At 35.9% G+C, this 60,795-nt stretch overlaps 4 protein-coding genes across 4 annotated transcripts; 2 read left to right on the plus strand and 2 right to left on the minus strand.

The window, feature by feature from the left end:
* Window positions 1–344: 344 nt before the first annotated feature.
* Window positions 345–3,682, minus strand: LOC132563332 (leucine-rich repeat-containing G-protein coupled receptor 4-like). Its single transcript, XM_060228092.1, has 2 exons — window positions 3,621–3,682; window positions 345–1,988 (listed from the first exon to the last, which is right to left on the minus strand). Exon 2 carries the CDS (start codon window positions 1,974–1,976, stop codon window positions 453–455), a length of 1,524 nt encoding a protein of 507 aa, XP_060084075.1. The 5' UTR covers window positions 1,977–1,988; window positions 3,621–3,682; the 3' UTR covers window positions 345–452.
* Window positions 3,683–21,914: 18,232 nt separating this feature from the next.
* Window positions 21,915–27,265, plus strand: LOC132563319 (glutamate receptor 1-like). The gene is made up of 4 exons (XM_060228078.1): window positions 21,915–22,087; window positions 22,736–22,830; window positions 24,065–24,801; window positions 25,753–27,265. Exons 1-4 carry the CDS (start codon window positions 21,915–21,917, stop codon window positions 25,825–25,827), a joined length of 1,080 nt encoding a protein of 359 aa, XP_060084061.1. The 3' UTR covers window positions 25,828–27,265.
* A 7,682-nt stretch (window positions 27,266–34,947) lies between these two features.
* LOC132563335 (emopamil-binding protein-like) lies at window positions 34,948–39,870 on the minus strand. Its single transcript, XM_060228097.1, has 4 exons — window positions 39,691–39,870; window positions 36,113–36,182; window positions 35,533–35,715; window positions 34,948–35,200 (listed from the first exon to the last, which is right to left on the minus strand). The coding sequence occupies exons 1-4, from the start codon at window positions 39,868–39,870 to the stop codon at window positions 34,956–34,958; spliced, it is 678 nt and encodes a 225-aa protein (XP_060084080.1). The 3' UTR covers window positions 34,948–34,955.
* A 526-nt stretch (window positions 39,871–40,396) lies between these two features.
* Window positions 40,397–56,187, plus strand: LOC132563330 (importin subunit alpha-4-like). Its single transcript, XM_060228091.1, has 14 exons — window positions 40,397–40,520; window positions 41,172–41,216; window positions 42,537–42,700; window positions 43,127–43,222; window positions 43,535–43,620; window positions 43,940–44,026; window positions 44,839–45,053; window positions 45,283–45,414; window positions 45,635–45,763; window positions 46,130–46,234; window positions 47,065–47,136; window positions 47,749–47,911; window positions 48,147–48,238; window positions 49,201–56,187. The coding sequence occupies exons 1-14, from the start codon at window positions 40,455–40,457 to the stop codon at window positions 49,294–49,296; spliced, it is 1,548 nt and encodes a 515-aa protein (XP_060084074.1). The 5' UTR covers window positions 40,397–40,454; the 3' UTR covers window positions 49,297–56,187.
* Window positions 56,188–60,795: the final 4,608 nt, after the last annotated feature.

Below are 60,795 nucleotides of genomic sequence, written 5' to 3' on the forward strand. Positions count from 1 at the left end.
ATATATTTAGCTCATGGAATTTAATATCTGACTTTATCACCCGACAATGGTCGTGCTGCCTGGTTCTCTTTTTAAATTGTCCATTTAAGACACTGACCTAACAAACCCTGCTGTGAAATATTGCACATACAGATTAAACATTGATCATGCTATATTTACTACAGTTCTGCAGACATCATGTAAGATTTGTACCAATCCTAATGACATCCTTCTAATGACTTCCTAAAGGCAGTATAATGTATTTTCCACTGTTGGTATAAATAATCACATCACCACATCATTATTATATAATTCGACAATCCCCTGGTATTGTGCTTTGGTTATTTGCAGTAAATGGTGGTAAATTTGAGGTTAATTTACAATTTGTTTCATAAAACTTCGTGTACACTACGTAAGTAAACGCTAATGAGAGTTTCTGAACCTATTATAATATTGCTAGGACATCTTCCTGGTCACGTGTCCCTTTCAAGGTCACTCATCCTAAGCTTTCGATCTCCCACCGGATAGTCGCTGTACTCATTGTCCACAGTAAAGGGGACGTCATCTGTTTGTCTGGCGTAGCGGTAGTACCTCCATCGTAAAACCATGGTGCGACGGAATCGCAGGATAAGTGCTATTATTGCTATCAACACTACTGATACTATTGCGAATATAACACCGTTTGTGATCCTATTGGACACATCAGTGTGGTCAACACAAGGCAGAATATCGTCGGTAAGCTCTGAAACACTCTTTTGTTTGAGCTCTGGAGGGCTCGCACACATCATATGTGACGTCATCTTCCAACCATGAGATTTTGAGAGCCATTTCAGAGCGCAGTCGCAGTGAAGAGGATTGTTGTCAAGACTTAACACGTTTAGGCTTTCCCAGCTCCCAAGACTCTCTGGAAAAGTTGTTAGACTACAATTTCCCAAAAGGAGCGTATGTAGATATTTCTGATTTTTAAATAACTCACCTGGAAGACTTTTCAGCCCTATGTTACCATTCAAATATATTGTTTGGAGTGACTTAAGCATCCGGAAGGCACCCGGTTGTATGTCTGTCAGGGCGAGATTGTAAGACATACGAAAGTCCTTCAAACCTGGAAAGCCGATCATAGCATCTGAAGTAATGGAGTCAATGTTGTTACCACTCAGAAAAAGACCCAGGAGACGGTTTAAGTCATTTAGTGGCGGAAATTCTGTCAATTTGTTGTCTTCTAAAAATATGTGGTTTATTTTCAATGCTTGTATGCCTCCAGTTTGATTGACAATAAATGCTTTGTCACTTATAACCGAAATCTGATTTCCAGATAAGAACAGCGATTTCAGAGAAACACAGTAAGTAAAATCAAACTCATTCACCGTAATAATGCGATTTCCACTTAGATGAAGTCTATATAACTTTGGGAAGTTCCGAAGAATTCTTTTAGGCACTGTTTCTAACCTGTTATGTCCTAAATCCAAGTTTGCAACGTTGGGAAGAAGTCCGAAGCTATCAGAATATATGACACTTATTTTGTTGTATGAAAGATCAATGGCTACCAGACTGGTCATGTTCCAGACAGCGTGGGCGTCCAACACTGAAATGTTGTTGTGGTCAAGTTCTAATGTTTCCAAGGATGGTAAATCAACGAAGGTCCCAGGTCTCACGAATTCAAACAAATTCTCTCTCAAAATAATTTGCTGTAAATTATCCATTCCTTGAAAAGTGTTATTTTCCACCTTTTCAACCCCGCTATCAGTAATGATAAGATTTTCCAACCTATCGAAAATCTGTAGTCTTGTTGTGAGAACGGTCAGGTTGTTACCCACAATATTCAAAGTTTTAATCAAAGAAGCGTTTGGAAAAATTTCCGGGAAATCTGTAACGCCAGAACAATTATTTACCGTTCTGGTAGTCAGATTGCAGTTACAATTTCCAGAACAAGTAAGGACCGCACTGGAGGAGAGACCAAACACAGTTCCCAGACACAGCAGCACGAATACAGTCGCCATTTCGGTTTGAATCTGGCAAAAACAATATATGAAAACAATAACTGATTTATATAAGGGCGGCTGTGGATAATATCCAGCAAGCCACCATCTAAAGTAACAAGAATTACAAGCAAAAATAATTTGTAAAAGGTGATTAGAGCTGTTCATTAAGTGATCTAGCTTTACTAATATCGGTTTGAGTTGGACTACATACATTTCTAATATGATTAGAAAAATAAGTGCATACAGTAGGCCGAAATTTACAACAGCACAGTGACATTTGATACTGATAATCAACAATATTTCAGCACACGAAATTTCTTTATACTCATCTTTTTTCATGTTGCTAACAAAATCGTGATGTTTTCTCGAAAAAAATATATCTTCTGCTTTCTCTGTCCCTAACAATACTCGTTTACAAGTTAGAACAGAGTGTATTTCTGTCACTCCACAAATTTATGTACTTGTCAATTAATTTTCCTAATGGGTAACTGACAAGACTTGTGCACTACGGTATAACCTCATTGTATCGCCGGTATCGCCACTCGTACCCCCAAAATCACATACCACCAAACTTTTTTTACAAAGGTGTCATCCGTTATATTAATCGATTTCACTGGATACATTAATCTACGTAATCGGTAACATTATTTGTTTTGGTCGGTTCATCTGATTTGTCACTTGAATTGTTTAGAGTGTTAATTCCAACTTGCATGACTGGTTAAGTTAATTAGTTTGATTGGTAACACTAAATGGTAACATTATTGGGTGGGACCGTTTACACTGATTTTTCATTGGTAACGTTAATTGGTGCGACTGACTACAGATACTATTTTAAGTGATAACATAAATAGGAGCGACTAACTACGGTAATTGTTTGATAGGGTAACATTAGTTAATGTGACCAGCTACGTTTTTTATAATTAATTGGTATGACTGGCTACTTTGTCTTGACCAGTAGTATTAATTGGTGTGACCAGTTACGTCGTTTATATTTTGACTGGTGACTTTGATCTTAGACAATGGTAATATTAATACGTTTGATATTATGTATATTGCTTTGTCTTTATGTTCAGCATACAAATTACGGTGTTACGTTGTATATGTGTTTTATCAAGTAATATTCCCAGTGTGTGATCACTGATTGGCAAGTATCCATTTTGCATACGGTGACGTATTTAATCAATAGGTACGTGTAGATATCACCTATCGCACATGTACAGGCCCCGGGCAAGAGACATATAATGACAGTATATAGACGTCAAAAATATTGCATCATCACAGCTTGTGAACGCCACTATACCACATCAACCACGAGAAACTCCGGCAATATCAATAACTGTTCAGTACAGCTTTCCTCGTGTCTGTAATCTAAATCCATGTTGCAATAAATTCCACGCGGAATAATTATGATATTAAATCTATATATTGTGACACCAAACACACAGAAGAGTGACTGTTTTGGCCGTTATAATTGAGCAGTATACCCGTGATATGCTATGTCTGTCGACGATTGTCTCCCTGTATACGTACACATCTACAGGTGATCGGTGCACACTTACAAGGAACACCTGTCTGTATGTCCTACCTGTACACACCTGTAAAATAATTGACTGAGTATCTTCCCTATTCAAACAGATCTAAGAACGTGATATATCAAGTTACCTGATAATAGAAGCTGGAAATATGACGTGATGCCCAGATCTCTACATGTCGAAATACTACAACGCAATCCTACCAAGGATCAATAAAATGGCGACATCTTCCGGTACTGGGGAAGGGGCTCACGAAAGGGAATTTAGTATCTTGTCATTTTCTAGTGTGGTTTCGGTTACGGTATGCATTATTACAATTCCTACTTTTTTCCTACCTGGAATTCTAGACGGCATTGCAATACATGTTTAAAGACGTTGACATTCCTAAATTCCGTAAGAATGTTTTAAATCTTTGTTAATCTATGTACAACATGATAAATTAAGTACACTTTAAACACTATGCAGCAGCCACCATCTTCAACTTGGTCAATAGTTATGACGAGAATGTTCTGTTAATTTGCTTCTGCTGACTTCGTTATGGTTGGATTCATCGCCAATATGTTAATGTCTTATTAATAAATCAACTTGAGATAATCTAAATGCAAAAATAACAACGAAACTACCAACATTTCAACAGAATTTTATTCAAACTTAAATATTTCGAAACGAGATAAATTATTATATGAACAAAGGGATAATTTATTACACCCGAATAAAATACTAGGAGATTGTAAACAGACTACGTACAGTGGCGGCCATTGTAAATATGCTGGAAAATAAAGTTGTTGAGAAAAATTAATGGAAATACTTAGTTTACAACCGATTTAATTGCTTTAACAATACGCAAATTATAGTAAAAACTTTGTCATTTTTTCCATCCATGTATCATTCAGATCTATCGTTCTATTGTAAACTAAATAAAACATTGTCTGAAAGCCGTTCTGTACGCGGGTCGTTAAAATCTCGTATTTTATATAGGTAGGGATTTGATGGACCGCAACTATGACACAAATAAAAACCGTGGTTAGATAGTTAGAACCCTTCGGACTAGATAAACATCTCGTTATAACTACGTGCGACACTTTAGCATAGCTGACACATGGGTTCAAACCGTTCCCTAATCAATATGAGGTACGTGAAAAGTCAGTGTCATAAGCAAGCAAATATTAACAGAAAAACCTCCACCTACCGACCACAATTTCTTTCAGACAGAAACCAGAAACATAGCTATCTTGTTTCTTTTTTCTCTGACCTATTTGTCAGCTGTCGACATCTTGCACGAAAATTAAAATGACTTGTACCAGCCTTTGTAAATCGAATGCGACACTTTAGTCTACAGGCTGAGGCAACAGCAATGGTACAATCTAGAGATGAAGAATTCACGATAGGAAAATAGAATTTCTTGCGCTACAGTTTGGTAGAAAACTGTCAAGTAAGGTTGGTTTCACCGAAGTGACCGATCGCTATAAGTGGCTATGTTAGAAAAGAGTCGATCGTGTCCTTGATTCTCAATAATGATGTGTTTATGCGATGGACATGATGAATTAATTATTGTCATTTGAAGAATGTATATAATTAGCGAATATAAAAGTGAAATTCAAAGATTTGGCAAGTGTTTTGTTGTTGTTTTGATAATTACTGCATTTCTGATCCACAGACGATTTCAGCCAGGTTCACCTAATCCAGTTCATAACCTAGAAAGCCCTTAAGGTGGCGAGTCGATATTAATTGGCAAAACTACTGCTCGTCTGTAGACGCCTTCCATGTTATGTCTCGTCGTCTCCACCAAAGCAAGCCAAACGATTGCTCTGCCGTCTGTGATTGCTGTGCGTCCTAGAAATATAAAACAGTTGTAATATTTTGATTTATTACTTAGGTACACAACTTACACTTAATGTTACTTAGTTACACTTAATGTTACTTAGTTACACTTAATATTACTTAGTTACACTTTATATTACTTAGTTACACTTAATATTACTTAATTACACTTTATATTACTTAGTTACACTTAATATTACTTAATTGCACTTTATATAACTTAGTTACACTTAATATATTCTTAGTTACACTTTATATTACTTAGTTACACTTTATATTACTTAGTTAAACTTTATATTACTAAGTTAAAATTTATATTATATTTAGCTACATATTTCTTAGCTGCACTTTATGTTACTTAGCTACCATTTATATTACTTAGTTACACTTTTTATTACTTAGTTACAATTTACATTACCTAGTTAAACTTTATATTACTTAGCTACAATTTGTGTTACGTAGCTACATATTTCTTAGCTACACTTTATGTTACTTAGCTACCATTTATATTACTTAGTTACAATTTATATTACTTAATAACATTATATATTACCAAGATACATTTTATATTGCTTAGATGCAATTTGTATTACGTAGCTACAATTTATATTAGCTACACTTAATATTACTCAGCTAAACTTTATCTAATTCGAAACTTGCATTGGAGGTGCTATTACGTTGTGTTACAATCCTTTTAGAGAAACAAAATTTTCATTGTTATTATTTTTCTTTTGCGTGAGATCGCTTGTATCTGCTCTAACTGAAGCGGTTATAGGGAGATGTTTCCACCAGACAACAAAATGTCACAAATAGAATCGCTACGTGGTTCTGTCCCTGACCTTTAACTAGACAGGGCGAAATGTCAAAATGATGATCTATTTATCAACCTGTTTTACAAACCGTGATTGTGAGTTTCCAAGTTACATCGTGTATCCGGTTGACTACGCCGTGGGGCCACACTGAGCTGGGTGCACACTACTGTATACAAGTCGTGAACATGGCCTTCGGAATTCCAACATATGTGATTGTCATCCTCTTAGTGCCATTTATTTCAGCACAACCATCTCAAAAGGTAAGGGTTTTACAATTTCTGAGAATAATAAAAGTTTTAAAAAACCCAATGCGATAACATAATAGTTGAGTGTGGTAAGTAAATGTTAGCTTGAGGGGTGTTAACGGTAAATACATTTTTGATAAAACACTATCTCATGCACAAAACTGGACAATATATTGTGACGAATATCATTTTATTTGTGGAATGGATGCAGAGATTAACTCGATCGATACTCAACCTTACGTGTTTAAACCTTTTTTACGAAGTTACTTAAAATTTTACGTATTGCACAAGCTTAGAGTCGGGTGTTTGGTAATTGTACGCTGTTTGTCTTTCACTATAAACTACAAAACAATGGTTCTCCAAAGGAGATTTGTAACAGGAAATTGGATAACAAAATTAAAAGAGATTTCTTCACGAAAAAAAATCATGAGATTTATCTCTAAACGTTAATCGGTGGTTTGAAATGTCTGCCATGCTTTAGATACCGTGGGTTCGCAAAGTCGATGTTGACCTTTCCTCAATGACAAGAGCATCGTTTTATAGTATCAAGTGACAAGACGTGTATTTACATAACAAGAACCTAAGTAGAGCATAGAGAGTAAAATTAATTCATTGGGCGGTTGTCTCTACTAGCAGGTCTTTATGTTCAGTAGTCGCACTAATGTTTATCAGTAACAGTGTATTAGAGATTTCAGTAATCTCTATCAGTAACAGTGTATTAGAGATTTCAGTAATCTCTATCAGTAACAGTGTTTTAGAGATTTCAGTAATCTCTATCAGTAACAGGGTATGAGAGATTTCAGTAATCACTATCAGAAACAGGGTATGAGAGATTTCAGTAATCTCTATCAGTAACAGGGTATTAAAGATTTCAGTAATCTCTACCAGTAACAGTGTATTAGAGATTTCAGTAATCTCTATCAGTAACAGGGTATGAGAGATTTCAGTAATCTCTATCAGAAACAGGGTATGAGAGATTTCAGTAATCTCTATCAGTAACAGGGTATTAGAGATTTCAGTAATCTCTACCAGTCACAGTGTATGAGAGATTTCAGTAATCTGTATCAGTAACAGTGTATGAGAGATTTCAGTAATCTCTATCAGTAACAGGGTATTAGAGATTTCAGTAATCTCTACCAGTCACAGTGTATGAGAGATTTCAGTAATCTGTATCAGTAACAGTGTATGAGAGATTTCAGTAATCTCTATCAGAAACAGGGTATGAGAGATTTCAGTAATCTCTATCAGTAACAGGGTATTAGAGATTTCAGTAATCTCTACCAGTAACAGTGTATTAGAGATTTCAGTAATCTCTACCAGTCACAGTGTATGAAAGATTTCAGTAATCTCTATCAGTAACAGTGTATGAGAGATTTCAGTAATCTCTACCAGTAACAGTGTATGAGATATTTCAGTAATCTCTACAAGTAACAGTGTATGAGAGATTTCAGTAATCTCTATCAGTAACAGGGTATGAGAGATTTCAGTAATCTCTATCAGTAACAGGGTATGAGAGATTTCAGTAATCTCAACCAGTAACAGGGCATTAGAGATTTCAGTAATCTCTACCAGTAACAGTGTATTAGAGATTTCAGTAATCTCTACCAGTCACAGTGTATGAAAGATTTCAGTAATCTCTATCAGTAACAGTGTATGAGAGATTTCAGTAATCTCTACCAGTAACAGTGTATGAGATATTTCAGTAATCTCTCCCAGTGACAGGGTATGAGAGATTTCAGTAATCTCTATCAGTAACAGGGTATTAGAGATTTCAGTAATCTCTACCAGTAAAAGTGTATGAGAGATTTCAGTAATCTCTACCAGTAACAGTGTATTAGAGATTTCAGTAATCTGTATCCGTAACAGGGCATTAGAGATTTCAGTAATCTCTACCAGTCACAGTGTATGAAAGATTTCAGTAATCTCTATCAGTAACAGTGTATGAGAGATTTCAGTAATCTCTACCAGTAACAGTGTATGAGATATTTCAGTAATCTCTCCCAGTGACAGGGTATGAGAGATTTCAGTAATCTCTATCAGTAACAGGGTATTAGAGATTTCAGTAATCTCTACCAGTAAAAGTGTATGAGAGATTTCAGTAATCTCTACCAGTAACAGTGTATTAGAGATTTCAGTAATCTGTATCCGTAACAGGGCATTAGAGATTTCAGTAATCTCTACCAGTAACAGGGTATTAGAGATTTCAGTAATCTCTACCAGTCACAGTGTATGAGAGATTTCAGTAATCTCTATCAGTAACAGTGTATGAGAGATTTCAGTAATCTCTACAAGTAACAGTGTATGAGATATTTCAGTAATCTCTACAAGTAACAGGGTATGAGAGATTTCAGTAATCTCTACCAGTAACAGGGTATTAGAGATTTCAGTAATCTCTATCAGTAAAAGTGTATAAGAGATTTCAGTAATCTCTACAAGTAACAGGGTATGAGAGATTTCAGTAATCTCTACCAGTAACAGGGTATTAGAGATTTCAGGAATCTCTACCAGTAACAGTGTATGAGAGATTTCAGTAATCTCTACCAGTAACAGTGTATGAGAGATTTCAGTAATCTCTATCAGTAACAGTGTATGATAGATTTCAGTAATCTCTACCAGTAACAGTGTATTAAAGATTTCAGTAATCTCTACCAGTAACAGGGTATTAGAGATTTCAGTAATCTATATCAGTAACAGTGTTTTAGAGATTTCAGTAATCTCTACCAATAACAGTGTATGAGAGATTTCAGTAATCTCTACCAGTAACAGGGTATAAAAGATTTCAGTAATCTCTACCAGTAAGAGTGTATGAGAAATTTCAGTAATCTCTACCAGCAACAGGGTATGAGAGATTTCAGCAATCTGTATCAGTAACAGGGTATTAGAGATTTCAGTAATCTCTACACGAGTAACAGTGTATGAGAAATTTCAGTAATCTCTACCAGTAACAGGGTATGAGAGATTTCAGTAATCTCTATCAGTAACAGGGTATTAGAGATTTCAGTAATCTCTACCAACAACAGGGTATTAGAGATTTCAGGCCTCTATACCAGTAACAGGCTATGAGAGATTTCAGTAATCTCTACCAGTAACAGTAGAGATTTCAGTAATCTCTACACGAGTAGTGTATGAGAGATTTCAGTAATCTCTACCAGTAACAGGGTATGAGAGATTTCAGTAATCTCTATCAGTAACAGGGTATGATAAATTTCAGTAATCTCTACCAATAACAGTGTATGAGAGATTTCAGTAATCTCTATCAGTAACAGGGTATGATAAATTTCAGTAATCTCTACCAATAACAGTGTATGAGAGATTTCAGTAATCTCTACCAGTAACAGGGTATAAAAGATTTCAGTAATCTCTACCAGTAACAGTGTATTAAAGATTTCAGTAATCTCTACCAGTAACAGGGTATGAGAGATTTCAGTAATCTCTATCAGTAACAGTGTATAAGAGATTTCAGTAATCTCTACCAGTAACAGGGTATGAGAGATTTCAGTAATCTCTACCAGTAACAGTGTATTAGCGATTTCAGTAATCTCTATCAGTAACAGGGTATGAGAGATTTCAGTAATCTCTATCAGTAACAGGGTATTAGAGATTTCAGTAATCTCTAACAGTGTTTTAGAGATTTCAGTAATCTCTACCAGTCACAGTGTATGAGAGATTTCAGTAATCTCTATCAGTAACAGTGTATGAGAGATTTCAGTAATCTCTATCAGTAACTGTGTATTAGAGATTTCAGTAATCTGTATCCGTAACAGGGCATTAGAGATTTCAGTAATCTCTACCAGTAACAGGGTATTAGAGATTTCAGTAATCTCTACCAGTAACAGTGTATGAGAGATTTCAGTAATCTCTATCAGTAACAGTGTATGAGAGATTTCAGTAATCTCTACAAGTAACAGTGTATGAGATATTTCAGTAATCTCTACCAGTAACAGGGTATTAGAGATTTCAGTAATCTCTATCAGTAAAAGTGTATAAGAGAATTCAGTAATCTCTACCAGTAACAGGGTATGAGAGATTTCAGTAATCTCTACCAGTAACAGGGTATTAGAGATTTCAGGAATCTCTACCAGTAACAGGGTATGAGAGATTTCAGTAATCTCTACCAGTAACAGTGTATGAGAGATTTCAGTAATCTCTACAAGTAACAGTGTATGAGAGATTTCAGTAATCTCTACCAGTAACAGGGTATGAGAGATTTCAGTAATCTCTACCAGTAACAGTGTATTAGAGATTTCAGGAATCTCTACCAGTAACAGGGTATGAGAGATTTCAGTAATCTCTACCAGTAACAGGGTATGAGAGATTTCAGTAATCTCTATCAGTAACAGTGTAGTAGAGATTTCAGTAATCTGTATCCGTAACAGGGCATTAGAAATTTCAGTAATCTCTACCAGTAACAGGATATGAGAGATTTCAGTAATCTCTACCAGTAACAGTGTATTAAAGATTTCAGTAATCTGTATCAGTAACAGGGTATTAGAGATTTCAGTAATCTCTACACGAGTAACAGTGTATGAGAAATTTCAGTAATCTCTACCAGTAACAGGGTATTAAAGATTTCAGTAATCTCTATCAGTAGCAGTGTTGTAGAGATTTCAGTAATCTCTATCAGTAACAGTGTTTTAGAGATTTCAGTAATCTCTATCAGTAACAGTGTATGAGAGATTTCAGTAATCTCTATCAGTAACAGGGTATTAGAGATTTCAGTAATCTCTATCAGTAGCAGTGTTGTAGAGATTTCAGTAATCTGTATCAGTAACAGAGTTTTATAGATTTCAGTAATCTTGATCAGAAACAGGGTATTAGAGATTTCAGTAATCTCTATCAGTAACAGTGTTTTAGAGATTTCAGTAATCTGTATCAGTAACAGCGTTTTAGAGATTTCAGTAATCTCTACCAGTAACAGGGTATTAGAGATTTCAGTAATCTGTACCAGTAACAGGGTATTAGAGATTTCAGTAATCTATATCAGTAACAGTGTATGAGAGATTTCAGTAATCTCTACCAGTCACAGTGTATGAGAGATTTCAGTAATCTCTTCCAGTAACAGGGTATTAGAGATTTCAGTAATCTATATCAGTAACAGTGTATGAGAGATTTCAGTAATCTCTACCAGTCACAGTGTATGAGAGATTTCAGTAATCTCTTCCAGTAACAGTGTATTAGAGATTTCAGTAATCTCTATCAGTAACAGGGTATGAGAGATTTCAGTAATCTCCATCAGTAACAGGGTATGAGAGATTTCAGTAATCTCTATCAGTAACAGTGTATTGGAGATTTCAGTAATCTCTATCAGTAACAGGGTATTAGAGATTTCAGTAATCTCTACCAATAACAGGGTATTAGAGATTTCAGTAATCTCTACCATTAACAGTGTTTTAGAGATTTCAGTAATCTCTACCAGTCACAGTGTATGAGAGATTTCAGTAATCTCTATCAGTAACAGTGTATGAGAGATTTCAGTAATCTCTACAAGTAACAGGGTATGAGAGATTTCAGTAATCTCTACCAGTAACAGGGTATGAGAGATTTCAGTAATCTCTACCAGTCACAGTGTATTAGCGATTTCAGTAATCTCTATCAGTAACAGGGTATGAGAGATTTCAGTAATCTCTATCAGTAACAGGGTATGAGAGATTTCAGTAATCTCTATCAGTAACAGTGTATTAGAGATTTCTATAATCTCTATCAGTAACAGGGTATTAGAGATTTCAGTAATCTTTATCAGAAACAGAGTTTTACAGATTTCAGTAATCTTGATCAGAAACAGGGTATTAGAGATTTCAGTAATCTCTATCAGTAACAGTGTTTTAGAGATTTCAGTAATCTGTATCAGTAACAGCGTTTTAGAGATTTCAGTAATCTCTACCAGTAACAGGGTATTAGAGATTTCAGTAATCTGTACCAGTAACAGGGTATTAGAGATTTCAGTAATCTATATCAGTAACAGTGTATGAGAGATTTCAGTAATCTCTACCAGTCACAGTGTATGAGAGATTTCAGTAATCTCTTCCAGTAACAGGGTATTAGAGATTTCAGTAATCTATATCAGTAACAGTGTATGAGATATTTCAGTAATCTCTATCAGTAACAGGGTATGAGAGATTTCAGTAATCTATATCAGTAACAGTGTATGAGATATTTCAGTAATCTCTTCCAGTAACAGTGTATTAGAGATTTCAGTAATCTCTATCAGTAACAGGGTATGAGAGATTTCAGTAATCTCTACCAGTCACAGTGTATTAGCGATTTCAGTAATCTCTATCAGTAACAGGGTATGAGAGATTTCAGTAATCTCTATCAGTAACAGGGTATGAGAGATTTCAGTAATCTCTATCAGTAACAGTGTATTAGAGATTTCTGTAATCTCTATCAGTAACAGGGTATTAGAGATTTCAGTAATCTCTATCAGTAACAGTGTATGAGATATTTCAGTAATCTCTATCAGTAACAGGGTATGAGAGATTTCAGTAATCTCCATCAGTAACAAGGTATGAGAGATTTCAGTAATCTCTAGCAGTAACAGGGTATGAGAGATTTCAGTAATCTCCATCAGTAACAGGGTATGAGAGATTTCAGTAATCTCTATCAGTAACAGTGTATTGGAGATTTCAGTAATCTCTATCAGTAACAGGGTATGAGAGATTTCAGTAAGCTCTACCAGTAACAGTGTATTAGAGATTTCAGTGATCTCTATCAGTAACAGGGTATTAGAGATTTCAGTAATCTCTATCAGTAACAGTGTATTAGAGATTTCAGTAATCTCTACCAGTCACAGTGTATTAGTGATTTCAGTAATCTCTATCAGTAACAGGGTATGAGAGATTTCATTAATCTCTATCAGTAACAGTGTATTAGAGATTTCAGTAATCTCTATCAGTAACAGGGTATGAGAGATTTCAGTAATCTCTACCAGTCACAGTGTATTAGTGATTTCAGTAATCTCTATCAGTAACAGGGTATGAGAGATTTCAGTAATCTCTATCAGTAACAGGGTATGAGAGATTTCAGTAAGCTCTACCAGTAACAGTGTATTAGAGATTTCAGTGATCTCTATCAGTAACAGGGTATGAGAGATTTCAGTAATCTCTACCAGTAACAGTGTATTAGAGATTTCAGTGATCTCTATCAGTAACAGGGTATGAGAGATTTCAGTAATCTCCATCAGTAACAGGGTATGAGAGATTTCAGTAATCTCTATCAGTAACAGTGTATTAGAGATTTCAGTAATCTCTATCAGTAACAGGGTATGAGAGATTTCAGTAAGCTCTACCAGTAACAGTGTATTAGAGATTTCAGTGATCTCTATCAGTAACAGGGTATGAGAGATTTCAGTAATGTCCATCAGTAACAGGGTATGAGAGATTTCAGTAATCTCTATCAGTAACAGTGTATTAGAGATTTCAGTAATCTCTATCAGTAACAGGGTATGAGAGATTTCAGTAAGCTCTACCAGTAACAGTGTATTAGAGATTTCAGTGATCTCTATCAGTAACAGGGTATGAGAGATTTCAGTAATCTCCATCAGTAACAGGGTATGAGAGATTTCAGTAATCTCTATCAGTAACAGTGTATTAGAGATTTCAGTAATCTCTATCAGTAACAGGGTATTAGAGATTTCAGTAATCTCTACCAGTAACAGTGTATTAGAGATTTCAGTAATCTCTACCAGTCACAGTGTATTAGTGATTTCAGTAATCTCTATCAGTAACAGGGTATGAGAGATTTCAGTAATCTCTATTAGTTTATTTGAGACTTCCTGAAATTTTACCTCTATTTGTATATTTTTTTTTGTATAAACTACGAAAATCAGGAAATTTAACCTAATGTAAGGAAGTATTATAGTTCTGTGAGACATTTTACCACACACATATTTATAGTGCTGACCTATGCTTGAGTAATAAGAATTTATAATATCCCCGTATGTTAAGTAATTGTTAAATGTCTGGCTCTCCGCATACCATTTTAATTGTAAACATGTAGGATGCTGATAAGTATCAGTGTAACATTGAGCATATAAAAAACTCAACTGGAAACCTCAGTCATTTAGACTAAATAGGGGTCGCCGAACATAACACCCGGGCAGACACATAATGGCCTGTCAGGCCAGCATTATCATGTTAAAACATCCTCTGATAACCTCATTCACACGAGGCTCCGTCGCACTTAAGCTAACCTGTCAGAATCTTCAATATCGCTGTTTTATATTTCATAAAGGCCCCAATCCACTGAAAATTCGAGAGTTTCAGGGGACAACGGATTAAGTCCAAGAGATAGGTCAGTATCCAAAATGCTAAAAAGTATTTCACGTCAGGAAGTTGGGAGGTTGAGTCAAACTTTATTTATCATAGAGACTGAGAATCTTTATTCAAAGTCACAAGTCGGTTTTGTTTTAAATGAATAAATAAAACATTTACATACACCTGACAACGGATGTTAACCAGTAGGAGTATATTTTTGTCTATAATCTGTTGACCATCTCGTCACACTTTTTTCGACTTTAGTGTACATAGGATTATATTGGTGCCGAAAAAGTTGATCGATTCCGTACCATCTCTAACACTGCGAACGTCAATGCTAAAAACGCTCCACATTGGTCATTTGTCTGATGAAGGTGACCATGTAGTTATCGAAACGTCACACACAAATTTTCTGCTGGCTGTGTTATAAAATTTGTATTCTATTCCTCAGACCAATATTCCTTCCCGTTATTACACCATAAGGTTAATATTCCCTCTCGTAACCACTTCATCAGACCAATATTCCCTCCCGTAACCACTTCATCAGACCAATATTCCCTCTCGTAACTTGTTCATCAGACCAATATTCCCTCCCGTAACCACTTCATCAGACCAATATTCCCTCTCGTGACCTATTCATCAGGCCAATATTCCCTCTCGTAACCACTTCATCAGACCAATATTCCCTCTCGTAACCACTTCAACAGACCAATATTCCCTCCCGTAACCACTTCAACAGACCAATATTCCCTCTCGTAACCTATTCATCAGGCCAATATTCCCTCTCGTAACCGCTTCATTAGACCAATATTCCCTCCTGTAACCACTTCAACAGACCAATATTCCCTCCCGTAACCACTTCATCAGACCAATATTCCCTGCCGTATCCACTTCATCAGACCAATATTCCCTCTCGTAACCACTTCATAAAACAAATATTCCCTCCCGCAACCTATTCAACAGACCAATATTCCCTCACGTAACCACTTCATCAGACCAATATTCCCTCCCGTAACCACTTCATCAGACCAATATTCCCTCCCGTAACCACTTCAACAGACCAATATTCTCTCTCGTAACTTATTCATCAGACCAATATTCCCTCCCGTAACCACTTCATCAGACCAATTTTCCCTCTCGTAACCACTTCACCAAAACAATATTCCCTCCCGTAACCACTTCATCAGACCAATATTCCCTTTCGTAACCACTTCATCAGACCAATATTCCCTTTCGTAACCACTTCATCAGACCAATATTTCCATTAACTCGTCAATGTATACCTAAAACTACCACATTGCTTTGCATTATCTCATGTTAAATTTGGTGTGTTTACACCTATGTAATCTCCTGTGTAATATATGTACCCATATCTTGTGTAATTAAATGACACATATCCATCTCCTGTGTAAAGTATGCATTAACCCATGTCCATCTCCTGTGTAAAGTACGCATTAACCCATGTCCATCTCCTGTGTAAAGTACGCATTAACCCATGTCCATCTCCTGTGTAAAGTATGCATTAACCCATGTCCATCTCCTGTGTAAAGTACGCATAGACCCATGTCCATCTCCTGTGTAAAGTATGCATTAACCCATGTCCATCTCCTGTGTAAAGTAACCCATGTCCATCTCCTGTGTAAAGTAGTCCATCTCCTGTGTAAAGTATGCATTAACCCATGTCCATCTCCTGTGTAAAGTATGCATTAACCCATGTCCATCTCCTGTGTAAAGTACGCATTAACCCATGTCCATCTCCTGTGTAAAGTACGCATCGTCCCATGTCCATCTCCTGTGTAAAGTACGCATCGACCCATGTCCATCTCCTGTGTAAAGTACGCATTAACCCATGTCCATCTCCTGTGTAAAGTACGCATTAACCCATGTCCATCTCCTGTGTAAAGTATGCATTAACCCATGTCCATCTCCTGTGTAAAGTACGCATCGTCCCATGTCCATCTCCTGTGTAAAGTATGCATTAACCCATGTCCATGCATTAACCCATGTCCATCTCCTGTGTAAAGTACGCATTAACCCATGCCCATCTCCTGTGTAAAGTACGCATCGTCCCAAATCCATCTCCTGTGTAAAGTATGCATCGACCCATGTCCATCTCTTGTGTAAAGCACGCATTAACCCATGTCCATCTCCTGTGTAAAGTATGCATTAACCCATGTCCATCTCCTGTGTAAAGTACGCATTAACCCATGTCCATCTCCTGTGTAAAGTACGCATCGTCCCATGTCCATCTCCTGTGTAAAGTACGCATTAACCCATGTCCATCTCCTGTGTAAAGTATGCATTAACCCATGTCCATCTCCTGTGTAAAGTATGCATCGCCCTATGTCCATCTCCTGTGTAAAGTACGCATTAACCCATGTCCATCTCCTGTGTAAAGTAAGCATTAACCCATGTCCATCTCCTGTGTAAAGTACGTATTAACCCATGTCCATCTCCTGTGTAAAGTACGCATCGACCCATGTCCATCTCCTGTGTAAAGTACGCATTAACCCATGTCCATCTCCTGTGTAAAGCACGCATTAACCCATGTCCATCTCCTGTGTAATGCATTAACCCATGTCCATTCATTAACCCATGTCCATCTCCTGTGTAAAGTACGCATTAACCCATGTCCATTTCCTGTGTAAAGTATGCATTAACCCTATGTCCATCTCCTGTGTAAAGTATGCATTAACCCATGTCCATCTCCTGTGTAAAGTATGCATCGACCCATGTCCATCTCCTGTGTAAAGTATGCATTAACCCATGTCCATCTCCTGTGTAAAGTACGCATTAACCCATGTCCATCTCCTGTGTAAAGTACGCATTAACCCATGTCCATCTCCTGTGTAAAGTATGCATCGACCCATGTCCATCTCCTGTGTAAAGTATGCATTAACCCATGTCCATCTCTTGTGTAAAGTACGCATCGTCCCATGTCCATCTCCTGTGTAAAGTATGCATCGTCCCATGTCCATCTCCTGTGTAAAGTATGCATTAACCCATGTCCATCTCCTGTGTAAAGTACGCATCTCCTGTGTAAAGTACGCATTAACCCATGTCCATCTCCCATCTCCTGTGTAAAGTACGCATTAACCCATGTCCATCTCCTGTGTAAAAGTACCCATGCATCATCCCATGTCCATCTCCTGTGTAAAGTATGCATAACCCATGTCCATCTCCTGTGTAAAGTACGCATTAACCCATGTCCATCTCCTGTGTAAAGTACGCATTAACCCATGTCCATCTCCTGTGTAAAGTATGCATTAACCCATGTCCATCTCCTGTGTAAAGTACGCATTAACCCATGTCCATCTCCTGTGTAAAGTACGCATTAACCCATGTCCATCTCCTGTGTAAAGTATGCATTAACCCATGTCCATCTCCTGTGTAAAGTACGCATCGACCCATGTCCATCTCCTGTGTAAAGTACGCATTAACCCATGTCCATCTCCTGTGTAAAGTACGCATCGTCCCATGTCCATCTCCTGTGTAAAGTACGCATCGTCCCATGTCCATCTCCTGTGTAAAGTATGCATTAACCCATGTCCATCTCCTGTGTAAAGTACGCATTAACCCATGTCCATCTCCTGTGTAAAGTACGCATTAACCCATGTCCATCTCCTGTGTAAAGTACGCATTAACCCATGTCCATCTCCTGTGTAAAGTACGCATTAACCCATGTCCATCTCCTGTGTAAAGTACGCATTAACCCATGTCCATCTCCTGTGTAAAGTATGCATTAACCCATGTCCATCTCCTGTGTAAAGTCCATCTCCTGTGTAAAGTATGCATTAACCCATGTCCATCTCCTGTGTAAAGTATGCATCGACCCATGTCCATCTCCTGTGTAAAGTATGCATTAACCCATGTCCATCTCCTGTGTAAAGTATGCATTAACCCATGTCCATCTCCTGTGTAAAGTATGCATTAACCCATGTCCATCTCCTGTGTAAAGTAGCATAACCCATGTAACCCATGTCCATCTCCTGTGTGTGTACCCATGTCCATCTCCTGTGTAAAGTATGCATAACCCATGTCCATCTCCTGTGTAAATGTAACCCATGTCCATCTCCTGTGTAAAGTACGCATTAACCCATGTCCATCTCCTGTGTAAAGTACGCATTAACCCATGTCCATCTCCTGTGTAAAGTACGCATTAACCCATGTCCATCTCCTGTGTAAAGTACGCATCGTCCCATGTCCATCTCCTGTGTAAAGTATGCATTAACCCATGTCCATCTCCTGTGTAAAGTACGCATCGACCCATGTCCATCTCCTGTGTAAAGTATGCATTAACCCATGTCCATCTCCTGTGTAAAGTATGCATCGTCCCATGTCCATCTCCTGTGTAAAGTATGCATTAACCCATGTCCATCTCCTGTGTAAAGTACGCATTAACCCATGTCCATCTCCTGTGTAAAGTACGCATCGACCCATGTCCATCTCCTGTGTAAAGTATGCATCGCCCCATGTCCATCTCCTGTGTAAAGCACGCATTAACCCATGTCCATCTCCTGTGTAAAGTACGCATTAACCCATGTCCATCTCCTGTGTAAAGTACGCATTAACCCATGTCCATCTCCTGTGTAAAGTATGCATCGTCCCATGTCCATCTCCTGTGTAAAGTATGCATTAACCCATGTCCATCTCCTGTGTAAAGTACGCATTGCATTAACCCATGTCCATCTCCTGTGTAAAAAGCATATGTCCATCTCCATTAACCCATGTCCATCTCCTGTGTAAAGTACGCATTAACCTATGTCCATCTCCTATGTAAAGTACGCATCGACCCATGTCCATCTCCTGTGTAAAGTACGTATTAACCCATGTCCATCTCCTGTGTAAAGTACGCATCGACCCATGTCCATCTCCTGTAAAGTATGCATTAACCCATGCTCCATCTCCTGTGTAAAGTATGCATAACCCATGTCCATCTCCTGTGTAAAGTATGCATTAACCCATGTCCATCTCCTGTGTAAAGCACGCATTAACCCATGTCCATCTCCTGTGTAAAGTATGCATTAACCCATGTCCATCTCCTGTGTAAAGCACGCATTAACCCATGTCCATCTCCTGTGTAAAGCACGCATTAACCCATGTCCATCTCCTGTGTAAAGTATGTCCATCTCCTGTGTAAAGTACGCATTAACCCATGTCCATCTCCTGTGTAAAGTATGCATTAACCCATGTCCATCTCCTGTGTAAAGTATGCATTAACCCATGTCCATCTCCTGTGTAAAGCACGCATTAACCCATGTCCATCTCCTGTGTAAAGTATGCATTAACCCATGTCCATCTCCTGTGTAAAGTATGCATCGTCCCATGTCCATCTCCTGTGTAAAGTATGCATCGACCCATGTCCATCTCCTGTGTAAAGTACGCATTAACCCATGTCCATCTCCTGTGTAAAGTATGCATCGCCCTATGTCCATCTCCTGTGTAAAGTATGCATTAACCCATGTCCATCTCCTGTGTAAAGTATGCATTAACCCATGTCCATCTCCTGTGTAAAGTATGCATCGCCCTATGTCCATCTCCTGTGTAAAGTACGCATCGACCCAAATCCATCTCCTGTGTAAAGTATGCATCGTCCCATGTCCATCTCCTGTGTAAAGTATGCATTAACCCATGTCCATCTCCTGTGTAAAGTATGCATTAACCCATGTCCATCTCCTGTGTAAAGTATGCATTAACCCATGTCCATCTCCTGTGTAAAGTATGCATCGTTTCATGTCCATCTCCTGTGTAAAGTATGCATTAACCCATGTCCATCTCCTGTGTAAAGTATGCATCGTCCCATGTCCATCTCCTGTGTAAAGTATGCATTAACCCATGTCCATCTCCTGTGTAAAGTATGCATTAACCCATGTCCATCTCCTGTGTAAAGTATGCATTAACCCATGTCCATCTCCTGTGTAAAGTATGCATTAACCCATGTCCATCTCCTGTGTAAAGTATGCATTAACCCATGTCCATCTCCTGTGTAAAGTATGCATTAACCCATGTCCATCTCCTGTGTAAAGTATGCATCGACCCATGTCCATCTCCTGTGTAAAGTATGCATCGTCCCATGTCCATCTCCTGTGTAAAGTACGCATCGTCCCATGTCCATCTCCTGTGTAAAGTATGCATTAACCCATGTCCATCTCCTGTGTAAAGTACGCATTAACCCATGTCCATCTCCTGTGTAAAGTATGCATTAACCCATGTCCATCTCCTGTGTAAAGTATGCATTAACCCATGTCCATCTCCTGTGTAAAGTATGCATTAACCCATGTCCATCTCCTGTGTAAAGTATGCATTAACCCATGTCCATCTCCTGTGTAAAGTATGCATTAACCCATGTCCATCTCCTGTGTAAAGTACGCATAGTCCCATGTCCATCTCCTGTGTAAATAGCATTAACCCATGTCCATCTCCTGTGTAAAGTATGCATTAACCCATGTCCATCTCCTGTGTAAAGTACGCATTAACCCATGTCCATCTGTGTAAAGTATGCATCGTAACCCATGTCCATCTCCTGTGTAAAGTATGCATTAACCCATGTCCATCTCCTGTGTAAAGTATGCATTAACCCATGTCCATCTCCTGTGTAAAGTATGCATTAACCCATGTCCATCTCCTGTGTAAAGTATGCATCGTCCCATGTCCATCTCCTGTGTAAAGTATGCATTAACCCATGTCCATCTCCTGTGTAAAGTATGCATCGACCCATGTCCATCTCCTGTGTAAAGCACGCATCGTCCCAAATCCATCTCCTGTGTAAAGTATGCATTAACCCATGTCCATCTCCTGTGTAAAGTATGCATCGCCCTATGTCCATCTCCTGTGTAAAGTATGCATTAACCCATGTCCATCTCCTGTGTAAAGTATGCATTAACCCATGTCCATCTCCTGTGTAAAGTACGCATTAACCCATGTCCATCTCCTGTGTAAAGTATGCATTAACCCATGTCCATCTCCTGTGTAAAGTACGCATCGTCCCAAATCCATCTCCTGTGTAAAGTATGCATCGTCCCATGTCCATCTCCTGTGTAAAGCACGCATTAACCCATGTCCATCTCCTGTGTAAAGTACGCATTAACCCATGTCCATCTCCTGTGTAAAGTATGCATTAACCCATGTCCATCTCCTGTGTAAAGTATGCATTAACCCATGTCCATCTCCTGTGTAAAGTACGCATTAACCCATGTCCATCTCCTGTGTAAAGTACGCATCGTCCCATGTCCATCTCCTGTGTAAAGTATGCATTAACCCATGTCCATCTCCTGTGTAAAGTATGCATTAACCCATGTCCATCTCCTGTGTAAAGTACGCATTAAGCATCCTGATGAAGAAGCCACCTAAACATCCCCAGACACATAACACCGCCTCCCTCCCATTCCAGCCATTCACAGTCGGAACATGGGTGTCAATCCTTGTCGCTTTCATCGTAGTGTCGCTGGTGCTGTACGGGATTAGCAGGTGTGGTCACGTGGACTGTATGGTTTAATCAGTAATACATGTAAATTATCTAGAACGCCACCTGTAACGTTGTACACCCTTCTGTACAACGGAAGGACTTTCTCATTGCTCTTTGTTAGTATCATCATAACTTCTTGCAGAACTTTGAATATCTTACACTAAAATTAGGTCGCCCAGGCTTTTGTTTTAATTTTGACCAGCATCATTACAAAACAGCCATGTGATATTGTCCAGGACACACACTTTTGAATATTCGAATACTTGAAAGGATGGAAAATGTATTTTAAAAAGTACATTTGGCCTTTAAATCTTACTTAAAATCCCTGTTGGAAAGTGATATCTGACTAGATAGAGAACCAGATAAAGTTAATAAGATACCGACTTGATAACAAATCCTTAATTTAATTTCCAAATCGAAGAAACAAAGTCAAAATGAAATCAAATGAAAGGTTTACAAAAAGAAATGTGCAAGGAAAATAAGACCAGGTGTTTCAGAAGTGTTAGTGTTCTGCTTCATACACTTGATCGGTCATTTGAAACCAAATCATGTCACGTTGTTATGATAAATTAATTTTGATATCTTTAAATATCTCTCCAAATATTCGTCTATTTCACTTTCTGTCTTGATCATGTGTTTTACGTGTATAGGATGAACCCTGAGGAACGAGCTGCCGATCGTGGGGAACAGCACCTCATGATATCTACCGCTTTCTTTATGACCTTCAGTATGCTGTCTTTACAGGGTGAGTAGTTGAATCTGTCTCACGTGATTATGTTCCACAATTAGTGCGCGTGTTTATGGGTTCGTCACTGTGTTAATGTAGTTGTCCTTATCTAGACCAGTTTATCTTCCAACGTGCCTATACATACAGCCTCATAAATGGCGGACGTACCTATTATGATGTATCTTTACACAATATGTCAGAACTATCATAGAACGAATGATATACTCAAGCAGCAGTTATGCATTTTACTAATACGGTATTGCCCGAAATTTTGCTGGGATTATATTTTCCCTATTCAGCGTGATCGCGAAAATTGATTCCTTGAAATACTGAGACGCGTTTGTGTTAGATTTTTTTTTTTTTTTACATCTAGATTGCAAAATTTCATTTTGAATTCAAAGTTGCTGTTTAAAACACGATCGTTTAACTTAGTCTTTTGTAAATAGTATAGGGCGACGAGTATATAAAATGTATTGCCTCAAAGTAGATATTATTGGAGTGTCTTCCTGTCAATTAGAATAAACGTCTGACTGCTTATTTCGCTATGAGCAAAAAATCACAACGAATTCCGCCTCGAAATTCAACACTTCACTCAACTTTGCGACGGCTCACAAATACTTCTGAACAAAACAACAGCAAACCAATACTGTAATACAAAGTCCGAGTATTTCTTTGATTGGTGAGGTACAGTTCTCGATCATATTGCATTTTGTATTTTTAACTTTCCGCTTGAATTCGTTTGACGAGTGCAGCCTAACAGACAAAAGTTATACTGAGCAGTGGTCAGTCTACTACACCTCCTTCGGTTCTATAATTTTGATACATGTATTTCCTGTCCTGCTCTTGAAATATATAAGATATATATATATCATAAACAAAAAATGTCTACTGTAGAACTTATCAGGAAGACAGCACATTTGATTTTCTGTTCGCTTTATTTCCTATATTAGGCTCGGGAACCCGTCGTCATTTTCTGTAAACGAGAAAACAGCTCGTCTCTTACACGGACGGTGTCCAAAGCTCCTGATTTGGCACGAGTTTCACATGATAAAAAAATATTATATTACATGTATGTTATGAAATATAAATTTAGTAATATCTAAACTTTAATATTAATAAAGTTTTATAAACCACTTTAGTGAAGCCATGATATATATATATTTACATCTTATAAATCAAATTGCCTTCACTTCTATGCAGTGCCTATTTCATATTTACTTTTATCGTTTAATGTTTTCTATTCTAAATATAGGATTTCGCCTGACTCCTACGTCACTTGCCGGACGGACGCTGGTGTGTTTCTGGTGGATTTTTGCTCTAGTAACTGTCGTTCTGTATACGTCCAGTCTCACATCCATGTTGTTTCTGAAGTTTCCAGACGTCCAGGATCCTCTTCCGTTTTACACATTTGAACAGATGACAGAGCAATCCAAGATACAGTTCGGTACTTCAGAATTTGGTGCTACGAGACATTATTTTAAAGTTTCAACAGGTAAAATTGAAAAACGAATTAATCGTTATTGGAATAATCGCCTCGATGTCTTGGTGTCATCAATGTCTGAAGGAATATCTCGAGTAAAAGACAGCAACGGAGATTACGCCCTAATCATGGAAAGCGATGCAGCGTATTACGAGGCGGCGAAAACGTGCGATCTAGCTGTATCAGCAGACCTGATTGTGGAACGGTCATACGCCTTCGCCTGCCGACCAGACATCGACATCTGTCGGCAACTGGACCATGCAGTTCTCGAAATAAAGGAGAGCGGTGAACTTTGGGGGATTATGAATAAATGGATGAGCGGGCCGTGTGGAAGCTACTCGGATATATCGTCATCCCGTCGATACGTCCCGCCGACGGTAGATGCGTACTTAGACGTCAAACACATGGACATGACGAGATTCACTGTCCCACTGGTAGTCGTGTCGTGTGGTGTAGTTCTTAGCATACTGGTGGCCGCTCTAGAGAAATATCAATCCAGGTTCAAGGGGGTAGGTTTTCATCCTACACATCGACGTTAATCATTTGTTATTTCATTCAATGTTTGTGCGTTAATGTTATTTCCCAACTTTTTTTTTTATATATCATTCACATAAAATAAATGTAAATGCGGTGTTTTATGAAAATTTCAACAACCCTATCACTTACTTAAACTCGATATCTTGTTGATTATCAATGGTTTACCAAATGTTTTTAACATCTGTGGGCTTGCTTCTCACAACCTGTCACGTGATCATTGACACCAGTATCATCTCGCTAGGTTGCGTCACAGTCAGACTGATTCTAACATTGTCTGCCATTGGAGGATACAATATTGGTAAACAGGAACACAGTTTCGAAAACAAAGTACAGGACAAAAGAAATAACGTTGCTGTGCAGCGTTGGTCTTATTTGAGTGGTCACTTAGGATGTACAAATTTAGTCGTAGTCCTGCTGGTCGACATGTAGCGCCAACATATACTAGAATTATTAATGTTTTTATTCTCTACTCCGATGCCTGTTTCCGAGAAGATATCTCACACAACTACACGTCACTTATTACAAGGAATAGTTCCCTGTCCAAATTCGTTTTTATACGAACTAGATAATTAAAGAGTTCTCAGATACATGGTTACTCCACAGCTGTTTAAATGTTCGCGGTGAGATTCGTCAGTTTGGTATAGATGTAACTTGAAAAGACGTTCAATTGCTCTTGTAAGATTTTGAAAACGCATTACTTTTTAAAATCTGCATCCTTTGTATGACAAACGAAACGTAAGTTTTTGGAAACTCACAAACAGCCTTCGATGTATGCATGTTAAACTACTTTTCTAAATATGTTATTGAAAATCCAACGTGTGCGTGTTCTGAGGTCTGATTAAAGGAACATTCTATACATAAATGTATATGATGTATATTAGCTTTAGTTTATATTCTGTAACGTTGTATACATATTGTTGTAGATGAGCCGGGGTTCGCGTGTCCCGATGCCTGAAGATAAACACAGCTTCAGCGACAGCCCTGATATTGATATCTAACAGTCAATTTGCTTGAAACAGGAACCATGGGACATCAAAAACACGCTTCAAACAGGAGCTATAGAATATCTACCAGTTTAACCCAGGAAACATGAAATATCTGCAACACGCTTGAAACAGGAATCCTGAAACGTGTTTCACTCAGGATCCAAAGAACATCTACAAAACGCTTGAAACAGAAACCGATCACACACATATATATATAATGATGCTTATCATCACCTGTTCATGTTTTATTTCAATAACTTGACCAGCATTTATTCTTTTACTGTGCCTAGTGGTCACCCAGTACTTGAGTTCTTGAATATATAGCCCTTCGTCCACTTATATTAAATTACCAATATAAATTGCCTAGATTTTTTTTGTTATCGAGAAGAAATCGTTTGAAGATTCTAACACATTCGACCCCTGTGATCTTTTAAAAGAAAAAAAGTCAATCACATGAACAAAATTGGAAATCCTTCATTTTGGTTACTATATTAAGACGTTTAAAGATAGACAGACATATTTGACACTGTGACCTTGAAAGAAGGTCAAGGTCAATAATATGAACAAAATTCGTAGCCTTTCGTCCAAGCTGGCTACAGGCCCATTATCAGTACCCTGGGCCTATTGCTTATTGAGAAGTTGTTTGAAGATTCTAACCCATTTAACCCCTGTGACCTTGAAAGTATGTCAAGATCATTCATTTTCACAATCTTCTTAGCCATTCATCCCATCATGCTACAGGCCCAATATCAGCATCCTGGGGCTTTTGGTTATTGAGAAGGAGTCAACTGAAGGGAGAGTTCACACACGAAGGATGGAGCACGACGGTTGGCCGCCTTCGGGTCAGATGACATAAAATTATGTATTAAACGATGTTACACATCCGAGTGCCTTTTGTACAATCTGGTATTAATGAGTGAGGGTTACTTGATTTTACCTAGGTTTGAAATTTATAGAAATGACAGACTGCTTTTTCATTATCAAAAGAATTATATTTCAAAAACGACGCCACTTCAATTCATCATCAACAGATAAATGTTTCAAGACCGATATTAATATATCACCAGAAGTTTCATGTTTCACGTCGTAAAAACAATGGTTTGAAATCAATACTTCAGAATAATGGAATGTGGATTCTGAAGTACTTTAAGGGTAGATGAAAAATACTAAAAAAAATAGTAACAATAACCATTTCTGGTGGACAACATGTGGTTAATATCTGAAGTGTGGCATATCCATGGGAACACCCTCTTGGCTGACTTATTTTTGTTTTCATACAAGATTTTGTCTGTCGCAGACCTTGTCATAACATGCAAGTCCTTGAATTTCACTTCAGATAAATCTGATATCTTTCTATGATGATATGAATTATTCATGAAACAGCATATTCATGGGCTTTTTTTATGTTATCATATACCGACATCATTTTGTAATGTCACATTTTATTGGCCAAAGCAGTGGTGTAAGACATTAAAAAAAGAAAAAAAATGCAGTATAAACTGTGAATTTTATAACTGAATTTTCACCAGTATATCTGTATTATGGCTTTAACATATGAACATATATCAATCCTTAAGTAACGAGAAACTAATTGACAATATCCATCTATTATATAACCATCAAAGTGGACAGCTCTTATCTGTATGGAAAGCACAGTGTCCTTAGTGTCTGATATTTAACTCCTTACTTTCCAAACTAATTATGTTTTGAATCACAACCGACATAAAATGTTGAAACTTTTGCAATATCTTATCAACAGTACTATCTATAGATCAGACACACATGTGGACACTCTTCAATACCAGCATTCACTAAATATCTATAATATTGAGAAGCATATTGTCTAAATTTTCTTCCTATATGGAATCAAATTAAAAAATGTGAAAATTGAGAAAAAAATGTAAATCTTTCATAGCGAATGTAATGGAATAGATAGATACTCTACCAGAGAATAAAACACTGAATACCTTGGCGCCAGACAGCTGCACCATTATAACCAAACCATTCTGGGATCTTAAAATTTTCAGTCATTAAAATATGTGTAATGATTACAACAGATTTGCTGATTATCTGGAAATGTCCTTCAGTGACTTGTAACCGAGTTAAGACGAGGCCCACTACATTAAGGGTGGAGTAGGAGGTCCCTAAGAAGAATTAGATCAGAGAACACCCCTTGGTCACTTATCACCCTGTACTTAGGGGTTGAACTAAAATGCTGTACAATTGTCTCAAAACAATGAACATCACAACATCTTCTGTAACCTGTCATCTGGTACATGTATAAAGTTCTGGTTGTTAAACAACTGATCAAAAATAAAAAGGAATGATAAAATACAGTTTATCAAAACTAGACATTCAGGGAGTGAAAATAGAAATTATAAGAAAACAGTTATTTCCAAAAATCTTTCTGTAAATAGAATGCTAGTTCAAAGGATTCAAAATAAATCTATTTTATCAAGGTTATGGTTTTAAACCAATTATTACCATGTCAAGGCCTGAGGAGGCGTTAATTATCTACAGCCATACAACTTATAAAACTATGAAGTAATTAATTAATATGTTCAATTTCTGTAAAATCATGTATAAGTGAAATGGTTTCAGATTGTCCCCTGCTATGGGTATGAGACAATTAAGCTTGTAGAATAAAAAAAGTTGTAAGAATGCTACAGATATAATATTACTGTTCCTACTGCACTAACTCAACTAAAACCTGTCATACAATAGTATACAGTGAGATCACAGCTATAATATACTGTTCCTACTGCACTAACTCAACTAAATCCTGTCATACAATAGTATACAGTGAGATCACAGCTATAATATTACTGTTCCTACTGCACTAATCCTCATAAGTATACAGTGAGATACAGATATAATATTACTGTCATACTACTGCACTAACTGAGCTAAATCCTGTCATACAATAGTATACAGTGAGACTACAGATATAATATTACTGTTCCTACTGCACTAACTGAGCTAAATCCTGTTCCTACTGCACTAGATATAATATTACTGTTCCTACTGCTGCTAACTGAGCTAAATCCTGTCATACAATAGTATACAGTGAGATCACAGCTATAATATTACTGTTCCTACTGCACTAACTCAACTAAATCCTGTCATACAATAGTATACAGTGAGATTACAGATATAATATTATTGTTCCTACTGCACTAACTGAGCTAAATCCTGTCATACAATAGTATACAGTGAGATCACAGCTATAGTATTACTGTTCCTACTGCACTAACTCAACTAAATCCTGTCATACAATGGTATACAGTGAGACTACAGATATAATATTACTGTTCCTACTGCACTAACTGAGCTAAATCCTGTCATACAATAGTATACAGTGAGACTACAGATATAATATTACTGTTCCTACTGCAATAAAGACCTAAATCCTGTCATACAATAGTATACAGTGAGACTACAGATATATATTATAACACTGTCAAGATTACAGATATAATATTCCTACTGCACTAACTGAGCTAAATCCTGTCATACAATAGTATACAGTGAGATTACAGATATAATATTACTGTTCCTACTGCACTAACTGAGCTAAATCCTGTCATACAATAGTATACAGTGAGATCACAGCTATAATATTACTGTTCCTACTGCACTAACTCAACTAAATCCTGTCATACAATACAGTGAGATACAGATATAATATTAGAGATACAGATCACAGATATAATATTACTGTTCCTACTGCACTAGATATAATATTACTGTTCCTACTGCACTAACTCAACTAAATCCTGTCATACAATAGTATACAGTGAGACTACAGATATAATATTACTGTTCCTACTGCACTAGATATAATATTACTGTTCCTACTGCACTAACTGAGCTAAATCCTGTCATACAATAGTATACAGTGAGATCACAGCTATAATATTACTGTTCCTACTGCACTAACTCAACTAAATCCTGTCATACAATAGTATACAGTGAGACTACAGATATAATATTACTGTTCCTACTGCACTAACTCAACTAAATCCTGTCATACAATAGTATACAGTGAGATTACAGATATAATATTACTGTTCCTACTGCACTAACTCAACTAAATCCTGTCATACAATAGTATACAGTGAGATTACAGATATAATATTACTGTTCCTACTGCACTAACTCAACTAAATCCTGTCATACAATAGTATACAGTGAGATTACAGATATAATATTACTGTTCCTACTGCACTAACTGAGCTAAATCCTGTCATACAATAGTATACAGTGAGATCACAGCTATAATATTACTGTTCCTATTGCACTAACTCAACTAAATCCTGTCATACAATAGTATACAGTGAGATTACAGATATAATATTACTGTTCCTACTGCACTAACTCAACTAAATCCTGTCATACAATAGTATACAGTGAGATCACAGATATAATATTACTGTTCCTACTGCACTAACTCAACTAAATCCTGTCATACAATAGTATACAGTGAGATTACAGATATAATATTACTGTTCCTACTGCACTAACTCAACTAAATCCTGTCATACAATAGTATACAGTGAGATCACAGATATAATATTACTGTTCCTACTGCACTAACTCAACTAAATCCTGTCATACAATAGTATACAGTGAGACTACAGATATAATATTACTGTTCCTACTGCACTAAAGACCTAAATCCTGTCATACAATAGTATACAGTGAGATTACAGATATAATATACTGTTCCTACTGCACTAACTCAACTAAATCCTGTCATACAATAGTATACAGTGAGATTACAGATATAATATTACTGTTCCTACTGCACTAGATATAATATTACTGTTCCTACTGCACTAACTCAACTAAATCCTGTCATACAATAGTATACAGTGAGATTACAGATATAATATTACTGTTCCTACTGCACTAGATATAATATTACTGTTCCTACTGCACTAACTCAACTAAATCCTGTCATACAATAGTATACAGTGAGACTACAGATATAATATTACTGTTCCTACTGCACTAAAGACCTAAATCCTGTCATACAATAGTATACAGTGAGACTACAGATATAACATACTATTCCTACTGCACTAACTGAGCTAAATCCTGTCATACAATAGTATACAGTGAGATTACAGATATAATATACTGTTCCTACTGCACTAACTCAACTAAATCTTGTCATACAATAGTATACAGTGAGATCACAGCTATAATATTACTGTTCCTACTGCACTAACTCAACTAAATCCTGTCATACAATAGTATACAGTGAGACTACAGATATAATATACTGTTCCTACTGCACTAACTGAGCTAAATCCTGTCATACAATAGTGTACAGTGAGATTACAGATATAATATACTGTTCCTACTGCACTAACTCAACTAAATCCTGTCATACAATAGTGTACAGTGAGATTACAGATATAATATACTGTTCCTACTGCACTAACTGAGCTAAATCCTGTCATACAATAGTATACAGTGAGTCGATATCAACATCTTAATTAGTAACAATATAAATAAGTTCTAGGTGTTACACTACATCTAGATTGAGTCCTGTATTTAAGATATACCGGTATAGATACACGTACAAACATCTCTAGTATCATTATGTAAATCAGCAAATAACGCTTCAAAAAATAGAGTTATCAATCAACAATAGACTTCAAAGATCGGAAATACAATATGACACATGAAAAACATATTTTAACATGTTCACAAAATGTAAAATCTTTTACAATAAAATATAACAAACATCTTCACAATATTTAACACAAGATGTTTTACAAAAATGAAAATTCATAAAAATAATAATGTTAAAATTAATTGTTTTTTGCAGTACAAAAAAAAAAGTCTACTTATGCTTTTAAAATATCAGATAAAACCTTGCCTCAAAACAAGGGCGTTAACAGTCACCTTAGTTACAACGTTGTCAGTGTCCTTGTAACATGTCTCAGAAACAATCTTGTTAACAAAGTAAGATGACATCAACTTCCTTATTCATATAATGGAAATAAAAATGGGGCAAAGCCACAATTGGCGGGGTTGTGGGATGAGTGCAATGTTATATGGTATTTATAAGACAGTTATGGGTGTTTCATTTGTTGAGTATGTAGAATATTTGTTATAAGAGAGAAAATTTGGCAGTATTTTATGAATTGGTGCAGTTTGTAGTAGTTTCTGAGAAACTGTGATAACAAGAAAAGTTTCAGAAAATGACTAAGTTCCAAAGCCAGGAAAATCCAGAAAAATGTCCGCAATGAAACCGTAATAGGAGGTGCACATCATCAACATATATATAAACATCCTACAAAGTTTCAAGCCTCTATGTCAAAAAACTCTAGGAGGAATTGATTCTACAAACTGGTACCCCTTTTCCCCGCCATGTAGCCAGGAGTCCATTAGACCCTTTCTGACCCCAACCATCAACCCCTTGGGGTCAGCCAAGGTCAAAATGTACATATCATCATTCTGTTATCCTGCACTTACAATTGTAATCAAGTTTGAACAATTTCCACATACAAACAATGCTGAAAAATTATTTTCCTATATTAACTGTATCAAAATTTACCTCCTCCCAAGAGGGAAATGTGAGACTGTGCAGTCATAAAACTTACAATTTCGATAAATTACCTAAGACCCTTCCATTCATGAAGAGCATTCCATTCTATTATACTTTGTTATTGAGATGAAAATTTTAAATTTCAATCAATTTTTCCCAATTTAGGCCGTGCCCCTCAGACCTCTTTAGGATGGGGACGAAATAATTTACAATTCTGGTTCATCATTGGCCATTGAAGGTTTGTGCAAAATTTCATTAAAATTGGTTGTGTTTTTGCAAAAAAGTTGGAAACATTAAAAAGGCACACATTGCACGACGACAGACAAAAGGCAATCACAGTACGTCACCATGGGACTTAGTTTCAGGTGACCTGAAAATAAGCTTAAGTTATATGCTAAATATGTAACCATTCAAAGGCGTATTAAGTACTTCATACAAGGTTATTAAATATCGTACTTACATATGATCATCAAGCTTTAAAAAAACACTTCCTTACAATAATAAGTATTCTTTATCAAACATTCTCTAAGCGTTTAATAAAATGTATGTCTATTCATTATGACACAAACTTGCACCTTTGCAGTTCTTGTGCGTGATAGAGCTTCCAATACTGAAACCAAACTTGCTGTGAGGACTCATTGGTCTGGACTCTAGCGATGGTAAAGCTAATATTATCAAAACTTTCTTCCAACAGAAATCAACTGTGGACATCTGCTATATGAAGTTAAGGGAAACTCTCTTTTTTTAAAAAAAAAACAAAAGCCTATACTTATTTTTAAACAACAGCAAAAAGAAAAAAAATATAACTTCTATTAATCACTCCTGTTGGCCTTGACAAAAGCATGCATGGGGTCTTACTATGGGAGGAAAACAGAGTATCCTGGGAAAACCCACCGTGTCACACACGTGACCCCATACTTTCAAGTCTGTTCCAGGAATCGAACCCTGGACACCTAGATGAAAGGTAAGTGTGTTATCACTGCGCCACCCAACCATCCTTCCCTCTTGTGTTAAGGAATATATGTAGACCTAACAAACATTATATTGTTGACACTTCATCATTGATCCTATATTGTAACACAACCAGCACTGATATTACCTCTACTAGCATCACTTCATCACTGATCCTATATTGTAACACAACCAGCACTGATATTACATCTACTAGCATCACTTCATCAGTGATCCTATATTGTAACACAACCAGCACTGATATTACCTCTACTAGCATCACTTCATCACTGATCCTATATTGTAACACAACCAGCACTGATATTACATCTACTAGCATCACTTCATCATTGATCCTATATTGTAACACAACCAGCACTGATATTACATCTACTAGCATCACTTCATCGTTGATCCTATATTGTAACACAACCAGCACTGATATTACATCTACTAGCATCACTTCATCACTAATCCTATATTGTAACACAACCAGCACTGATATTACATCTACTAGCATCACTTCATCACTGATCCTATATTGTAACACAACCAGCACTGATATTACATCTACTAGCATCACTTCATCGTTGATCCTATATTGTAACACAACCAGCACTGATATTACATCTACTAGCATCACTTCATCATTGATCCTATATTGTAACACAACCAGCACTGATATTACATCTACTAGCATCACTTCATCATTGATCCTATATTGTAACACAACCAGCACTGATATTACATCTACTAGCATCACTTCATCATTGATCCTATATTGTAACACAACCAGCACTGATATTACATCTACTAACAAATAAATAAACCATATAATACAACAACTAATGACTGAAAAAAGGCATCTGATTTGTTATATCGCAGGTATGTTGGAACTGTGTTGTTCCAGTGTGCAATCTGATCAGTTAAGCAACTAAAACTCATCATAGGTCCAGTGTTGTTCCACTTAACAACTTGATCAGTTACATTACTAAATGACATCTGTTCACAGTCAGGTGTCTATGTTGGTTCCACTGTACATCCAGACCACTTATGTAACTAAATGTGAATTTTTCATGATAAGAGTTCTACTTCAGTACAAAGCTGTAGCAGAATCATACCTAAACCATATTTCTTAACATCAGAAAGTCCTTAAAACTTAGTATGTGGGAAAGTATTTTAGGTGTAACAAACAGTTGTAGACTTCCAGGTTATATTCTATATATATTTCCTATAAAAATTTAACTTGAGCAATTTGTGAATACGTGCAAATTTTTGTAATCAACAGCCACGAAACACAGGGGATCTGTACTTCATAGTCCACCTTTACTACCACTACTAGCATAAGCTGAAACAATCCAACAAAACTTCACTGTTTTTTTTTTTTTTTTACATGAAATCAAAGAATACGAAATACATTAAAAACTTTTTGATTTGTCAGATAAAATCTTACAAAGTGTTATAACTGTTTCATGATAAACAATATTTGTTAAGTGGTTCTGGATTTCACAAACAGCCTCTAATAAATACATTGTAAAAGGTTTCTTAAAAAGAAATTCTATTTAATTAGATATATACAGTAAACAATGTTACTATCCTGATTTGTATAAAAACCCATTTTGAACCATCAATCTTTTTTCTTCGACCGTGTGTTATATTTATGAGTGATGAGCTTGGTTGTTGTGGTCTCTGTGATGACCGTTTTCTGAACCTCTGCATAGAAGAGTTCTCTATATGACTGGACAAGCATTGCAAGGGGAATAACTACCCACAGCATGTTGAAAAAGACGAGGTAAACCCAAAGGTACAGGAAGTTGTCTGTACGCAGATTGGGACTATCCTGCAGCCATTCTGGACAAAACGTCATCCAGCCTGTAACATGGATTCATGTATTACACAAAAGATCAAAATACACTGGACATAATGTGACACTACAAGCAGGGAATGGATTTAAATTTGTAAATGGAATAATGTTATTACTTCCTCCAACTTACTAACACATATACTTACATGATTTCTCTAAAAACAATTTTGTAAGTTGATTGATCAGAACACATCAAACAATGTGTTTCAATTTCAAACAAAGCAATGATTGTCAAGTGTTGCAAAGCCATTTTGATCATTTGTAAATGTGAGTTGAACTTTAGTTATCCCCAATAACCTTAATTGAATGGTAATGAAAAATACTGCACCCTTTAACTTACCTCCATACAATTCACAAACACACAGTATGATCTGTACAAAATGTTTGTATGGTTGGTCTTTCACAATGGCATAACATAAAAGCAGGGCTAAAGGTCCCGCCAGTCCTACAGTAAGGATCTCAAGTGATACAATAGTGGGATCAGACACACCCCAGCGCCGATCAGCTTTAGCGTACTCCTTCCCTAAACACATGTTAAATCAATAACTTTAACATAATTTACACAAATCTATCAAATATGTTTATAGGGGAAAAGAGCAAAGTTGGCAGAATTGATGCAAAAAAACAGAGCTTATTGTAAGTAGTAAATACATTGTAAATTGTAATTAGACCAGTTACAGAGGTAAAGCGAAAGTTCAGCTCAATTAATTAATCTGGTAGGTTGGCATTTCCCTCAACACTGCTGGTATATACCTTATGTATATTCAGAGCCTTGAGTTAGCTTGCTACAGGAGTTTGAGCCCCAGCAAGGCAGAAAACTTCTAATTCCTATTAAACTACAAAATGACACATCAATGTGTATGGCCATTTAAATGTCATGATAAACATGTATTTGTCAATTTTTTTACAAAAATACTTACAGATTGTTGCCAAGAAATGATCTGTGTTGATGACGGTCCCTCTCAAAGAGAAGACGACAAAGGACCCCTCCTGAAGTCAAAACCAAATACACAAATCATTTTCTTCTGTAATCATGAATTATAACTAGTTATGATACAGGAAACCTGGCACATACACAGTAACATAAAGAAAAAGACACCTACCTATACTCTGTATATAATAACGGCATGTTGTATTCAAATGAATTTATTTTTATAAAAATCTATTATTACATTCTTAATGACCCATCAACACATAAAAGGTCATTAGGGTCATCAACCGTGAAACACACCGCGATCCAAAAGGAAATAACACCAGACAAACTAAAAGGTAAAAGACAAATCCTTAAAATTTTATATGGTTATATTATCACAAAAGATTAAAATGTCAAGTCATAGTCTATAATTAAGACAAACATCTTTCATACCTAAAATTTTATAAATCTGAGCAGTTTCAAAAAGAGTCTTTGGAATTGCATTATAATATTATGATGAAAATTTTCTGGAGTAAACGGAAGGTCAATGCAGTACAATCAAAAATGTTTAATGGTGAACGGCTCATCACATCCTAGGCACTGAGGATTATCTTCACCTTTCAACATACATGAATGTGCAAGATAAGCATGGCCCATCCAAAGACGAGCAAGGACAATTTCGTCTTTGTGATTGTCTCTATAGCATGGAAACCATTCACTGTTGATAGATTTTACAGAATGCAATTTATTATCATATACTGATTCCATTCCTCCTGCCACTGAGCTGTTAAAAACTGTGTAAAAATGGTTTAAAATCAGTAAAATGAAGTTAAAACACAACAGGTGGTAGCGGTAAAGCTTCCTTTGTGGCACGATCTGCTTTTTCATTTCCTGGTATTCCCATGTGCCCATGATATAGTATTAATTTATTATGAATGAAAATATTGTCAATATCTCTACTGCTAAGACTTTGTAGTACAAAAAGAGAGCCTGAATATATAACAGTTCTCATTACTGTGTTTGTTTGAATATGTTAAAGGGCGAGGTAGATAGCTCTATTTGACCCTTTTCCACTGAGAATACTGAGGCATTGTTGGGTAGCCAGCATCCATGGGCTTCATCTTGTGTAACCATGGCCGCGGCAACCTTACTATCTTTTGAACCATCAGTATATAAATGTAGAAATTCTTTATATTGTAAGTGCAATTTCGAGAAGGATGAATGGAAGGTGTGACTGTCAGTGTCCGATTTAACATTTTCATAAAGTAAAAAGTCAACTTCAGGTGAATTGAAGAGCTAGGGAGGAATTTCTATCGTTTCAAATGACTGGTCAATTTGATATATTTGGTCAATATCAATATTTGTGTATTGTGAAAGAGCGGAAATCTGAATACATAATGGTCTTTTGCTTGTTTTGAAACAAAGTTTTATATTTTGGACCAAATACAAGTGAAAAGGCAGGACTTGAAGGATTTGACTTAAGCTGAATTGTGCAAAGCCAATTTATTTTGATGGCTATATAGTGATGGTTCGTTGGCCTCTACATAAAGGCTTGCTGTAGGTGTGGTCTTAAAAAATTAGAGCACAAACCTCAAACCCTGATGATGAACAGTGTCTAATAAATCGATCTAGCAGATCCATACACAATGGAACCGTAGTCTAATTTTCATGTAATAAGAGCACTTTAAAGTCTTAGCAAAACTTTTCTAGCAGCTCCCCAACCAGTGTGGGACATTACCTTTAGAATATTCAGTGTTTTAAGACATTTTGCTTGAAGATATTTTATATTTGGAAGTCCTGTCATATATTACACCTAGGAATTTGGTTTGCTCACCACTGGAATGGTACACCACAAAGGTAGAGAGTTAGATTGTCATGTTGTCTTTGCATTCGACGAAAATGCCTACAAACTGTTTTTGATTGTGAAAATTTAAACCCACATCTGCCTAAATCTATTGAAATATTGTTGTAGTTGTCTCTCAATGGTATTCATATGTTTAGACTGATAGTATATAATGAAGTCATCAACATAAAGAGCGCCCTCCATACTTTTGTAACAAGATAGGGACAAACACATTAACGTCAAAAGAGCAAGGAACTTAACCTGTCTCCCAAGTGTTAATTTATGGCTCTACAACCTGAACATGCTCTGCCAGCTGAGTGACACATACTGTATCTACTACACTACGTACATATCACACTGACTTGCTCCTTTTGAACTCCCCTTTTTTATCTCTTAAATTCAGTTTCGTAAATTCTTTTTGCTGGAAAAAAGTAAGGATATAAAATAGAACAAGACTTCTTGTTATTTCAGATTCAAAATTAGCAAATGTATTTCAGAGAGGTGCTTTAGTCCCCCAGCATTTTACTGTTTACTAAAGCTTATCAAAATGACATTGGGTGCCTCTGTGTATATACCACTTACATATTTGGATTCTGCAATTGGACGATGTTTTATAATCACATTTTAAAAAATTGTACAAAATTGCACAAAAGGATTTGACAACAGGCATTCTGTATATTAATGGGTTCAATGCTGTTGAACAATCAGCCAGGAATTCATTATAAGTAGTTTATTACTTATAAGAGGAGGAAGTGAGCCAATCAATATAAACAATACAAGTATCTTTACATCATTGTCACTTATCATATGATTATCAAAATGAGTAAAGGGTGGGTTCTATTTTTACTGGTAATAGTTTGAGCTATCTTTATTTAGGCATTGCATTTAATCTTCTATATTTCAGCTGAATGGTTAATAGAAACAAAATCATCGTTTAATAACATTAGCTGGAGTAATAACACCATTATCTACAATATTATGAAGAGACAGTTGTCAGAAAAAAAATTAATATTAGTATTAAGTTTATGAGTCATAATGAATATATTAACTGAATTACAGGGAAAAAAAGGGACAAAGCATCGAACATTGAAAGACATCAGCAGACATAGTGTTTAGTTTTAAAAGTAGGTAGCCTTAAAAAAAGAACATGATTCCTGTCAGATCAATAACTTCAAAACCAAAATAGATTTCCACAGATACCTTATTTCTGAACTTTAAATAAAGAACCTTCTGTAACCTATCAAAAGCTTTACCAATGGTATATAGAAAACTAAATTTCTAATGTTTGCATCATATAAACTACAGAAATCGACTTCATCGCCGACTGTAGGGTACCTAGATGCTGAAACTCAGAATGGTTTATATTTTCATTATATGGTGTTTTTGTTATGAAAGTAGAAGCCATACTTTTTAATACATTTTTTTTCAGAACTTTACAGGAAGTGATAGCAATAGGTCTGTAATTACTGGGACCTCCCACAGCTCCTTTTATATTGATGTAACATTAGCAGAATTTCAAGACTGGGAAATTTTACCATACAACTCTTTTCTGCAATAATTCTTGAAGGCGATATAAGGGTAGTTATTTATTTTTCAAGATATGCATCTTGTTGACCAACTTGAACTCGCTTTTAGGCAATGCCTATATCATACTATATAGTGTTTGCATAATATTTCCTTTATTCACATATGACACCAAGGAATTGATAGTGGACGTTAAACCAGTTAAACATGTTTCTTACCAACACAAAATGAGTTAGAGCATTGTAAACAAGCCAAGCAAGAGTCCATTGTTGGCCTCTAGTTTTACCGAGATACAATCCTGTTACAACTCCAATCAGAGCTAGCAATGTAGCAAATGACAGTGACAAAAATGTCACATTAGAAAGGAGCGATTGTAACTGAAAAGAATCGTTGTCCATGGCTTGATGTCGCGTTGTCGTTAAAGTAACAACTTTCGTGTCCCCGCCGCTTTTCAATGATCTAAGTCATGGTGATGTTTGATATTTGAAACGCACTACCGATCGATTAGATTGTTGTTTTCGTATTTTGTAATTTTGAATAAAAAATTATCACAGCTATGCATTAGTCGTATATATCGTAGAAAAAAAAGAAGACAATTTATTTTCATTTAGCCTAAGGAATTTACAACACAGGAGTAAGCCTACTTTCTTGTACGGAACTACGATAACGACAATATTTGTCATGTCATTTTTGATTGGTCAATTAGAAAATTAATGTTTGATGATTTTTACTTTATTACTTATCGTTAAATCAACTTTAGTCTATTTTCACAGTATAATAAAAACTTATCTTATATAACGTGTTTTTGAATCGCACAAAAAAGTGACAATTACAGAATGGCGTAATTGCGGGATTGGAATTTTATCCAATCAGAACGTCCGTACTAAAACCTGCTTGACTCAAAAAGAAGGCCGGCATTTTGGGGAAATAGCAGTTTATCCGGAGTCGAAAATACGAAAAACTATAAGTACCCCTTTGCACAATGACGACAGAAGTTGGTGTTAAAGGAAGAACACACCTATTTAAAAATAAAGGCAAAGATGCAGAGGTATGTTTCATTTGATTTGTGGTTGATATGAAAGCGAAAACATGAGGTAGTGCCATGTGGTCGATTGTTCGAGAGACCCGTCACAGTCGATTCAATGAAATGTGAAAGTAGACGAGCTACTTAAATGGACGGCTTTTTCATGTACTTCTTCTGATAAAATGTGTTATAAAAGACATTTGAGCACACATAGTTTCATTTGGGTCGCTTTTCAATCTTCGAAGTTATACGCCATTTTCAGTAGAATGCACTATTTTTTTCATTGAAGGACATTTGCATCGTGTTTACCGAATATTGGCGTTTTCGTTTCGTTTTGTATGTAAGATTTATAGAATATATAAAAACATTTGATGTTTGTGAAGTGTGTCTAACTTACTTATGTCATCATGGTAACCAAAGAGCAATTAATCAGATGTGGGTACACATTTTTGTGTATGTTCATTATTGATAAGAAATCAATATGATACACACAAAGGAAATTGAGATCTAGTGAGAAAATTGTATTATACTATTTCTTGAATTGCTCATTTATCATCATATCTGCAATCTCCCTAGAATTTCTATCTGTTTATTAGTAGAATTCTTATTTTTAAAAAACTAAGGAAATATAAGATATTAATCACAAAATATTGTATTTAATATGTTTACTTGCAGGAAATGCGAAGACGAAGAACTGAAGTTACTGTTGAACTAAGAAAGGTAAATTTATTATACACAAAGTGAGTCGATACTTATCAAGGAGTCCTTCAAGACTGCATTTGTCTTTCACAACAGAAGTTTTTTTGTTAATGTTTCTAAATTCAGTGATGTTTGTTCATAAACATTCTATTACAAACTGGCATAATGTAATTAACTATATAAAAGCACTATTTACATGATGATGACTGACTGAAATAAACTTGAGGCCCCAGTTTTGAATTGGAGACTTGTCAGGTGAGGTATGCAGAAAAGAAACTGGTTGATCTATTTACTTTGGTTTACAATGTATGTTTCTTCTGTTCATTTTGTTTTAAACATATTTTATTGTTAATGATCAAAAGGATTGGACACAAGATATATCAACTCATTTAGTCCTCTTTAAATGAATACATACAGGAATATCAAAGTATATAAGTCAATCGCAACAGGTTCGGGATAAGTTGATTTTTATTCGTGTGAAATGTCTACCGGTTTCGCCCGAACAGTGGGCTTCTTCAGGACTGTCACCTTACCATTAAAAGTGTATTCAGGTCCTGAAGAAGCCCACTGTTTATTTTTTCCTTTTTTTTTTTTTTTTTTTGTTGGGTCGGGGAAGGATATGGTGGTACTTATTCATATCATATTTTCTTATAAATATGTACAAAGTCCTGATTACAAACATGAGTCTATTGAATATTACAAATTTGTATTTAGATGATGTATAAAGTCAGAAAACAATGCTTTAGGTACTATACCCTGTTAAATATTGTGAATTTAGTTGGAACACAATTTACTTTCAAGGAACATAAGTTTTGAATAAGTTTTTCTTTTTGCTTGCCCACATGAAAAGTTACTGATTATTAAATTCATCCAATCCTGATTGAAAATTTGATATCAGTTGTTTAGATATAGAAAAAAAAAGATTAATAATGGTTACTGTCTAAAATAGAATTTGAATGATTTTTTTTATCTGCTGAATACCATTGACAGATAATAGATAGCTCCAAGCTCTGCCTGTAACTTTCACAAGCCCAATATTAATTTGCTAGCTACTGAGTAGAAGATGATTACACTACTGCTATCATTTGACATACTTCAAGGGTTAGTCTTGAAACAGTTTTTAACATCTCATGATCAGTGTCACAAGTGATAGGTAGCTCACGTCACAATTTTCAAAAGATTTGATTGCAATTGATTTCCATCCTTTTCCTGATCAGAAAGAGGGCGGTAGCCATTTACTCAAATAAGATCAAACTCATGTGTTTAAGCAAGAAAATTACCTACTGGAATCCAGTGACTTGATGATTTTTTTTTATAAATCCTTTTATTTACAATTTGCAGAATAAGCGAGACCATTATGTTCTTAAGAGAAGAAATGTTCCTGCCCAAGACAGTACCGACTCAGAGGATACAGAAAAACCTACACATGATTCCCTACAGGCTATAGTGGCAAATGCTTCCAGTCCAGAACCCACAGTCCAATTAACAGCAGTGCAAGCAGCCAGGTAAATGACTCTTTAAAATCTAAATTAGTGGATTGATTCCTGCATTTTACTGTTATTTGCTAGAGAGAAAAAATCACAATCTAAGTTAAATAATTATGAGGCAAACAAACTTGATATGATGAGCAGGTTTATACCCAACCAATTTCTGGCACCGTATGCACTATTTCGTAGGCACATGTCATGCACTAGTCAAAGTGACATGAATAAATAATTGAAAACAAACCTTTAGGGATATGAGAAAACTTTCTTTATTTTTTTTCCAAAATTGTTTAGTTGGAGTAAAAATGTTACATTTACTGTAGTAGAATTGTTTTATTTGCTGTGAGAACAAGATGTAGAAAATCACTTGGTTTTTCGTGGATTGTGATTATAGTTCACTTTATATTTAAGATGATATTCATTTTTCCTATTTTTTTCCTTTTGCAGAAAACTTTTATCCAGTGACCGGAATCCACCAATTGATGACTTGATTTCTTCAGGAATCCTACCAACACTTGTTGATTGTTTAGTGAAAGATGACAAGTAAGAAATATTTAATTTAAAACTTATCTAACACTTTATTAAAAAATAGTTCATGTAGATAGTAAAGGCAGAAACAGAAATAGAAACATGTTATTGCATAGCTATGATAACAAGTATGTAAGTTTTAAGTATTTAATGTCTAATCTTATTGGTTATAGATCAACATACGGTTTTACATGTATTTCTTTTACCCTTATGGTTACATAAGGTTCTTTTCACAATGTTTTGACATCCTGTCATTAAAATGAAATCAGCTGTGTAAAAATGATTGCTGGTACACTTGTGTTGTATAATTTAATGATTATTTTCCAGCCCTTCTCTACAATTTGAAGCTGCATGGGCACTAACCAATATAGCGTCAGGAAGTTCAGAACAGACTCAAGCTGTTGTTAACGCAGGTAAATTGATTCATCTACATGGTGATAATGACTTAAGTGATTTTTCAAATTTTTCAATCTGCTTCAGCTGTATTTAAGTATATGTCAATAATCATTAAGAATAATTATGGCCTTACTGGAAAAAGAAAACAATTCCCATTTTAGAATTAAGATACTTAATAGTCTTAGTTATTTAAATGAGAAAATGGTATCAAAGTGATTGTTAGATAAATCTACATGAAATGACTTGAAGTGAAATTTTTATGCTGACCTTTTTTGTATAAGACTTTCTAACATATTGTTTTCAGAATCAGTTAATTTATGATTTGTATATTAACAGGTGCTGTGCCCTACTTCTTAAGGCTCCTGGAATCATTACACCAAAATGTCTGTGAGCAGGCTGTGTGGGCTCTTGGCAACATCATAGGTATAGTTCTTCAATACACATATCTGTCAGTTTTTTCAAGTCAAGGAAAAAAAGCTATTTGTTTTAAAGGTTAAATCATTTGTTTGTTTTATTTCTCATGTATACCTATACAATCTGTTAGTGTTTAAAGATGAAACAGTTCACAAACTATTGCAAGAGTTCTAAGGAACTGAATTTTAAACCACTTTTGAAAAAAATATCAAGTTAAACTAGTGATGGAAAAAGTTCACAGTATCCGACATTAAAACTAACTCGGTAGACATAAATAAGCTCTGTAGACACATAATTTTAAGGTAATTTCTTATAAATAATAAGTAGGGTTCCTGTGAGTCATATGTAGGGTTACTATGAGTCATGTAGGATTCCTAGGAGTCCTGTAGGATTCCTATAAGTCATGTGTAATGAAGGAATCAGGAATGACTTGTAAGTTATTTATTTAGAGTTAATTAACAACAAGCAGCCTTGAAAATATTATATCAGTGGTTGTTCAATGATTCAAATATTTTTAATTTTTTGATTTCAAAATCTACCAAAATGATGTTTGTTCAGTGGAAGAAATAAACAACTGATACATTTTTTCTGTCAGTAGTAAAAGTATAGAAATACTAATATTAACAGATTCCAGGATCCTAAAAATTTTAATGCAACAAACAAACCAATGAAGGTTTTGTAATTTACAAATGGAATCAATTATGATTGATTAATCTATTGATTATGTGTATTTATTGATTATAAAACTTGAACCAGTACCCATTACTAACAGATAGTAACCTTACGAACATCATTTTGAAACTTTGAATTGCTTCTTCCAGGTGATGGTCCAAGGTGTCGAGATTATGTGATACAGCTGGGTGCTGTCAAGCCACTTCTGTCCTTTATCAACCCAACTATCCCACTTCCCTTTCTCCGAAATGTGGCTTGGGTCATTGTCAACTTGTGTCGTAATAAGGAGCCACCTCCACCTCTGGATACAATTCAGGAAATCCTACCAGCTCTCACGCAACTCATACACCACACAGATATCAATGTATGTACCGAAGCTTACCAACAAATAATCATGATACGATTTAATTCAGAATTGAGAGAGAAATGAGAATGACAAAGATACTTGAGTTAGAGTGTCCATCTAATTACTGATGTTTGTCTGATGTAATACTGTACTGTCTCGGCTCTTTATGAGCATGTTATCAGTTTCTAGAGAAAAATGAGCTGTAACTTACAGATCTTGAAAATCATGTTTGTTTTTTAACTTGTAGATCCTTGTAGACACAGTGTGGGCCTTGTCATACCTAACAGACGGTGGTAATGAACAGATTCAGATGGTGATTGACTCTCAAGTAGTACCCTTCCTAGTGCCCCTTCTGAGTCATCCTGATGTCAAGGTCCAGGTAAGCTTGTCTTTGTCAGGATTGTTATTCAAACAATTCAAAAGCATCAACTTTAAGGTTTGTATACTGTAACATATACTGATGGTTAGTTTATCATATACAAGTGGTCAATTTGGTGTTTAAGGTTTATAGCATTGGTATATTAAGTGTCATTAGAATATACCAAAGGTATGTTTAGATCAGATGGATGTTAAAACTCAATTAAGATTTGTTGTTGCAGACTGCTGCACTGAGAGCTGTTGGAAACATTGTGACAGGTACAGATGATGAGACGCAGGTCGTTCTAAACTGTGACGCTCTCTCACACTTCCCAGCTCTTCTTACACATCCCAAAGAAAAGATCAATAAGGTAAGATGTATGTCCTACCATTATATGGCTGAAGCCACACAGCATTTTTCCTGTCTCTACATCTGTCATAATTTTACTAGACATTGCATTTAAGGTCTAGTTCTTGATCATTAAAGATTGAGTTGTAGCTAATATACAATAGTCCCTAAGATTATTTACTGATAATGTTTTGTAGTTTGCTCTACCCTAGCACAAGTTGACAACGTCTACATATATGCAATCATTTAGTAATCTGATATTGTGAGTGGTATTGATTGTTAGATAATTTATGAGAGAAATGTCATGAATTATGTGATGTTTTTTTCTCACAAAAAGTAAGACATAAGAAGGAAAATGATTGAGTAATGAAGATTTCTTTATTTGCAGGAGTCAGTTTGGTTTTTATCCAACATAACTGCAGGCAATCAGCAACAGGTCCAGGCAGTGATAGATGCTGGACTCATCCCACTTATCATACACCATTTAGTCAGGGTAGGTAACTTACCCAAGTAATTATACACCATCTAGTAAATGTTGGTAAACCCTCCTGCTGATTATAGCTCATCTTGTCAGGGGAGGTAAATCCTACCACTGATTCTACACTATCTAGTAAGTGTTGGTAACCACTCCCACTAATTATACACAATCTTGTTAGGGGAGGTAAATCTTGCCACTAATTATACATAGAGGGCATTACTCCTCCAACTAAATTCATCTGGTCTGGGCAGGTAACCACTCCACTAATTAAACACCATCTAGTCAGGGTAGGTAAAGAAGGAAACTTAGCTAAAAGAAAAAGACTCTTCTCCGAAAATACTCCACGTAGTGACAAAAGGTTGTAAATCCTCCACCCTATGAATCTTGGATAAATGCTTTCTACAGGAAAATACCTATATAAAATAACTACATTTGGTATCCATGATGATTTCTTTATTATCATAACATGCTTTTAGAGACTATTAATACTACATCATACAGTAAACAACAGCATTGTTCCATATATATTACCTTTCAATGAGTGAAGTATATAAAATGGTGGCCATTAAAAATTTATTGGTTATTGATGTCTGCTTTGTGCAGGGTCCATGTCTGTGATTGCTCATCACTCGCTCATTTAAAAGTATTTCTAGTTCAGCATTCACCGAATCATTTATTTGTGAATATGTCTGAAGAGGCACATTTGCGAAAACTGAAGTAGTTTACAGTAAGTTCTGGTCTTATGAATTACCAGTGAAAGCAAAGATGGAAATTCTTGACCATAAACAGTCTTTTATTTCTTTCATAATGACTTTCATGCTGACTTTCATTTTTTTGTCTTATAGGGAGACTTTCAAACTAAAAAAGAAGCTGCATGGGCGATAAGTAACCTTACCATCAGTGGCCGCAAAGAGCAGGTAATATTTATCATGTAATGAATATAGATATTTGGAGAGAGAGAGGTCTTCAATTCTTTATTCAAATCTTCAAAGTAGTAGAAGATTCAGGATAGATTGGGACTTCTGTTCACTTCAATATTGGTGCCAGCATCAACATCAGTATTTGATAAATGTAAAGAATTCAAAGGATATTATCATATTTCATTAATTTCTTTTTTCTAGTTGTAGTATTTTGGTTTTTAGAGGTCCTTTTGATACAGTTTTAACATAGCAACAATTTACCCTGGTAATCAATAAGATACCTTTGGATATTCATATCAACGTGCATCCATGGTCTGTCATTTTTCTGTAAATTATTCTTGTTATCCCCATTTCTTTTAGGTACCCTAATTGTGAACTTCGTAAAATTTGGGATTATTTAGAAAAACATCATGGCTGACAGGCTATCCTGTTGGATTTGCCAGTTAAAGATTATTTTGTCTATTTAGTAAGAGGAATTAAAGAATAAAAAAGAAGGGAAAGTTCCAGCTTTATATATGAAAAATCTGTTTCAACTGTCTGTACCAACTCAAATGTTTAGGACACATATGTATTCTTCATATGATGATAAAAATTTATTTGTTTCTACAGGTGTCTTATGTGGTAGAGCAGGGAGTTATTCCCCCTTTCTGTGACCTCCTCAGTGTGAAAGACACACAGGTTGTACAGGTGGTGCTGGATGGAATCAACAACATCCTTAAAATGGCTGCCGATGAGGTTGACTCTATTTGTCAGGTCATCGAGGAGTGTGGAGGTCAGAACTAATGTTTAACTCTGTAATTGATGATTTCTTGAAATAAAAGGAAATCACGGTAGACAGACAAATGTACATATATGTTTGATTAAGTCATGTCAGTTAAAAAGCCATTAAATACAGCTCTGTACAAGTATTTCTTATGTTGCCAGTGTAACTGCAGTTATGCTCTTTTAGTTAATCAGTGTAGATATTTACTTGAACTGAACAAATTTTGTTTTCTTCTTTTATTCAGGTTTAGACAAGATAGAAAGCCTACAGAACCATGAAAATTCTGATATCTACAGACTAGCCTACGAAATTATTGATAACTACTTCTCTGATGACGTAAGTTGTTAACTAAACTTGATATCAGATCATCTATTCAGTAAAACTTGTTACATTGTGTCAAGATTATGAGGGAAGTTATACTGTCATGTAACAAATCAAATTGTTAATCCTTGATTGTGCTGATAGGGTACGTATACCTGATCTTAATGTGATGGTGTTGTTTTGACTTTTGTTAGCATGATGATTCTGTCAGTTGTGGTTAAAATCTTTGAATACTGAGGAGAGAGCATCAGGTTTGACAGAAACTTTAACATATTTTTAGCTGAAAAGGTTTTTGAAAAAACATGTCAAACTGTGTCAAAAATACAAAAATATTGAAATTTGGCATTGATGTTGTTTTGTTGATAGTAATATTATTTAGTTTAATACAGTAGTCTACAGTCTACTTGTGACTTGTTAAAGGAGATGTGATGAAACAGAGATTGTGTAGTTTGTCCCTGGTCTTTGTGTGAGTGTACTAATGGTAACTACATCTGACTGATACCCGTCGTCATATGAGGGACTCTTGGTTATCACTTGTTCTGATGTAACTACATCCGAGTGTTCCAACTGTTACCGATGATTGGAAAAAAAATCTGAAATTTGTGAGATTGCAGTGTGTAAAGGATAATTTTTATTGATGTGGATGTATTTGGTTCTGTGAGTGAATGTTTGTGTGTGATTAGTAAAATGATATACCCTTGCCCCAACATATCCCTGTAGGTGTGACATGGTGTCATGGAGTCATGAATATTCATGACTGATAAAGGAGTGCAGCTGAGACCATGGTCAATGATTAAACTTCTAGATAGCTCCACCCACGTCACTGTTTCTCAATCTCTCTGGCGTAACGTGTAAATACACTTGTTGTGTCAGGTCTCTGATCTCCTGTCAACATTTTAATATAATACTGTAAGAAAACTCTCTGTTATGATCAAAAAGGAACATGCCATACTGTTAAATTATACTTTTTTTTTCAGACGGAAGAAGATCCTTCTGTACTTCCCGAATCCACAACCCAAGGTTTCCAGTTTGACCCAAATTCAACAGTTCCTTCTGATGGATTCAAGTTTTGACAACAGGATGGAGACCACGATGTTGACTTTCTCTCGTGGTACAGTCTAGGCGCTTGTTAGTAAAACCCTGTGATTGGAGATTGACAGGCTAGGCAAGATTAGATAGCCATATGTCTACTCTGAGGAAAAAAACCTTCCCTTCATCTCATAGCTCCGCCCCTTGGGTAATGACAGGAGACGGCACAGGATAACATCTACTGAAACACGGACTGACTTTAACCACAAGGATATCCGGTATGACTCTTCCAGGATATACTCTACGGACATTTCCTGAAAGTAAAATAAGGGCAGTTCCAGGAAAGTTTCTGGTCTGTTCTAACAGTTCACAAACTTTCAAGAAAATTGACTACGACTCTTCCAGGATACCCTCTATGGACAGTTCCAGGAAAGATTTTGGTTTAACGGTTCACAAACTTCCAAGAATGTCTTCTTTGGGATGGACAATGAACACATTTACAGACAATATCAAGATTTCTCTGGGGAAAAATTCTGTAGAATGCCTCTTGGAAAATTCCTTGAAAAAGTGAACAAATACATATGGTTTCACTGGACATGGTGTTAAGTCCATGGAAGTCCAGCCTCCATATGTTAATAACTAGATGTGTGAATACCGACAAACTGTGAATCAGGGGGTTAGATTGACTGGAGAAATTGAACTCTGACCTGACCTTCCCTGAATAACGTCATGATTGAATGACTTTGACACAAAACTGTACATACAGTTATTGACCCCAAATTGACCTGTCGACACCAGTGAACTTTGACCTTTGGACGAAGCAAAGTGGTGTATAAATAACAATATATATCTCAATCAACATTTAACCCTGTTGAACAGTGATATTAACAGCCATATTGGCTTTACTGGATTTGTGCATTTCGTATGATTTTTTTTTTTTAATTAGATTTTTCTTTCTTACTCTCTTCATAAGAAATACAGCATTGTTGGTACTTCAAGAGCTGTTGGTTGGGAAATATGAACACACGTCCGTTTTATCGTTATTTTTAAGTAATATTCATAGCTACATATTTCTTTTACTGAATTAGCTGGCATGGTTATGTATTATATTTGCATTTAGCAGTTAACTTTGATGTACAAAAACTTCATGTGTAGTAAAATCTACCTTAAACTTTTTGTTTTTTGCTGTGATCAAATATGATTGATTTTGAAATGCAGTGTACATCATAGTTTTGACTATTTAATAGATTTTTGCCAGACTAATAGTATAATATATAAAGTATCATAACTACTTGTAATCATTACTGATAAGCATGTATGTAAATGGGAGAAACTGTTTGCATCAAAAACAAAAAAACCTCAGGGCTTAGCGCTAAAATATAATCTGGACAGAGTTCTGCATGTATTGCTGATGTTTATCCAAAAGTACTAAAACCTTTCCTGTTTTAAAGCCAGGAGTTTTAAAAGTCTATTCCAGTATTTCATAGCTAAGTAAAGAATAAGACCCTATATGTCTTCATTGTTACAAACTGATGCCAGTATATCATACTAAACAAGAAATCCATCAAACAATTCTCAAAAATTTCTGTCCAAAAATTGAATGAAATGGTCGGTTGTGATGGTCTGTGCAAGACATTAAACACGTTTAGTTTTGGTGTGGTACCTCTATAGAGAGATGAGAACTCTCCCTGTTTGTAATGTATTTTAAAGTACTGTACATTCCAAAACTTAATTCTGGTATTTACATTGTTTAGGTTACATTGCTGTCAATGAGTTTAGTAAAAAAAAATTATTATGATCATTTAATTATAGAGGTACCATGTAATTCATTTGTAATTGAACAAAAAAAGTTGTGTAGTGAAGAATTTTCACAGCTTATCAAAGCATTCAGCTTCCACTCTTTAGTAGTGAACCATTCTTACTGCATCAGGATTTCTGTATTCTGTAGTGAGTGTCATTGATGATGATTTTTATAGAATTCGACCCCAGTTGAAGAAAAGAAAATCGAGTAAGAGTGCTGTGTAGTTGTCAGTATGGGATGTAGATTTACAGTTACTGTAAAATCATATATTTATGTGGGACTCAAATGTTACGAAAATGTGTGTTTTCATTGGGACTGGATTTTATTTTTTTTTTTAATCTTGCTCATGAAATCCACTAGTAATATTATCCACATTAACTTTTTTTCTGTTGATCATTATGTGGACATGAGAATTTATGAATTTCGAGTAGCTACGGAATGAACAGGAGATAAAACCTCAACAAATGATGATTTTACAGTATACTTCATGAGAGGGAGAGAGAACGTCTTGTTTTATAAGTGGATTGCATGCAGATTGAAATATTGAGAAATAAAAAGATTGCTAGATATTGGGGGGAAAACTCCAACAAAACAGTTTTGTTGATTAGTGATGGAGTATAACTTGTAAGAATATTATAATACCTTTTGCTGGAAGAAAGAATAAATTTCTTGGGGAATATCCTGACAGTTTTTCTAAAGAAAGCATATATTTTTCGGAATGTGAAAGAGGTATAAGAATGAGGATGTATTCAGAGACAGAAAGTTTATATGTTTCATGCTATTGAATGATGATTCTGTTACTTGAGAAAACAACAGTGTGTAAACCTGTATGAAAATTGATAGCAGATCTCTCAACTGGGAAGAAGTGTTGCTTTTAATGCTGATTACAAATACCTGATTAATATATTTCCAGGGAAACGTATTTAACTCGGCATAATACATAGAGAAGTGGATGTATTCTAGTTCAAAGAGATGTGTGTATAATTGTTTCACATCAACATCACAAAGATGTGCTAGTTATAAATAAAGAAGTTGATATAAAACCACTATGATGTCTAACTACCAGTGGTTTGAATGCTTGTTTTAAACTACTACAGTAGTAGTTATTGACATTTTTTACTACGGTAACATATTGTTTATTGTGTATTTGTGATATATTTCAAACAACAGTGCCAAGATCAGAAACAATTTTTTTTAATACTTATTGGTGAAATTCTTCAGTTTCACTTAATAAGTGACATGATATTCAATTTTTGTGAATGAACATGTTTCCCAGGAAAAGTAAGTAAAGTTTACATTCCTTTGTAATTATTGATTGTCTCCCTTGTCGGAGGAGGACAGTTATTTCCCAGGTGAAGATACCTTGATCTTTTTACCTGAGAGATGGAACCATTTCTGTATGGTCATCATCTCTATTTTATAAATGGTTAGATAAGTTGTCCAATATTGTGTTTGTGTTACCCTTCTATACAAATTTATGCTGTGACTAAGAATTCACAGTCTGTGAAGTATTACTGTATAGATGAGACACTCTTCACTGTCCTCAAAGGACAGGTGTTTCTCATCTGACAATTTTTTAGTTTTGTGCAAATTGATTGCATTCATAAATGTACCATGCACAGGTGATTAAACCTGATATGGGTACATGTGTTCACTATAGGCAGATTATCTGCTGACAAATAGTGGCTCTGTGTAAGACAGTTCATCATATGATAATTGAAGATACACATGTATACGGCCAGGTGGCCTGATGTACAGGTGCCCTCAAATTGATCTGTTTTGGTCACATGACCTCTAAGAGGTCCTTGATACTATTGATTATGCAACTGATCTGTCACAGGATTCAGTATCGTGGAGGATTAGCCTCGCATAGATGTGTCAGTATTTACAATATTTTGTCCTGATCACCACTTCATTGTGGTTCTCCAATGCAAATGTTCTTTGAACATGTGTCACTTTGCACAGGTGTTTAAAGAGGGGAATATGATGGTAGTTGTCTGTGATCAGAGACGCAGCCATGAATGTGTGCAATATGTGTAGCTTTGTATGTGTGCGTATGATTTTATACCTGGTGTGAGATGAGGTAGCTTGTTCGTGTGATTAATGTGTCTAAATGAGAGGACCAAGTGTGTGTATGGGAATGTTAGGACCATGCTATTGGTATTTCAGAAATGTGTCATTACAATAATGCTATAACTTGATCCATGTGTGCTATAGCACTGGATGTATGGACTTTCAAATGTTGATATTCAATGCTGATATATAAATAACTTCCAATTAAAGCAACTAGTTCAGTGCTCAAATGACAATTAATGTAAGGATGCTATGTGAGGTACAGAATCTTTCCTATGTGTAGCTGAAAGTTCAGTTTTTGTGATATTTGAAAATCTTATTTGTTGCACAGATTATCAATTTGCTCTATTTTTAAACTTCCACGGATTTTGCAAAATAGAGGGAATATATATTTGAATGTAAATGATTTCTGCTTTTTAAGTAAAACAGTGACGTCTCTGGTGATTATTCTCTCTATATTAGGATATATTCAACGTGTCAGCTTATATCCTCTAGTCTTTTTATTACAAGTTTAGATTTTACTGTATACCCTATCAATCTTGTCGCTCAAGTTTTATTCTTAGAGTTTAAGAGTAGCTTGTTTTGAGCCCTTTTTATTGATGTCTGTACAACACTATAGTAAGCACATGATTTCAGTCATGTCTGTGTTTGACAGGGATGTATTTTACTGTATTAAAGGCCTGACATTATGACCTAAGAAGTGCTTGACAAGACCTTTAACGGACCTATGACATTGATTTATACATAGACCAAATTCATACCAGATAATATGGGTAACCCCTGTCTGTTGAAAACTGATGAGAATCTGCTGGATTGTACGCCTACAGAAACCACTGGGTTAGTCCTTTATATGTAATACTGTCAAGATTTAGTCTGTTAGTCTCTCCTAAAAATCACTCAAACAATAATTTCAACAGCAAATTTTCAACAGTCACACAGAGCAAACTCCAGAATTGAACATATCTACACTCCAGAATAATGGTTTGTGTTCAACTGTTCAGATTCACAGTTCATTTTTGATTCAAGAGTTTGTTTTGAAGCTTTAAATAAAAGAAAGTATGAATATGGCCGAGATTATAATAGCTTGAGGAGAAATGTCATGGATATATATATCATTATTTTGTTTCTTCCTTTCTACTTTGAAGACTGACATTCACTTTTTTGGTTGAAACCGTTTGAGAAGTCTCCAGTATGTTATTATATGGTGATATCCAATATATTCCAGATGGTATTTTGTCTTTTCCTTAATACACCAATGATTCTGAGAAATCATTACCAAAAGAAGGTTTTGAATTTTACCAGGGTAGTATTGTCTTTTTCATGATGATGATTACATTTTGTTATAAAGTGGAATTTTTACTATGCTGTTCCTATGTACTTGTTATAAGTTATCAACACAAGCATGGAGTTCTGTTATTTATCATACTATTATCAGTTTGTTCATTATCCCGTCAATGTCATATAGAAGATATACGTTTATATAGAGAACAAAATAAGTCGTTGTGAAAAAAAAATCACAACAAGCACAACTCCAACACAAAGCTGATAGTCTTGACAGTCAATTTTTGTGATTAGCCTTATGTTGGAGTTGTTGAATTTGACATATATGTATATATATTTGGCAAAATTTCTGATCAGATTGTTTTCTACTAACATGTCAACTTCTCTGTTCACATATCTATGTGGACTGTGTCAGTTAAAGCTGGATTGTTAATTAAACAGTAGGGTTAGCTAGCAATAGAACTGCACTGCGGAGTGTTTTGCTAAAAGCTCATGAGTCAAATATTTACCAGAAACATTCACCAGTTCCATATAATTGGACCCCAAAAGACTGCTTTATTTTTGTATGATAGAAACGCTAATATATATGCCTTGAGACATTCTGTGGTATAATACATCCTGATGTGGATGTTGTGAAATCTTCTGTATATACATGTACCACTGCCTCAGGTTCTCTGTGTACTGTGGAACTGAGGTAATTAGGATAAGGGTGAGCAGCACACGCTCACTAAACGTTTATTTTGCCCTTGCTACCACTAATAATTTCTAATATCCAACTGATTTTTTTCCTGCTATTTAAGTTAACCTGTTTTTTTCTGTATTGTCATTTACATGGTGGTTTTAAATGGGCTTAAAGTGGGTAAATTATAAATCCTACGTTAGTTACACTATATCAACATGACAAGGGAGGGACTGGCAGTGATCGCCAATGTTGATGTAGTTACTCTGTGTATCATTGTTAGTCATCACTTATTTATTTAATACTTTAACAATCCCCAGGTATCACAATGTCATGGATACACGGTGGTCATTGTTAATCTCTCCCCTGGAATACAACGTACGGAGAGTCCAGTCCAATATAGTCTCGCCATATTGTTATGAGGATGTTGGATTTGGTTTGGTCTGGTTGCCTCCCTTGGTATCCTGACATAACTAGACGCTTTTCTTGTACCATAGCTTTTATTTCTGTATGGATAATTTGTATATATTGTACCATAAATTGTAGTAATATAAATATATGATTTGGGCCATTTTAACAAGTATTTTCCAAAACCGAAGAAATCAATCAAGCCAATCGAACTAGGGTATTCTATGATGAAAATCGGCTCAGATTAAGTGGCAGTATTGTGTTATATGCTAATTTAGACATATGTTTTTACGATAATTACAACATTAATGATTGTCCTTAAATTGCTATCACTGCCGGAAGACGTAGTTTAATCTACATAATGTATGATGTTAAAGTGGTCCAGGACAATTATAACTACACAGTGTGTCTTTGTAATTAAGAAATGTCAGCAGTACCATTCTAGTAGAAACAAAAGTAAAACGTGAACGTTATAATTCATTATCATTGATATTTTATGCAATCTCAATATTTTTTATTTCTAAACTTGTCTAAATTGAGTCTGTTCGATAAGTTGAATAGATTCTGTTCTGAGTTTGCTTAACTTTGATGGAATGCTACTATGATGAAATACGTGATACTGGTGACATCGATATGATCAATAAACTCGAGTGATTGAGACCTTTCCGGGGCTCCTGTCACTGTTCAACTCAACTCTTCACTCTTTCTTGTTTGTGATACGCATCCTAAATGAAATTCTTCAGTTTGATTCGCTTCTATCAAACGCCAGACAGCACGGACCTAGTATTTAGTTATTTTTTCATCTTTTATTAGAGTGTCCATAGGTATTGAAATTGAAAACCCCCACTTAATATCACACGAGTCCTGCATTGGTGTCAGGGGAAATAATTGCATCAGGTTTCTTGCTACTTATCCACATCTGTAACAAATTGGTTATCATCAATGGCCGTATTTTATCGACTACGAAAATTAGCATTTCGATATTATCTTGTATGACTTGGGACAAATTCGATATTAGACTGCAGTCTTCAGTTCTAAATGAATTGAATACAACTCGACGGGCAAGGGAAGTGGGACCATGGTCGCTAGAAGGAAAGCGCACACGGCCTGATCCTGACTTGGCTAATAATGATAGGTAATCCAGGGTATGATAATAGCATTGAAAGCATCAGGCGGTACGACATAGAGTCCTTATCTAGGAAACGACGGATCTGGACGAGGAACTTGAGTCATCTGTTAGGGTTTTTTTTTTTTTTTTTTTATGTTCTGGTGAACCAAGTTTAGGTTATCAGATCATTTGGTCATATGCATGTTTGTATAAAAATCTTAACTCCCAAGTGGTCCGTTTTGATTTCCAGTTCCCCTCTTGTCTAACGAATGACCTGACCTGTGTATTTAAGCTTGTTGCTTTAGAAATGGCCGAGCATCAGGTCGAAAATTCATTTGTGATTTGAACTATTTTTACTATCATTCTTAGCAATATCGTATCAGTTTCCGTCTGATTGCGATAGTATATATCCTTTAAAAAAGTTTATCAAGATTTGTCAGGTTTCAGTGAAATATGGTTAGTTTTGGGCGCAATGCTTCAGTATGGTACCTGCTTATTGACGTTTAAATGCCGACCAAAAGCTGTTGCTTCTGTGATTTTGTGTGATGTACAAGACATGCGGTGGTTATGTCTTCAAGAATAGTGTAATTTGTGTGGCCACCATTGGCTAGGACCACAGCGTTACAGCACCAGCGCATAGAGCCGAGATGGCGTTCCACTCCTTGTTCAATGTCTGCGCTAGTTCCCGTAAGTTGCAGGGCGAATTTGGCAGACGCCGTGCTCGTCTTCCACGGTCATTCCTGGTGTGCTCTATTGGGTTCAAATCGAGGGATTTGGCAGACCAATCCAAAGCTTGAACATTGTTCTGCTGTAAGAACGTTCCTGTCACGATACTGGTTTGGAATGTCTCATTATCATTAAAATGGACCCAGCTCCTTGACGCTGTGAAAACAGACAATTGACAAGGAAAAAAACCCAAATCTGATTTGATCATCACACAACCCCAACCGAATCTATCAAAGGTAATCTCGACTCATCGGTGTACAAAACTTTGTCCGTCTGTATTAGGCCTCCCCGCACACATTTAGCCTACTACGGATAGTCTGACTGTTTACCCGTCAACAAAGCAAAGTCCTTCCTGTTACGCTTGAAGGAAGAAACCAATCTCGAAGATGCTGCAGCCTTATTGGAAGGTCTTCACGAGCAGTGGTAACGTGAGATGTTGAAACGGTTGCAGTTTCATGTTGCTATAAATGACATACCGTCTTTTGACTAATTTGGCTACAACCAAACCACCTTGCTATCTTGCGTTGCGTTGTGCCGACTTCGTGCATGTCATTAATAGCCCTTTCCATCTCTTCTGTCGACGGACGCAGAATTGTGTTACTCTCTAAAATTTTAAACCAAATGACGATTTTTCAGTTGATGAACGTTTTGAAAAAGCATGAGGCGTTTTACGAAATTCATCTGAACATATTTCCAATTAAGGGAAGGAATTTGTTTTGTTCTATAAAACAATCCTTGAATTTCATGCCTTACTGACTTCCAACAAAAATGTTGACAACTAATTTTTATTTTGTATAAACTAAACAGGTTTTTGATCAATGTTTAACATTTGCTTCTGGAAAATGCCTCACTCCACTTATGTCCAAAGCCGCTTTCCAATCGAAAATAAATCACCTTCTTCTCTTCCGTCGTTATAAAAAGACGTTGATAGCGGTACATGTATATAGTTGTAACTTCACAGGAAAAGTAAAAGTCCCTTTTTATGCCAAGATAGCATACACCAAGAATGAGAATGGATGTCAGGTATCATTGAGTTTGTTAAGATCTTCATAGGGGCTATTGTAATACTACGGGAACTGTAACCCTTTCCTGTCTGACTTTGTTTTCATACGATTTTGAAATAAGAGCTTGTCAAAAAAGACATTCAAAGCTTGAGGCTACAAAGACCTTGCCAAGTCCTTTAATTTCGCTTTCAGATACATTTTGTATATTGCTGATGTCCTATTTATTGAAAAGAAATGTATTGACAATGTCCATCGTAAGTAACAGAATTGGAAATAAAAAACACGACAAGCTTCTACATCCACCGTTTATCATTTCTAAATTGGCGAAAAGGGGACAAAAAATTAAAAAAATCTTCTTCTCCACACCCAGATATGGTAGAATCAAATACTCTTCGTGGATGAGATCCAACGGTAGAATAATCAACAAATAATGGTACTTTAATGATGTTCACATATTGACCCTGGCCTCCCCCGGGGCCTGGGGAAGGGACTAAAAGAGGTCAAATTGACTGAAATTTCAATAGTCACCTAAAGACACTGGTCCGGTAGAAGCATTGTGCATTCTGTGACCCCGATGACTCGGGGTCAAAGTTCACCGTAATTCATCAAAGAATATGACATTTTGGACACGATAGCTAAATTTCCATTTGACAATTAAGAACATGGGTTAATACTTTAACGCCAAATGCATTTTACAAAGTAGAGCAGGAAAAGACAACTTTTATATAACTGAGCTGATCATTAAGGCTGCAGTGCCTCTTGTTGATACAGGGTCCTATATAGTTTGAACATAATAGTCAGCGTATGATCAGAATCCCTCACGTTATACCAAGATGAATAGCAATATGCTATAAAATGTACATGTTTTATGATCAGATGAAAATGTAATCCGTGATCGAATGCTCCATTTCTGTGCACTTTGAATATTCATCCCCAAAAAGTCATAACTTAGTTGAACAGTAATAATTGTTTTTCAAATTGGAACAATCTCATTCATAAATGTTACAAGAGTTGCGGAACACTACGTCGGATGATGTCATAGAAACGCAATTGCCTTCCACCTAGCCGTCCGGGGTTCGATTACCGAAATGGACGTGGGTGTCGGGTGGCGCAGCTGTAACGCACTCGCCTTTCACCTAGCCGATTCCCGGAACGGACGTGAGAAGGTAAGGGGTCACCTGCCCGACCACGTGGGTTTTCCCCGGGTACTCCGGTTTCCTCCCACAATAAGAGCCCTCGCGCGCTTACATCCGGGCCAACAAGAGTGATTGATATAATTTAACATAACTTGTTTCGCAATTGTTGTAACATAAATAAAGCTTATATTTAAAAAATAGATGTGAAAAGGTATGGGGTCACCTGCCTGACCACGTGGGTTTTCCCCGCGTATTCTGGTTTCCTCCCACAATAAGACCCTCGCGCGCTTCCACCCGGACCAACGATAATTATTTATATAAGTTTTGAAGACTTGTTTCGCAATTGTTTTAAAATAGATAAAGTTTATTACTCAGTTGTTTATTTGTTGACGCGGGTTTATTCTGTTACCGTCCATAACAAAACTGAATCGTTAATACACATATAGGACAGTACACTTACAAATAGCAGCACCGTCTAAAAATCATTTTGAAAAAAAAAACACGGTCTAATTTTACTCTAGATTTATCATTTATTTTTACCCACGGTTTAACTTAACTAAAGGTTTAACTCACCTTGAAAAGAATGCTCTCCCGGTTAAACTCCGTTAACGGTTGAAGTCACTTTAAATTTAATCCTGTCTACGGTTTCACTCTCCTTGAATTTAATATCGCCCATAGTTAAACTCAACTAGCGGTTTAGTTCATATTGAATTTCCTGCGTACAGTTAAACTCAACTAGCGGTTGAACTCACATTGAATTTCCTGCCCACAGTTTAATTCAACTAGCAGTTTAACTCACATTGAATTTCCTGCCCACAGTTTAACTAAACTAACAGTTTAGCCCACATTGAATTTCCTGCCCTCAGTTTAACTCAACTAGCGGTTTAACTCACATTGAATTTCCTGTCCACAGTTTAACTCAACTAGCAGTTTAACTCACATTGAATTTCTGGCAATACTTTAACTCAACTAGCAGTTTAACTCACATTGGATTTCCTGCCCACAGTTTAACTCAACTAGCAGTTTAACTCACATTGAATTTCCTGTCCACAGTTTAACTCAGCTATTGGTTTAATTCACATTGAATTTCCTGCCCTCAGTTTAACTCAACTAGTTGTTAAACTCACATTGAATTTCTGGCAATACTTTAACTCAACTAGCAGTTTAAGTCATATTGAATTTCCTGCCCACAGTTAAACTTCACTTACTGAGTTGCTTCTATCTTTGTTTCTGTGCAGCTCCGAGTTTGATTATCATCACAATTGATATTTGTGTACGCTACATTTGGTTTACCTCTATAACCACAGTTCAGGTTTATAGATGATTT

The sequence above is a fragment of the Ylistrum balloti genome, unplaced genomic scaffold (genome assembly GCF_031769215.1).
Source record: "Ylistrum balloti isolate Yb309-2 unplaced genomic scaffold, AGI_CSIRO_Ybal_v1 Utg371680, whole genome shotgun sequence".
In the NCBI taxonomy this organism is placed as follows: domain Eukaryota; kingdom Metazoa; phylum Mollusca; class Bivalvia; order Pectinida; family Pectinidae; genus Ylistrum; species Ylistrum balloti.

Coding starts and splice junctions, on each gene's coding strand:
- LOC132563332 (XM_060228092.1), bottom strand. CDS start 1,976: ATGGCGACTGTATTCGTGCTGCTGTGTCTGGGAACTGTGTTTGGTCTC.
- LOC132563319 (XM_060228078.1), top strand. CDS start 21,915: ATGTCCATCTCCTGTGTAAAGTACGCATTAAGCATCCTGATGAAGAAG. Junction 22,088..22,735: donor GTGCTGTACGGGATTAGCAG/GTGTGGTCACGT, acceptor TTACGTGTATAG/GATGAACCCTGAGGAACGAG. Junction 22,831..24,064: donor CAGTATGCTGTCTTTACAGG/GTGAGTAGTTGA, acceptor TTCTAAATATAG/GATTTCGCCTGACTCCTACG.
- LOC132563335 (XM_060228097.1), bottom strand. CDS start 39,870: ATGGACAACGATTCTTTTCAGTTACAATCGCTCCTTTCTAATGTGACA. Junction 36,183..39,690: donor CTCTAACTCATTTTGTGTTG/GTAAGAAACATG, acceptor TTTTGACTTCAG/GAGGGGTCCTTTGTCGTCTT. Junction 35,716..36,112: donor TCATTTCTTGGCAACAATCT/GTAAGTATTTTT, acceptor ACATGTGTTTAG/GGAAGGAGTACGCTAAAGCT.
- LOC132563330 (XM_060228091.1), top strand. CDS start 40,455: ATGACGACAGAAGTTGGTGTTAAAGGAAGAACACACCTATTTAAAAAT. Junction 45,054..45,282: donor TACACCACACAGATATCAAT/GTATGTACCGAA, acceptor TTTAACTTGTAG/ATCCTTGTAGACACAGTGTG. Junction 47,912..48,146: donor GGTCATCGAGGAGTGTGGAG/GTCAGAACTAAT, acceptor TCTTTTATTCAG/GTTTAGACAAGATAGAAAGC.